This window comes from Carassius auratus, chromosome 10, assembly GCF_003368295.1.
Source record: "Carassius auratus strain Wakin chromosome 10, ASM336829v1, whole genome shotgun sequence".
Lineage (NCBI taxonomy): Eukaryota > Metazoa > Chordata > Actinopteri > Cypriniformes > Cyprinidae > Carassius > Carassius auratus.
The window spans coordinates 100,222-172,310 of record NC_039252.1 but is presented as its reverse complement, the minus strand read 5'-3'; the positions used below and the strand labels follow the sequence as shown (position 1 = coordinate 172,310).

The 72,089-nt window shown below is 43.1% G+C and overlaps 1 protein-coding gene across 1 annotated transcript; it reads left to right on the top strand.

Annotated features, from left to right (window-relative positions):
• The first annotated feature begins 24,898 nt into the window (after positions 1-24,898).
• minar2 (membrane integral NOTCH2 associated receptor 2) lies at positions 24,899-52,802 on the top strand. Its single transcript, XM_026273002.1, has 3 exons — positions 24,899-25,045; positions 26,195-26,425; positions 52,614-52,802. The coding sequence occupies exons 1-3, from the start codon at positions 24,899-24,901 to the stop codon at positions 52,800-52,802; spliced, it is 567 nt and encodes a 188-aa protein (XP_026128787.1).
• The last annotated feature ends 19,287 nt before the right edge of the window (positions 52,803-72,089 follow it).

Below are 72,089 nucleotides of genomic sequence, written 5' to 3'. Positions count from 1 at the left end.
TGGTGCTATTCTTTCTCAACGCTCCTCCTCTGATGAGAAGTTTCACCCCTGCGCTTACTTCTCCCACCCCCTATTGCCCGCTGAACGTAATTACAATGTGGGAATCGTGAACTGCTCACCATTCGTTTAGCTTTAGTACAATGTGACAGTGATTGGAGGGGGCTGCCGTTCTGTTCATTGTCTGGACCGACCACAGGAACTTACAGTACATCTGTTCCGGTAAAGTACTAAATGACATCAATCCTGTTGGTCTTTGTTTTTTGCTCATTTCAATTTCTCCGTTTCTTACCAGCCCGGTTTTAAGAATGTGAAACCCGATGCTCTTTCTCGTCTTTTCGATTCCTCTGAGGTCACCTCGACCCAGGAGTTTATTATTCCTCAGAGTCACATAGTTGGCACTGCTATCTGGGGAAATCGAGAGACTGGTTAAGTGCTCTATTTCTCACTCCATCTCTCCATGTAACATTCCTAAGAATCACGTCTTTGTTCCCATTTCTGCATATTTAGCAGTCCTTCAGGGTAATTCAGGGTCATCTGACCAAATTGACTGCCCATCCCGGCGTTAAGGGTACCCTCGCTAGTATTCGCCAACACTTTTGTTGTCCCACACGTGAACGAGATATGCATCACTTTATTGCCTCTTGAGCCGTGTGTGCCCAGACTGTCGAGAAACTCTCCTCCAACGGGTCTTCTCAGACCTCTCCCCATCCCGTTACGTCGTGGTCACACATTGCCCTTGACTTTATTACTGGGCTTCCTCCATCGGCAGGCAATAATGTGATACCGTCGTAGACTGATTTTCTAAGGCGGCTTATTTTATCCCACTCGCTAAATTCCCCTCTGCCAAGGAGACGGCTCAGATTATGGTCAGTCATGTTTTCAAGCTTCAGGGTCTCCCCTCTGATGTTGTTTCTGATAGGGGTCCTCAATTCACATCCCAGGGCAGGAGGGAATTTTGCTGTTTATTCTCAGCTTCCGTAAGTCTTTCAGCAGCCTGGCTTTTCGCAACCCCATGTCCTGGACTGAACAGCTCCCCTGGGCTGAATTTGCCCATAATTCCCTGCCCATGTCCACCACCGGTCTGTCACTGTTTCATTGCTGCCTGGGGTATCAACCTTCCTTGTTTTCTTCTCATAACACTGAGTCTAACATTCTGTCGGTTCAAGCTTTTATGCTGCGGAAGCTGGATTCCCTCCCGGGATGTCCTGGACTGCTCGCTCGTTGACAGACTGGTTAATCGACCGACTGCTAGCTGCCTCACATCACAGAGGTCAGTTAATTCTCAGCAAATAGAGACTCTTTCACTTAGATATCACACTATAGAGACTGTGTCTGTTCCCCGAACTAGAAAATACAAAAAACATCCAAACCAAGTTAAGATTAACAATTTAATTGAGGTTCAACAAATAAAAAACAGATGCAATACGGATAAACAAGTGATAAAGCTTGGCTTATTGAATATCAGATCCCTTTCTACAAAAACACTTTTTGTAAATAATATGATCACTGATTATAATCTAGATGTGCTCTGTTTGACAGAAACCTGGCTAAAACCTGATGATTACATTATTTTAAATGAGTCCACCCCCCCCCCCCCACAATATGACTGCTATAAACATGTGTTGCTTCAATTTATAAAAACGTTTTTAGGATTTCTCCGAAGGCAGGCTTCAAGTATAACTCGTTTGAAGTAATGGTGCTTCATATAACATTATCCAGAGAAACAAATGATAATGATAAATCCCCTGTTATGTTTGCACTGGCTACTGTATACAGGCCATCAGGGCACCATACTGACTTTATTAAAGAGTTTGGTGATTTTACATCAGAGTTAGTTCTGGCTGCAGATAACATTCTATTAGTTGGTAATTTTAATATCCATGTTGATAATGAAAAAAATGCATTGGGGTCAGCATTTATAGACATTCTGAACTCTATTGGGGTTAGACAACAAGTTTCAGGACCTACTCATTGTTGAAATCATACTCTAGAATTAATACTGTCACATGGAATTGATGTTGATAGTGTTGAAATTATGCAGCCAAGTGATGATATCTCAGACCATTATTTAGTTTTGTGCAAACTTCATATAGCCAAAATTGTAAATTCTACTTCTTGTTACAAGTATGGAAGAACCATCACTTCCACCAAAAAAACTGCTTTATAATTTATCTTCCTGATGTATCCGAATTCCTTAGCATATCCAAAACCTCATAACAACTTGATGATGTAACAGAAACTATGGACTCTCTCTTTTTTTAGCATTTTAAATACATTGCCCCTTTACGCTTAAGGAAGGTTAAAGAAATCAGTATGACACCATGGTATAATGAGCATACTCACACCCTAAAAAAAGCAGCCCGAAAAATGGAGCACAGCTGGAGGAAAACAAAACTAGAGGCATTTCTAATCCCTTGACGGGAAAGTAACCTATCCTACAGAAAAGCATTAAATACTACTAGATCCAATTACTTTTCTTCTCTTTTAGAAGAAAACAAACATAACCCCAGGTATTTATTCAATACAGTGGATAAATTAACGAAAAATAAAGCCTCAACAAGTGTTGAAATTTCCCAACACCACAGCAGTAATGACTTTATGAACTACTTTACTTCTAAAATCGATACTATTAGAGTAAAAATTGTAACCATTCAGTCATCAGCTAAAGTATTACACTATAGACCCCCTGGGGAACAAGTCCACTCATTCTCTACCATAGGAGAGGAAGAATTGTATAAATGATTAAACCTATACCATCTAAGCTCCTAAAAGAGGGAGCTTCCAGAATTCATAGATCCTCTTCTGACTATTATTATTTCCTTATTGTCATTGGGATATCTCCCCAAAACCTTCAAATTGGCTGTTATTAAACCTCTCATCAAAAGACCACAACTTGACCCCAAAGAACTAGTTAATTATCGACCAATCTTGAATCTCCCTTGTCTGTCCAAGATACTAGAAAAGGTGGTATCCTCACAATTATATTCCTTCTTAGAGAAAAATGGTATATGTGAGGATTTCCAGTCAGGATTTAGACCGTATCATAGTACTGAGACTGCTCTCCTTAGAGTTACAAATGATCTGCTCTTATCATCTGATCGTGGGTGTATCTCTCTATTAGTTTTATTGGATCTTAGTGCTGCGTTTGACACAATTGATCACAACATTCTTTTGCATAGACTTGAACACTTTGTTGGCATTAATGGAAGTGCATTAGCATGGTTTAAATTGTACTTATATGACCACCATCAATTCATAGCAGTGAATGAAGAGGTATCATATCGATCACAAGTGCAGTATGGATTACCTCAAGGCTCAGTACTAGGGCAAAACATAGAAACAAACAGAGACATCATTAGTATAGCTGCTGTTCCAACAAAGTAAAATTAATCAGTTTAACCCAAGCTAAAAAATAAGAATGCTAATTTAATCAGATGAAACTGCAGTCACAATTTAAGAGATACATTAATCGAATGATTGGCGAAAGAGATGTGTTTTTAATCTAGATTTAAACAGAGAGAGTGTGTCTGAACCCCGAACATTATCAGGATGGCTATTCCAGAGTTTGGGAGCCAAATGTGAAAAAGCTCTATTTCCTTTAGTGGACTTTGCTATCCTAGGAACTACCAAAAGTGTTTTTCCAGCATTTTGTGACCTTTGGGAGCGTGATGGATTGATATGTTGTATAAGGCTAGTTAGATACGCAGGAGCTAATCCATTCAGGGCCTTATAGGTAAGTAATCATAATTTGTAACTGATACAGAACTTAAATAGGTAGCCAATGCAGAGACTGTAAAATTAGGGCAATATGATCAAATTTTCTTGACCTGGTAAGGACTCTAGCTGCTGCATTTTGGACTACCTGTAGCTTGTTTATTGAAGATGCAGGACAACCACCTAGAAGTGCATTACAATAGTCCAGTCTAGAGGCCATCAATGCATCAACTTTATTGAATAACTCGTGGTCGTACAGGCAGGGATCAGTACCAGCAAACACAATAGTAGAGATAACCAGAATCGTCGTCAAACACAGGCAAAAGATCGGGGTAGTAGGCAATATTCAGAGTCCAATAAACAATCCAAGGTCAAGAGGCAGGCAGCAATGGTTCAAGAGGCGGTAAACAAACAGAACTGGTAAACAGGAAATCAAACACGGGAATTAACGCTTGGAAATGTCAGCCGGAGCAAAACAAGACTTCGCGTATGACTGATGGAGTTGTGCAGCTTATATACCCGTATCAATGAGCTGCACCTGTGTGTTGATCAGAGTCCGAGGCACGGGGATGATGGGTAGTGTAGTGCGAATCAGTATAAGTGAGTGTGAGAGTCAATATTCAGGAGATGGAGCCCTCTGCTGGCCAGTAGCGGGAATCACGGGGTTCGTCTCCGTGACAGAACCCCCCCCCCGCGAGCGACTCCTGGCGCGAGATGGTAGCCGACGTCGGGGTCTACCGCGTAGTCGAGGGGCCGGTCTCTCCGGATGTAACCGATGGAACTCAGTGATGAGGTTGGGGTCTAGTATGTTGTCAGCATTGACCCAGGATTGTTCCTCCGGACCGTACCCCTCCCAGTCGACCAGATACTGCAGAATGCGTCCACGACGCCTGGAGTTAAGAAGATCTCGCACCTGGTAAGTTTCCTCAGTCTCAATCTGGACGGGCTGGGGACTCTGCTCACGGGACCTCCCCTCTCCCTCCTCTCCAGGGGCCACAGCGGGCTTGAGCAGAGATACATGAAAGGTGGGAGAGATGCGATAGGTGTCAGGTAATGCAAGACGGAATGAAACAGGAGTGATCTGATGTGTAATCTTGAATGGACCCACGTACCTTGGACTCAACTTCTTGCAGGGTAGTCGGAGACGGAGATCTCGGGTAGAGAGCCACACCCATTGTCCGGGTTGGTATACAGGCCCAGGTCGCCGACGGTGGTCAGCATGTTCCTTTTGATGGCGGATGACTCGTTGAAGGTGTACGTGAGCTTGATTCCAAGTCTCCTCACTGCGTTGCAACCAGTCCGTGACGGTGGGTACGTCGGTGGGTTCCCCGGACCAGGGAAACATGGGAGGTTGATAGCCTAGGATGCACTTAAAGGGAGTTATACCAGTAGCTGGCTTGACCAGGGAGTTCTGTGCGTACTCAGCCCAAAGGAGGTACCGTGCCCAATCTTCTTGGTTGGAACTACAGTATGATCTCAGGAACCGGGTGAGTTCCTGATTGAGTCTTTCGACCTGACCGTTGGATTGAGGGTGGTAACCGGAGGTCAGGCTTACGTTTATATCGAGGGCTTGGAAGAAGGCTTTCCAGAGACGAGATGTGAATTGAGGGCCTCTATCGGAGACGATATCCTCCGGTAGTCCGTAGAGACGGAAGACCCAGTTACAGAGTAGTTCGGCAGTCTGTAGAGCAGTAGGCAGTTTGGGTAGAGGAATAAGGCGACAGGCTTTGGAGAATCGATCAATCACAGTCAGAACAACAGTGTTACCCTGAGAGACAGGTAGATCAGTGATAAAGTCTATTGCCAGGTGGGACCAAGGTTGTTGTGGGATAGGGAGTGGTTGGAGTAATCCGGCTGGCAATTGGCGGGGAGTCTTGTGCGCATTACAGGTTTGGCATTGTTGGATGAAGGCTATGGTGTCCTTGGGTAATGATTCCCACCAGAACCGGTTCTGAAGCAGATGAATGGTGGCCGTGATACCTGGATGACCGGATGCGGGCAAACAGTGCGTGTGGTTGAGTATTTGATCGCGTAGGGTGGGTGGTACGTAAACCTTATCAGGAGGACAAGTTGTTGGAGGTGCATGTTGAGAGTTGTGTTGTTGGATAAGTGTCATGATGTCCCATTGTACTGGTGCAATGATTACCTTGAAAGGGAGTATAGATTCAGGTTCGGAGGGGATCTGTTCATCTTCGTGAATACGGGATAGTGCATCTGCCTTTGTGTTCTTGGAGCCTGGACGGTAGGTAACTGAGAAGTCAAATCGGGAGAAGAACAGTGACCATCTGGCCTGCCGTGGATTGAGGCGCTTGGCTGAGCGCAAATACTCAAGGTTCTTATGATCGGTTAGTACGGTGAAAGGAAAGTTGGCCCCCTACAGCCAGTGTCTCCACTCTTTGAAGGCCGCCTTCATAGCGAGGAGTTCACGGTCTCCTACGTCGTAGTTATGTTCAGCAGCATTGAGTTTGCGGGAGTAAAAGGCACATGGGTGGAGTTTAGCGGTAGAACTCTGGCGTTGCGAGAGAATAGCCCCGATACCAGTGTTGGAGGCGTCCACTTCGACGAGAAACTGAAGAGATGGGTCAGGATGGTGGAGTATGGGTGCGGTCACAAACCGTCTCTTTAGTTCCTCGAATGCTTGAAGAGCAGCTTCAGCCCAGTGTAGCCGATGGGTTCCTTTCTTGACCATTGACGTGAGGGGACTGACCACAGAGCTGAAGTTCCTGATGAAACGGCAGTAGAAGTTAGCAAACCCCAGAAAGCGTTGGAGCTCCTTTAGTGTTTTCGGTACTGACCACTTGAGAATGGCATTGACTTTGCTCTCATCCATGGCGACCCCCTCTGGGCTGATGACGTACCCCAGGAAGGTGGTGGAGGTGGTATGGAATTCACACTTCTCCGCCTTAGCATAGAGTTGGTGTTCAATGAGTCGTTGCAGCACGGCTAAAGAAAACTGGTATAACTAGACCAGTTGGGGTTGCCAGTGGGGGACTAGTTCACCACAGATGTCCGGTAAGAGACATAAAGATGCAGGTTAAGTCTTTGATGCATTTATTTTCTTCTCAACAATTCACAAATGTTGCAGATATTACATTGGTGTTGTTTCCATCTGGGTGTGGTCTTTAACAAAAAGATATAACAAATTAGTATAAACAAATCAATGAAGTAGGTAAATTCATACAAAGAAGGTAGCAATATACACTTAAATGAACAACCTACATAAGAATGTGTGATGACAACCAGTAATTGCATTTAAAGTACCTTAAACAATGAATATCAACTAAAATGCAGAAGGGTCACAGCTATCAAAGCTGAAGTACATAAATAAACGTACTTGGTTCATCTAACATACGCACACAACACCAACACTTGAGAAAGCCTCGAGTACATTTGCTTTCACCTACTCGGTGCAGGCTATTTCTACCAAACACTAATCATTGCCACCTGCTGGAAGTGGGCGGAGCATAGTGTCTTTAGGTTGCTGCGATGACATCACATTCAAAACACTGGCTGATCACCAGAAAACTTCATAAATAAAAGCTTGTTTACAGCGGGCCTTTTTAACAGCCGCCCCCAGATTTCTAAAGAATGTGGAAATCTGTACATTATAAAAAGGCAAGTCAATTTCAATCTGGTATTGCAGGTAGCTGTACAACCTTTGCCACAGGTCGCACATAAGACTTGTCCTTAATACTTGAGAGATCTGACCAATGGGCCATAGGGCCCTGGGAAATTGAGGGTCCACAATCATAACAGTAGTTCCCACCTTGATATCGGGTGACTCTCGCTGCCACTTGCTGCGAGTCTGAAGACCAGGCAAATAGAACTTGATAAACCGCTTCCAAAAGTGATCTGCTATAATTTGGCTATGGCGCCAACGACGTCGACTCAACAGTTCACTTTGGGGGTACATCACTTGAGGAAGGGACGAATCAGGCCGCCCCATAAGAAGCGAATTAGGAGTAATAGGATCTGGATCAGAGGCATTGGATGATGTATAACCCAGGGGTTTAGAATTTAGAATCCCTTCAATCTCGATGATTACAGTTTGAAGGGTTTCCTCTGGTATTGGTTGAGTTCCCAGAGTGACCTGTAGAGCCTGTTTCAGGGAACGAATTTCCCTTTCCCAACACCCACCGAAATGTGGGGCATGAGGCGGGTTGAATCGAAAGATAATCTGCTGACTGGCAAGTTGTTCCTGAAGCTCCGGACCTAGTTCAGCATATGTCTGATGCAACTCCCTTTCCCCTCCTTTAAAATTAGTACCTTGATCACATAAAACCTCAAAAGGTTTCCCACGTCTGGCTATAAATCTTCTGAGGGCCATCAGGAAGGAGTCGGTGTCAATTCTTGGGAGAAGATCAATATACACAGCACGTGTAGTCATGCACTTGAATAGAATACCCCAGCGCTTCTCACTTTTACGTCCAATCTTTACGGAATATGGCCCGAAACAGTCAATGCCAGTCGAATAGAAGGCAGGTTTAAATAGACGTAGTCTGGCAGGAGGTAGGTCTGCCATCCTGGGTATCTGTGGGGTTTTGCGAAACTTCTGACACACTGGACAATCTTTGCGCTGATAATGTCGAATTGCTTCCCTACCCCAAAGAATCCAGTATTTCCTACGCATCTCCGCCAGTATTCTCTCAGGACCTGGGTGGAATAGCTTCGTGTCATATTCCTTAATGAGAAGGGTAGTGACTGGATGCCGGGGATCAAGGATAATAGGATGCATCGACTCGGGCTCAATCTCTTCACAGCGGCGAAGACGACCTCCTATCCTTAGGAGTTTGCTTGCAGCGTCAAGTTCGGGGGCGAGGCAAAGCAGTCGACTGTTGGTCTGTAGTGGTTTCCCTGCCATAAGCTGTGCCATCTCAGAAGGAAAGCTTTCCCCTTGAGCTTGCTGAAGGATAGCCATTTCAGCCTGTTGAAAGTCCTCAGCTGATACATTGATCCCATGTTCCCCAAGAGATTCTACTGTTGCAGTCAATAAATCTTGGAAGGTCAGAAATTGGCTTGGATCAGGGATCGACAAACGAAGTACAGTATTAGTCAGACCACAGAATGTAGAGTTTCTAAATTCATCCCCAGCTATGGAATAGGATGGCAGTGGAACCGGCCACTGATCAGATGGGAGTTGAAGGTATGTTGGTCCCGTATTGCAACGGCTTTGTGGTCCAAGTTCTGCCAGCCTTTTACCTCGAGTGATGTCATCAGCAGGGTTACTTTCTGAATGCACATAGCGCCATACCCAGCAGCTGGTAAGGTCCTGAATCTCTGTTATTCGTGTACCAACGAAAACCTTGAATCGGCAGGATTCAGATTTAATCCAGGTCAAAACTGTGGTGGAATCAGACCAAAGAAAAACTTGATGAATGGGCAAAGTCAATTCATTCTGCAGGATCTTTGCTAACTGGGCCCCTGTCAGGGCTGCACATAGCTCTAAACGAGGTATTGACAGACGTTTCTTAGGAGCCACTCTTGATCTGGCCACTATGAAGGTGATCTCCACTTCTCCCCTTTGATCTACTGTTCGAAGATAGGCAACAGACCCATAGGCACTCTCGGATGCGTCACAAAAGATATGGATCTCATGCTGACTTGAAACATCATCCTTTGGTGCACTGCAATAGCATCTGGGTAAGACTATCTTTTGTAGATCACTGAGCTCTCCTGCCCATCCGTTCCAATCATTGACTAAGTTCTCAGGTAGTTTAGGATCATCCCAGTCCCTCTTCTTTTCCCATAATCGCTGTACTATTACCTTTGCACGTGTGGAATATGGGATAATGTAGCCGAGAGGATCATATTGGCTAGCAAGCACTTTATAGATGTTGCGCATGGTAACCTCTTGGCACTCTACAGCACGGAGCTTATAGGACAAGGTATCGGTTTCACAGTTCCACTGAAGTCCAAGCACTGATTCATGGTTGATGGCATTACCCTTTGCAATCCATTTCTCAGCACTGTCAGATCTGGATGCCACTGGTAGATGACTAATGGTTGAGGGTGTATTGCTGGCTCATTGCCTGAGTTCGAATCCTCCCCCTGCTAAAACACTTTGCAGCTGGTCTACCATGAGCCTTGCTTCATCTACAGAAGGCAGACTTTGCAGATAGTTGTCAACATAAAACGCCTTTAGTACAGCATCACGTACCTTGTCACCAGGCTGACTATTCTCCAGGATGTGCTTCTGCAAGGCAAAGACAGCACAACATGGGCTACTAGTGGTGCCAAAGGGTAGAACTTGCCATTCATAGATTCTAGGCTCCACTTCTCTTTGCAGATCTCTCCATAAGAAACGGAGAAGGGGCCGATCCTCTGGAAGGAGTCTAACCTGGTGGAACATTCCTTTAATATCACTACAGATCGTGATTGAGTGCTCCCGGAATCTTAGTAGCACAGCCAGTAATGAAGAAGTCAGTGTTGGCCCTGGAAGTAACAATTCATTGAGATTGTTCCCTTGAAACTGGAATGAACAGTTGAAAACCACTCGATGTTTCCCATTATGTTCAACCATGTGATGTGGGATATACCAACTTATTTGAGCGTCTTCTGCTCCTGACTGCAATTCAGCAATGTAGCCTGCCTGCTCCAGTCTTTTAATCTCAGCCTGGTAGATAGCTGCTTGCTCAGGGGACTTACTGAGACGCCGCTCCAGACTTCTTAACTGAGGCATTACTGCTTCTTTAGGTGCACAGAGAGGGGGCATATTTTGGACCCTTAGCAGTGGGGTAGCATATCGCTTAATCCCATCAACATCAACTCTAGAAGTTCTTTGCTCCAGTAGTTTCATTGACTGCTGGTCTTGTACTGATCGAGTACTCATTCTCAAATCTCTCCACGGAAGGACATCCAGTTGCCAGAGTCTTTCAACTTGTTCATGCAACATAGCAGAGGGTGACCAACTTGTTGTGAACAGACACTGTTGCTCTCGAAGAAGATGCTGTAATGCTTGAACTGGGCCTTGCATTGTCCATCCAAGGAGAGTTCTAATTGCAGCAGGACCCCCTGGTGGACCTAAACGAACTGGCTCAACTGGGGTAATTAAATGAGGGCAGTCAGATCCTATGAGCAAAACTGGATGAGCAGCTTTAATTTCTTGGAGGGGAAGTCCTTTAAGATGAGGGTACCTTTTCCGTAAAGCCTTGACAGGATAACAGTGCACTCCAAGCCCCAACTCCGCTGCAGTGAATGCTCCATTGATCCGATACATCTTGTTTGGCTGGCAGGCTGGTGAAAGGTTAAAGGAAACAGCCGCCCCGTGCAGGACCTTTAATTCTTGTCTGACAGTACGCAGGGGCAAGTCCTCTGGCTTACCTTCCAGTTTCAGCCGGGTTGCTGCAGTATTTAACAAGATGGTTCTTTCGGAGCCATCATCCAGAATAGCATAAGCGGTCATCGATCGATCTCCATTTCTTAGAATCACTTTACAGATCTTCAACAGTACCTTACGACTTCCTGGGGGCTTGTCAATGAATAACACCTCATTTGCAGCCTCCCCCAAGACAGGGCTAGTAGATGGATCTTCTGCTTCCACTACTTTCTCCTTGTTCCATATATTAACATCATGAAGAACAAGCAAGTGACGACCATTGCATGTTTTGCAGCGCATTTTAAGGTTACACTCTGATGATCTATGGCCCCGTCCACAGCGCCAGCATCGGTTGTGCCCCTTAATCCAATTCTGCCTCTGAGACTTGGAAAGTTGAGAGAAATTTACACAGTTATTCAAAGTGTGTTTGTTGTTATCACAATAAGGGCAGTAAGCTTTCCCCTTGGTGATCTTAGCAGTGACAGCTGAGGAATGTGATGGTGATGAAGGGTATTTCTCTGTGCTAAGCAGAACCTCTGTGCCCTTGTTGAATGATGTCAACCTCCTTGACCTATCCCTGGGCAAACTGGTTGAGTATCCTCTGCCCGAATGGCTTACATACCTTGTGGAATCTTCTTACACTTGGATTTCATATTCTAACGAGTCTGCTAAGTTAAGGAGGGTTGGAATCTTCACATCTAATGGATAAATAAATCTTCTGAAACTGCTACGCAGATCATGTGGCAACTTACTCAGAAGTCTGGACACATGCGAGCCACATCTTAATTCCACCATGCCAGGCTTACCTAGTTGTTTCAGCATTCCCACCAAGGATCTCACCCTCAGAGCATACATTCGAAAAGTTTTAATATCTCCAGTGCTGATGCTGGGCCCATCCATCAATTCCACTATGCGCTGTAATGCTAAGTGATGTGGCTGGCCATACTGTTTATTGAGAGCATCCATAGTGTTGGTATAAGGATGACGTGAACTACTGTAAGATTCAGCAATTAACTGAGCCTCTTCAACCTTGAGATGTTCTAGCAGGATATGAAATTTAAAGCGTTCTGTAGCATCAGCTGGTAGAATGTTTTCTAAAGCAATCTTAAGCCGTGCAAACTCTCTGGGGTTTGGGTAAATCAGGTCAGGAATTGTAGGAGTAGGGCCACGATATACTCTTTCCTGGTCAGTAGTTGGACTCAGAGAGTGGTGGTGCCGTCTCTTGCTCCTAGAAGACAAGCTGTGCCATCGGTAAGAAGAATGTGGAGATCCAGAGCGAACATAACTTCTTACATTCTCGGCTTGAGTTCCTCCACTCTTTCTCTGACAAATTTGTCTAACAATTGCTGGACTGGTATTAACATTCTTCTTCCTGGATGAGCTCAGGGACAGATTTCTCATGCCCTCAACAGAAGAGGACAAACTTTCTTGACTGCTTGAACCCTCATAGCTCTCCACACTTTCTGCTGAGCTAATATTTTGCGATGCATTGTAAGAGGCTTGGGCATAGTTTGAATTTGCTACAGGTTCAGCTACTCTTGGCTTTCTAGGGGCTGGAACTGGTTTAGGGTGGTCTCGGGCTTCGGACTGACAAGGTACAGGAAAGGTAGACAATGCCTGAGGAGGCTGTGACTGATTCTGCCAACTTAACAATTGTTTCACCTCCGCTTGTAGCTGAGACATCTGAGATGTAAACTTGGCGTTGGCCTGCTTAAGATCATCTCTTTCCTCCTGCAGCCGCTGAACTGTAGTAATCAGGCCACTTTGTTGTCTCCTTAAATCAGCATTTTCTTCTCTCAAGGTTTCAACCTGCGGATCCCATCGATCTGTTACATACCACTGTTGAGGACTGTGATAGTCAAGGTGATGTGCTGCTACATGTGGGGTGTCCATCCTGACATCCTCCTCAGGTGACACAGCACAGGGGGTTTCATGGGAATAGCTAGGTGGTGATAAGGATCTTTGTAGACTGTAGCCAGTCAAGTCATAATCCTGCAAGTGTGCAGGCAGAGATGATTGTCTCCTGGGCCGCTCAACAGGAACATCATCTGATGGCTGCATCTCCATAACTGTGGAAAACTCTAGCTCCGGCTCGAAGGACCATAAAGAAAACTGGTATAACTAGACCAGTTGGGGTTGCCAGTGGGGGACTAGTTCACCACAGATGTCCGGTAAGAGACATAAAGATGCAGGTTAAGTCTTTGATGCATTTATTTTCTTCTCAACAATTCACAAATGTTGCAGATATTACATTGGTGTTGTTTCCATCTGGGTGTGGTCTTTAACAAAAAGATATAACAAATTAGTATAAACAAATCAATGAAGTAGGTAAATTCATACAAAGAAGGTAGCAATATACACTTAAATGAACAACCTACATAAGAATGTGTGATGACAACCAGTAATTGCATTTAAAGTACCTTAAACAATGAATATCAACTAAAATGCAGAAGGGTCACAGCTATCAAAGCTGAAGTACATAAATAAACGTACTTGGTTCATCTAACATACGCACACAACACCAACACTTGAGAAAGCCTCGAGTACATTTGCTTTCACCTACTCGGTGCAGACTATTTCTACCAAACACTAATCATTGCCACCTGCTGGAAGTGGGCGGAGCATAGTGTCTTTAGGTTGCTGCGATGACATCACATTCAAAACACTGGCTGATCACCAGAAAACTTCATAAATAAAAGCTTGTTTACAGCGGGCCTTTTTAACAACGGCAAATGTATATCATAACAGTTCTATTTAGCATGTCTCTGAAGATGTCATTGACAAAGGATTGGAAAACCGAAGGACTATTGGCCAGTCTGAACGGCATCACCCGGTATTCGTAGTGCCCATTGGTGGTTGAGAAAGCTGTCTTCCACTCGTCCCCCTCCCTAATACGGATGAGGTTGTATGCGCAGCGCAAATCCAATTTGGTGTAGTATTGTGCAGTTCGTAGCTGTTCTAATGCAGAGGGCACCAGTGGCAGTGGATAGCGAAACTTTACTGTTATCTCGTCGAGTCCACGATAATCAATGCAAGGGCGCAAACCTCCATCCTTCTTACGGACAAAGTATGAACCCCTTCTCCAACTCCTCCTCGATGTACTTGGCCATAGCTTCTGACTCGGGTAATGATAATGGAAATACTCGACCCCGGGGTGGTGATGAGCCTGGAATTAGATCAATGGCACAGTCATGACTGCGGTGTGGTGGTAATGTGTTTGCTTGTACCTTGCTGAAGGCGGTGGCGAGATCGTGATACTCCTTGGGCAGATTGGGAATGCTGGTGAACTCCGAGTCTAACGTGACAACTTGCACAGTCATGGGAGAGATGGTCGAGAGGCATGATTTCTGACACTGGGTGCTCCATCTAAGAATTTGTCCCTCTCTCCACGACACCTGAGGATCATGCAGTCTGAGCCAGGGCAAGCCCAAAATAACAGGGGTGTTAGATACAGGGAGCACGTAGAATTGAATGGTTTCTTGGTGTAACAGACCGGTTAACATTTGTAGATCTTGAGTGCGGTGAGTAATCAATCCAGACCCCAAAGGTCGTCCATCTATTGTGGCTACAGACAGAGAATCAGTGCATGAAATTAGAGAAATGTTATTCCTTCTGGCAAATTCCTCAGAGATAAAGTTCCCAGCTGCTCCTGAGTCAAGTAGAGCAGTGGTAGCCACTCGAACGTTGTTGGTCTTGATTACCAGAGGGACTGAAACACAGTTAAAAGGTGCACTCACCGATTTCAGAGTATAAGAAGAGCGGCGTGATGGGCAAGTAATTCGTTGATGTCCCGGAGAGCCACAGTAAAGACAGAGTCGGTTAGACCTGCGGCGGTGACGTTCCTCATCCGTCAGATGATAGGAGTTGACCTGCATGGGTTCTGTAGTTTCTGCGGATCGTGTTGCCACAGCGGGGCAGAGGCGTTGAGCACTGACACGGCGAGAGTGTTGCAGGTTATCAATGGTTATGGTTAGCGAAATGAGATCACTCAGAGTTCTCCCCTCATCACGGCAAGCGAGTTCGGTTTGCAGTTCGTGATTAAGCCCCTTGCTAAACAATACCTTCAGCGTGTCACTCAACCATGACGTCTGAGCAGCCAGTGTACGAAAGTTCAAGGCATACTCCGCTGCTGTTAATCCTCCCTGCGACAACTCAAGCAGACGCTCACCCACTCCTTTCCCCTCTCGGGGGTGATCAAACACCTCACGGAATCGCACCAGAAAGTCAGTGAAAGTGGTGAACGACGTTCCATCCTCGCGCCATACAGCCGTTATCCATTCCAAAGCTCTTCCCGTTAATAATGAGCAAACGAAGGCGATCTTACCAGCATCAGTGGTGTAAAGGGTGGGTTGTTGTTCAACGAACAGCGAGCACTGTAGTAGGAAGCCCTTACACTTGGTAGAGTGCCCGTCAAATTTCTCCGGGTAAGGCAGTCGTGGATTAACGTGTGCTGGCGTTCCTGCCGCGTGGGAAATGGCGACCGTTGCAGGTGGGGGTGACGTCACGGCAGTGCTGTGGAGGTTTCGAACAGCCTTTACCAGTTCCTCAGTGATTGAAGTCAAACGATTCAATTGATGCTGGTTAGCAGCGACTTGACTTGCCTGGGCTGTCATAGTAGCACACAGATGATCGTAAGCCGCTGGATTCGGTTGTGGCGAAGTCTTCTGTAACATATCATCACCAGACGGGGAATCCATTTTGCATGCTTTATTGAATAACTCGTGGTCGTACAGGCAGGGATCAGTACCAGCAAACACAATAGTAGAGATAACCAGAATCGTCGTCGAACACAGGCAAAAGATCGGGGTAGTAGGCAATATTCAGAGTCCAATAAACAATCCAAGGTCAAGAGGCAGGCAGCAATGGTTCAAGTGGCGGTAAACAAACAGAACTGGTAAACAGGAAATCAAACACGGGAATTAACGCTTGGAAATGTCAGCCGGAGCAAAACAAGACTTCGATTATGACTGATGGAGTTGTGCAGCTTATATACCCGTACCTATGAGCTGCACCTGTGTGTTGATCAGAGTCCGAGGCACGGGGTTGATGGGTAGTGTAGTGCGAATCAGTATAAGTGAGTGTGAGAGTCAATATTCAGGAGATGGAGCCCTCTGCTGGCCAGTAGCGGGAATCACGGGGTTCGTCTCCGTGACAAATTAATATCTCTGTCTTATCCAAATTTAATGAGAGAAAATTATTGGTCATCCAATCTTTTACATTTTTAACACACTCTTTTAGCTTAGATAATTTAGAAGTTTCATCTAGTCTTGTTGAGATATCTAGCTGAGTATCATCAGCATAACAGTGGAAACTAATCCCATTACCAAGGGGCAACATGTATATTGAAAACAGAAGGGGACCTAGGACGGATCATTGTGGTACTCCATATTTTACTGGTGATAAATGAGATGACTCCCCACTTAAATAAACAAAATGGTAGCGATCGGACAGATAGGATCTAAACCATCTTAGAGCCTGCCCATGAATACCTGTATAGGTTTGTAATCGATCTATGAGTATGTCATGATCTATGGTGTCGAACGCAGCACTAAGATCAAGTAAAGCTAGCAATGAGATGCAGCCTTGATCTGACGCAAGAAGCAGGTCATTTGTAATTTTAACAAGTGCAGTTTGTGTGCTATGGTGGGGCCTGAAACCTGACTGAAATTCTTCATACAGATAATGTATTTGCAGGAAGGAGCTCAATTGAGCAGACACAACTTTTTCTAAAATTTTAGACATAAATGGAAGATTTGAAATAGGCCTATAATTTGCCAGTTCTCTAGGATTTAGTTTTGGTTTCTTAATAAAAGGCTTAATAACCGCTAGCTTAAATGGTTTTGGGACGTGACCTAAAGATTAGGTAACAGGTAACAAGTCTTTCAATAATTTAGTGGGTACAGGATCTAATAAACATGTTGTTGGTTTAGATACAGTGATAAGTTTATTTGAAAAGTGAAAGTGAAGTGACATTCAGCCAAGTATGGTGACCCATACTCAGAATTTGTGCTCTGCATTTAACCCATCCGAAATGCACACACACAGAGCAGTGACCACACACACACACACACTGTGAGCACACACCTGGAGCAGTGGGCAGCCATTTATGCTGCGGCGCCCGGGGAGCAGTTGGGGGTTCGATGCCTTGCTCAAGGACATCTAAGTCGTGGTATTGAAGGTGGAGAGAGAGCTGTTCATGCACTCCCCCCACCCACAGTTCCGTCCAGCCCAAGACTAGAACTCACAACCCTTCGATTGGGAGTCCGACGCTCTAACCTTTAGGCAACGACTTCCCCAATAGCTCTTCCTCTGCACTGCAGTTTATCTTAGGGTGCGATGGATGAAACTGAAGTGTTATACGCTGTCGAGTCTACATTCGCTATTGTATTTCTGATGTTATCTATTTTATCAGTGAAGAAAAAGTTAGTTTTTCTCCATTTGTGTTCAAGACTATGAGTTTCTATCTTGAGAGAGCGAGTATTACTGTTATACCATGGCACAGTTCGTTTTTCTCTAACCTTTTTCAATTTGGTGGGGGCAACAGCTTCTAATGTATTAGAGAAAATAGTGCCCATGTTGCCAGTCATTTCATCTAGTTCATGTGTATTTTTGGGTACAAATAGCAGTTGAGATAGATCAGGCAGGTTATTTGCAAATCTGTCTTTGGTGGCTGGAACAATAGTTCTGCCCAGACGGTAACACATATAGTTAATATCAGTGATACGCAGCATGCACGATACAAGGAAATGGGTCTGTAATATCATTACTTTGTGGTATGATATCTATATCAGTAAGATTGATTTCATGTGATATAATTAAATCTAGTGTATGATTAAATTGATGGGCCCGGTGACATTTTGCTTGACTCCAAAAGAGTTTATTAGGTCAGTAAACGCAAGTCCTAATGCATCATTTGTATTATCAACGTGAATATTAAAATCTCCCATGATTAGCACTTTATCAACTGTAACCAGAAGGTCTGAGAGGAAATCTGCAAATTCTTTTAAGAGTTCTGTATAAGGCCCCGGTGGTCTATACACAGTAGCCAGAGCAAGAGATACATTAGACTTATTTAGCATGTCTGACTGTGTAACATTAAGCAGAAGTATTTCAAATAAGTTAAACCAGTATCCTGTTTTCTGGGTAACATTGTGAACATCGCTATATATTGTTGCAAATCCTCTGCCACGACCAGTCTGACGGGGCTCTTGCTTATAACAGTAGTTTGGTGGAGTAGACTCATTTAGACCAATATAATCATTTGGTTTTAGCCAGGTTTCAGTCAAGCAGAGTACATCAAAACTATGATCTGTGATCATTTCATTTACAATAACTGCTTTGGTTGTGAGTGATCTAATATTTATGAGCCCAAACTTTAAAAATATTTTTTGTTCATTTACTTTACATTTTTCTGGTTTAATCACGATAAGATTTTTTCTAGATCCTACATTTAATTTATATTTTGACCTCACTATTCGGGCAAAAGACGCAGTCTTAATAGATTGGACAACGCAAGTACTTGCAAGTAGCGCGTGGAACAAAAGTCATCATAATAGTTATTTGATAATTGGCTTACTAGTCACATGGAGCGAAGTGTCCTGGAGATGTTTTAGAGAGCAGCTGTCACGGTGTCTGGTCTCTGTTTCTCTGGGTCTCCACTAGTGGTCTCACTTCCCCATAGGCAACTTACCGCAGGCACTACAATTCCCACAAAGCCTTTTCCCTTCATCACAGTAATTGCACTCCTGTTAATTGCGCTCAGGTGTCTTCACTACATAGTCATTACCCTGCCTATATTAACCGGTCTGTTTCTATTTGTTGAAAGTCCCTTCTTTCTGTCACCCAGTTTCCTCGCCTTCCGAGTTTAAAGTTCCTATTCCTGTTCCTATCCCTGTTTGTTTGTTTGTTTGGATTGTTTTTTGGTTTTGACCCCCTGCTTGTTGGATTCTGAATTTGGATTACCCATTAAACTCACACTGCGTTTGGATCTCTCGTCCCCTGTGTTTCCCTGGTTTCCAGAGCTTAACAGAAGGACTCCATCATGTCGAGATCCAGCGGTGTGGGACTTCATACCTGTTCCCCAGCCAGTATGGTGGAACGAAGGGCAAAATTCATCAAATTAACCACCCTCCGCCAAGAGGGGAATGAGGTGGGTGGTATGGCACAAATTTTCTGGACCCTAGCAGATGGTTTGGGATAAAATGATGCGGCCCTAAAGAATATGTTCAACACCGGGCTGGATGAACCGCTTCCTAGACTTGAAATGGAGCAAGTTGGACGCCTATAATTTCTGGGAGTTTGTTTTTTATTTACAACATCGGTCGCCTTGGAATACCCCAGCCACACCTGTCTCTCCCGGTGGGATGGCCGATTCTAGACCGGGGTCTACAGACAGGAGGACCGCCAGCCCAGCGCCACTGCACAAGATGGCCGCCAGCCCAGCGTCATTGCCCAAAATGGCCGCTGGCCCAGCGCCACAGCCCAAGATGACCGCCGGTCCAGAGTCATGGCACAAGATGACTGCTTATCCAGCGCCTCTGCACAGGGCTAGTCAAGTGTTCTGGACCCTGGTGGATGGTATGGGATATAATGATGTGGCCCTAAAGGACATTTTCAACACCGGTCTGGATGACCCGGTGCCAAGAAAGGAAATGGATCAGTTGGATGCTTTTGATTTCTGGGAATTAGTGTCACTACCTATGACATCGGCCTCCGTGGGATACCCCAGCCACACCTGTGTCTCCCGGTGGGATGGCCGATTCTAGACCGGGGTCTACAAACAAACCCAGTGCCACAACACAAGGTGGTTGCCAGCCCAGCGCCACTGGACAAGATAGCCACCAGCCCAGCGCCACAGCACAAGTTGGCCCGCCGGCCCAGCGCCAATGCCCAAGATGGCCGCCGGTCCAGAGTCATGGCACAAGATATCCGCTTGTCCAGCGCCTCTGCACAAGATGACAGCCATAGTTGACCCTCCAGATTCGAGTCAGGTTCCCGTTGACCCTCCAGAGTCGAATCAGATTCTCGTTGACCCTCCAGAGTTGAGTCAGGTTCCCGTTGACCTTCCAGAGTCGAGTCAGGTTCCCATTGACCCTCCAGAGTCAGGTCAAGTCACCGTTGACACTCCAGAGTCAGGTCAAGTCACCGTTGACTCTCCAGAGTCAGGTCAAGTCACTGTTGACTCTCCAGAGTCAGGTCAAGTCACCACTGATACTCCAGAGTCAGGTCAAGTCACCAGTGATCTTCAAGGACAAAGTCAAGTCACCGGTGTTCTTCATGGCCAAAGTCAAGTCACCAGTGTTCTTCATGGGCAAAGTCAAGTCACCAGTGTTCTTCATGGGCAAAGGCAAGTTACTGACTATCTTCATGGGCAAAGGCAAGTCACCATTGATCTTCATGAGCAGAGTCAGGTCACCAATGATCTTCATGAGCAGAGTCAGGTCACCAATGATCTTCATGAGCAGAGTCAAGTCACCATTGATCTTCCTGAATCCAGTCTAAACACCACGGAACTACCAGAGTCTCTCCACATCTCTGCGGAACTACCAGAGCCTCTCCACGTCTCTGCTGAACTTCCTGAGCCTCTCCACGCCTCTGCTGAACTACCATAGCATCCCCACGTCTCTGCTGAACTACCAGAGCATCCCCACATCTCTGCTTAACTTCCAGAGGCTCGTCACGTCTCAGCCAAACTCTCTGAGCACTCAACTGATCCTCTTGTGGTCACGGAGGCCACCCTTAACTTGTTTATGTTCTCTGTTTCAGACGTGCCTAACCAGACTTGCTCTCCTGTGTCATCGATCCCACTGTGGTGATCTTCTGCGCTGCCCGGGTGGGCTTCTCTTTCGACCGCATGGATGTGGTGGTTTTCTGTGCCACCCTGGTGGGTTTCTGTCTCGACCGCATGGATGTGGTGGTCTTCTGCGCCGCCCTGGTGGGCTTCTGTCTCGACCTCATGGATGTGGTGGTCTTCTGCGCCGCCTTGGTGGGCTTCTGTCCCGAGGCGCCGAGGCGGCGGTGTCTGCTCACGATGCCCCCGAGGCGGTGGTGTCTGCTCAGGATTCCCACGAGGCGGCGGTGTCCGCTCAGGATTCCCACCAGGTTGCGGTGCCCGCTCAGGATTACCATGAGGTGCCGGTGGCCGCTCTGAGTGCCCATCTTCTGTGAGTGTTTGTGTTTGTTTGGTACCATGTGCTTTGTCCTGTCTCTTTTCTTGCCCCCCAAATGCATTTTGTTTCTTTTGCTGCAGAAATTCAATACAAAAATTGAATGACCATCTCAGAGTAGCTTTATAAAATGTACAGTTTACAGGTATGTAAAAACCTATGTAAAATACATTAGTAAGATTATAACTGGGAATTCAATCCAGTCTCTTTCAATTAATATCCCACATACTTTAATGTGCATATATGTATTTTTGAAATTGATATATGGCATACATAAGCATATGGCATACTTTTCAATACAGTAACTGTCATCACAAAATGTTGCCATGGTTTACATCAGAACATCCCTCCAGAGTACACTGTTATATTGACAACATGACTAAGCAATTTGACTGTCTTATCCATAAACTATGACACAAGGACTTGTCATTCTGATGGAATTGTTCATTGACACAGATATTTATTTTTGAGAGATGAACTAAGTATTTTGAGCAAGAGACTGGCTTTTGCAGGTAATCCATGGTGTTTTGCTATTTGTACAAGTTGGTTTGAGAAATGCACTTACTGTTTTGCAAATGTCAACGATGATTCGAGAAATGTACCAAAGTGACTGAGAAAAACTGTATTTATAATTTATGTCATTATGTGAAAATATTACATTTACAGAACAGAAAAAGCCACAGTAGAATAAAAAGTAAATAAATAAATGTGATCTAATCTGCCCAAACTTCTACATTTGTAAGTTAGTTGTAAATTAGTCTTAGAACATGATGTTATCTGTTCTGACATACAGTGTGAAAGCATTTGTAAATTAGACAGTAAAATTACATTGTTTTGGTCTTGGTTGAGCTTGTGTGTAAAAGAAGTTCAAGCATTTTAAATTGGTGTTAACTGTATGCATTTTGTACAAAAAAAAGCAACAAGAAATGTGTTAATAGTATAGCCTACAAAGACGGATGTTGTGCTAACTGTGTTAAGAGTTTAGGAAACTTGTTAAAGGTGTTGATAAACTGTAATAGCGATTGTATAAAACTGTCTGTCCTGTTTAGTGTTTATTCTCGTTGGTTTGTTCCGGTTCCGTGTTTAACTGTGGATTACTTCGTCATCACCTGGACCTTTCATCATCCTTCACCAGTGCACCCAACTCACCATCTCACCTGTCAGCTGAAGCCTGTCTCATTTCATTCTGTCAGTAAACCGTTACTTGCATTTTGCTTCCTGTCTTCAATCCCTGACACTACCAAAGTGTCATCTGGCCCAGTTCTGAGCCAAACAACACTCGGCCCACATGCAGCTAAGAATTATTGCCCTCATGTTGCCCACATCTGGAGTACAGGCATAAGCCACACATGAGCCATAACTGGCCCAAATCTCAGCCAAATAGTAACTTATAAACAGCCCTGAGGCCAGAACATGTTTTATGTTTTACTCACACTAGCCAGTTTGAACCGTGCCCGAGTGCGTTTGACCATATACTATATATATATATATATATATATATATATATATATATATATATATATATATATATATATATATAAACATTTGGATATATGCTGACATGTATAACATAAACTGCAAAATCTTCAGTGAACACTGCACACAATGTAAAAAGAAACACTAATGTATGTTAAAGTTCACAAGATGAATGATCAAATTAAATGATCAAATAACTGATGATTGAGCATTTGATAAAATCAACTGCAAGTCAAACACATTAAATCTCTGAAGATCTCAGCAGAGGATTAATAAACAACTTCACAAACAGCATCACCAGCTTCACTCATTACTAACCAGACTGACTTTATCTCTGTCAGACATCAACCCTCACATGTCCCGCTGTGTGAAGTGCAGACCAAACGAATTGTCAACACATCCCACTGTTGTATGGCCAGACGAGATGCAAACTATGGTTTCAGAAATAATCCAGAAATATTTTATTTTCCTCCTCCAAGAAAAAAAAGTAAACATCACCAAGCAATTGTCCTCATATCCAGTCTGCTCTCCCACTAAGAGATGGTATCTCTGAAACAAGAATGCTGCACTTTCTGAAAGAATTCTCAAAATACAAAGACATCTGAGAAAGGTTCTACAAAATTAAAGCATAGACAACACATGTAATGCTATTTAACACACACGCACAGACAATAATATTAATAAATTCAAAGCACATTTTCAGCTTTAAACATTTGTGATGTGTATTCATTTTCTCCTTTTACAGTTTTTTACAGATGATAGGACACATTTCTCAATACTTAGGTCACTTTTGCAAATCTCTTCACACAGTTCTCCTAACCAATTTTCAGCTTGGCAAAGTAGTTCATTTCTCATTCAAAATGCACTACAACAAACAAAACACTTTATCCAGGTCTCAAATCAACTCATTCTTCCAGAACACTAGCAAAGGTTGACAGCCGACAAACACACTTTGTCACCCACAAAACAATGACCTAAAAAACACTAACATGTAGCATTATACAGTGATTTCTTGTGTAAAACAAGGACACATCTCTGTTTATAATTCACTGCAATATATGTTACTGGAAGGAATCAGACATGATGCAGAATTCATCAATATTTTATGTCGTTTATTTATTTATTTATTTATTGCACTGAGTAATTCCAAAATAGAAGAATTTGTATCCACACCTTCCATTGTTACAGATACAATTGTAATGATAATCTACTCGGTCTTCTCCATTTGGCCACAGGTTCTCATCCACATCACATATCATGTCATCTAGAGCAATACACCTAGGAGAGAATCTTCTGGCATGCCTGATCCATCCCTGGCATCTTCTGCTGATATCTCCAGGCATCCAGCATTCATTACGTCCAGGAGGGACATTTGATCATGTGGATGGTCCTATTTATGACTGTTTTTATAGCATTTAATTTTAAGATTGAAAATGTATTTATTTAAAATATTACTGTAGAAATGTAGCAAATTGCTGTCTTATTCAGTTTTGTATTATGTTGTTGTTTTGAACATAAGTTTAACAGTTTTGAAAACAGTATGTAAGCGTGTGTAAATTATCCTGTACGTACAAAGAGTTTTGGCAGTTGTTGTGTCTGAGTGAGAAAAGAATTCATGAAATTTGAGAGATGTAGTCATTGAATGCATTTTGTGCCAAAGCAATGATAATCAATCCTCAGTTTAGCTCACATAGACTTCTGTTGTGCTCACTGTGTGAAGAGTTTTGCAAAAGTGACCTAAGTATTGAAAACTGTGTCCTAGCGTCTGTAAAAAACTGTAATGTACCTCAAATCCAGAAGTTACACAAGGAAGGCATGTTTACTGTACTTGTTTAAATGTTTATTATTTTGATAATTTTAATTGGAATCTCAATGATTAAGTGAACACAAATCAATTTCAATCTGACACTATAATAATGAAGTACAAGGAAAGTAACTCTTGAAGATGGTAATTCTAAGGTTTTTTGATTCTACAAAGACACTGACGGTAGATTGTAGTTGAAATCATAGTACGTTTTATTTAATTCCACACAACAAACCAGAAAATGTGTTTATCCATGCTGATGTTATTGCATAACATTCTGTCAGTCAGTAGATGTGGGACTATCCCTTTACTAGCAGGACAGTGGCATCATATGGGCTCAGATAAAGTTACATCATGAATAATTCACTCTCAACCTAAGATCAGACTCAGCAAGGCTCATTTCAAACTTACACAAGTCACAAAATGGACATAGCTGTCCTGCCAAACAACAATCATCCAGAGAAATTCCTTCAGCTGGATGTGGGAATGTTGCCGGCTACACATGGGATGTTCCAGATTGGTGCCGTATTGTCTGGACAAAGACAGTGGCAGAACAAGATGTACTTGCAGGTAAACTCTGTTATTACAGACTCGAGCTGCTGCAGAAACCCTCAGAATGAAGGTGGATGAGAGAGTGTTCCTAGACAGACATCTTCCCTGTTGTAAACCTTCATGCAGCTTCTTTTCGTGGAAAACTTTTCCTTGATCAAAAGAGAAAATGGTTTACAGCTTTGTACTGGAGCAGAATTTATAGTCTTTGGGATTCATTGTTTATTTAACAATTTTTAATTTTTAAATATTTTTTTTCCCCCACAACTTTTTAAATTTGTCAAGGAGTACCTTGATTATTACTAAGAAAGTTGACATTCTTTTGACTTTAGGTGCTGTTTTAAATATTGTCTTCATTCGGCTGATATCAGGGCTGTGTAATTAACTGGTTACACTTTAGAATACTGTTTCTTACTTACTGCATAACTAATAAGGAATTATTGAAGAACTAACAGGTAATTTTTCATTAACACATTAACTCACTAATGTTAATTACTAAGGAAGATGTGTTAACTAATCAGTATGTAACACAATGTTATGATTGTGCTGTGTAACAGTTAGTTAATCAATAACTAATGTATTCTGTCACACCTGAACTACTATTAATTATCTACTAGTTAAGGTTCCAGAAATGTAACTATGAAATAACTACTAATGAACAATTATACGCAAATAGTCGCTATAATAATATGTAAAGTACAGATACCCCAATAAAATATTGCATAATATTAAAATAATAAAAAAAATAGGTCTATTCATTTTCAAAATGACTTGAGTAAAAGGACAAGTAAAAAGTACTAATACAGTAACAGCTTTGGAATTTTTAGGAACTGGATCACGGTTCCAAAGAAGGGAATCAGATTGAATTGTGGGGTGCCTAAAGATTTCAAATTCTTTTGAGTTTAAAGTTGTACACATTATTAATGCACATTATGGATTTGAATGCACTCAATAATATGGTTTACAAAGGGCCACTTCCTGCAGAGTTTAGCTCTAACCTGATCTGACCTGATCCTGAAGTTTCTAGCAACCCAGAATACCTTCATTAGCTGTCCCAAGTGTGATTAATTAGTGTTAAAGCTAGGGGCTATGATAAATTTGTTTCACACTTGATAGAGAATTAACCTTTTACTGAAATACTCTCTTCATGAATCTGTCTTTGTTGTGTAGGGAAGGGAGAAAGAAATGGAAGGAAAGCTATCAGCAGACAGTGATGTGTTTGAAGACAGAGAGCTGGAGAAACACATCACTCCTCAAACCCTGAAACCAAAGATCAAGCAGAACCCTCTCTTCTCTCACATCAACATCACTGACATAGAGGAGAACAAGTCCAAGCCATCCTGGACCATTCAGGACTATGACAGACACACTGCACATGGTCAGCTGGCTGACTACATGAAGGTATTGCATTAGCCCAAAGCGGGCAAGGACAAACACACAATGGATATTGCAATTTGAATATCATCAGATTGTTACAATTTTGTAACAATCGGCTTCATTGGTCAAATTACATGGGTTTAGAATTGGGTCAGATTAAACTGTGTAAGGGTAAAATGAGTGTTCTAAAAAGATGAGACAACGACAAAAGAAGAACTAAAATTGTATTTACACCATTCACAAGGAACTTAAAACAACACAATAAAACTAGAATAACTGAGGCTATTAAAAGCATGGAGTCCATCTGAATTACATAAAACAGTCCTTAAGAAATCCAGCGTGCTGTGAATTCCAATGTAAAAGTTTCCACCGGTGTATATACAATCCAAATATATTGATAATCCAATAAAAGTGAGATGCTGGAATGGTCCTTAAAAACCGCTACAAGAAGTGATGGGCACAAACACATGACAATGTATTGTGAAATAAAATATAAAGATAAAATATATATATATATATATATATATATATATATAAAATAGATATATAAAATATATCTATAAAAAAATCTGTTGAAAACATGTATAAAAATTATTTTTTTTTCAAATCCATGTAATATTGGAATTTTACTACACTTATTGTGAATGCAAAAAAAAAAAAAAAATTACAACTGCTTAGAAAAAATATGTCACAAACACTGATTCTTTATTTAAAGACAGTAACTGTGTTATTGATACAATGATGACCATCAAATCTGGAGGCTGGAGGCGACAGCCCATGACGTCACTACCAGTGTAACTATAGTATAAATAGGCCCTGGGAGAACATATCATCCTCTTCTTTGTCTACATTGACTTTCTTGTTTGAAGCATACAGCGTGTTTCTCGCCAAAGGCTTTGATCTGATACCTGCAGTTCACACGGCTCGCGTGTTGTGGGTGTGTGTAGTGAAGAGCAAGCTGATTCAGCTCTTGAGTTGGAGTTGGATGCGCTCTGCTGCACTCATTATGATGCATTTGCGGGACTACTGAGGGGGATGAGAGTATTTTACCATTACCCGAGTTTGTAGACAGCATTTGCATGAGTGCATTCACCCTTTTATGAAATAGCAATTCATTCGTGGCAGCATTTTCCCTCACGCTTTATTTCTGTGGTAATCTAGCAGTTGGACGGTGCGTGTTTGAATGCTGCACTTTACATTGTGGTGAGAACATGGAAAGGATCTGATGGGAAATTTCTTCCTAACAGTAATTTATTTTTGTTTATATAGGAAATGTATAGTGTGGGTCTGTCTGCAGTTGTTTGACAAATGGATTATATCGCATGTGTCTCAAATAAACGCATATAAAAAATAAAATAAATTGTAATCCTGTATCCACAGATTCCAGCATACTAGTTAAGCCAGTGTCAAGGGGGGGTGTGCGAATGGTTATGAAAAGATGCCACCTGTTGAAGAGAAGCTGTCCTCCTATCTCTCCATGGGGGAGGCATCTTCTCTCAAATTGTAACCCTTTTAGGATACATTTCACCTTTCAAACTTTTCAATACCTCTTTCAAGAAGGTGGTTAAGAGGTTCATGGAGGCAGAGGCTTACTCAGCGGCCTTCAAATCCTTTGTTCCATGAAGGTCCAGGTCTGAGCCCATACAAACCAAGGGGTTCTGGCCCGTCTCGATCTGAGCATCATAAACGGGCACAGAAGGCTAGTGCCATGGTTCATGCTCCTCCCCCACATACAGGTAGGGGGGGAAAGGAATTGCGGATCAAAGGGTGTTAGGCAAGATAAGAGATGTGATCAAGAAAAGGTGTCAGCCCTCTCATCCGGATTAGAGAGATACATGAGGATCTACTAATTTCTCTTCAGAGGGTTTAACATCTGCCTTATCTTCCCCTTCCTAATTCCCCTGTAACCACCATCTCTCTACCTGATTGAGGTTAGGTAGGAACTTCCTGCATTAGTTTCCTATTTTTGGCCTATGATGTTAGGCTGATGTTCCATGGCTTCATAGAACACATACTCGATACTGCTGGTAAGTGACCCGGAGGGTGATTTATTAACAGACACACAGCTGATCACATGCTAAGGTGACAGGTGCAGGCTTCCACTGTGTGCTCTTGGGGTACGGAGCTGTGGTGAATATCGTCCTCTTGGGGTGCCGCCTGAGTCTGTGATTGAGCAAACAATCTGGTAGGTTAGTGTGTTCTGGAGCTGCGGAGGAACTCGCCTTTCAAGGCTCTTCTGCTGGCTTTTGTAGCTAGCAGAAATGAGCTCCAGTTGCGCCACTCATCATGCACAGGTGTTGTTTCCGGGGCGATGCTGGTTTGGAACCGGGATACTTGTTGTGACGATCGTGTACCCAGAGAGACACAGGGAGAGCGAGTGATCCAATTGCCGATGTCTTTATTCAGGGATAATCCAAATCGTGGTCAAAAACAAGCAAAGGTCAAAACCAAAAAGACAGTCCAAAATAAACAAACAAGGAAAGGGACAGGAAAGGGAACTCGGAAAAAATGAGAGGACTCGGAGGACGAGCAGACTAGGAAGAATCTCGGGGAATGAGAATGCTGGATACATGAAGGGTAAGGACTCCATCCAAACAACAGGAAAAGACTGGTATTTGTAGGGAGGCTAATGACAATAAAGTGACTGCACCTGGTGCAATTAACAGGAGTGCAATTACTGTGATGACAGGACAAGACTAGAGGAATTCTAGTGCCTACGGTGAAGTGCCTAAGGGGAAGTGAGCCCACTAGTGGACACCCAGGGAAACAGAGACTAGACAGCGTGACATTACCCCCTCCTCCACAGAGCAGCTGCCAGATGCTCAACCTGAACCCAAGGGAAGACCAAAAACACAAAGAGACCAGGAGGGAGGTGGAGCGGCAGAGGACCAGGGGGAGGGACCACCACATCCGTGCGGTTATAGCAGGCGTCTCCCAGGGCGGAGCACAAGATCACCACATCCATGCGGCTGAACCAGATGCCCCCCAGGGTGGAGCAGAAAACCACCACATCCGTACGGTCAGAACAGACGCCCCCCAGGGCGGAGCAGAAGACCACCACATCCGTGTGGTCGAATGGACAGGAGGACAAGTCTGGTTGGGCAAGTCTGAAAAAAAAAAACCATGAACAAGTTACGGGTAGCCTCCGTGGCCACAACAGGATCAATCGGGTGCTCAGAGAGTTCGACTGAGACGTGACGAGACTCTGGAAGTTCTGCAGAGCCGAGGGGAGACTCTAGTAGTTCAGCAGAGACATGGAGAGGTTCCGATAGAAATGATGAGACGCTGGTACTCCCATGGTGTTTCTACTGGGTTCCAGAAGATCAATGCTGACTTGACTCTGCTCATGAAGATTATTGGTGACTTGCATTTGTTCATGAAAATCATTGGTGACTTGTATTTGTTCATGAAAATCAATGGTGACTTGCCTTTGTTCATGGAGATCAATGGTGACTTGACTTTGTTCATGGAGATCACTGGTCACTTGCCTCTGTTCATGGCGATCAATGGTGACTTGCCTTTGTTCATTAAGATCACTGGTGACTTGCCTTTGTTCATGAAGATCACTGGTGACTTGAATTCTCCCATGAAGAACCCCGGTGACTTGACTCGGTCCTTGAAGATCACCGGTGACTTGACTCTGTCCCTGAAGATCACCGGTGATTTGACTCTGTCCTTGAAGATCACCAGTGACTTGACTCTGTCTTTGAAAATCTCCAGTGACTTGACTCTGTCCGTGAAGATCACCAGTGACTAGTGTTGTCTCTGGAAGGTCAAAGGTGACTAGCCCTGACTCTGGAGGGTCCACGAGCACCTGATTCGACTCTGAAGGGTCCACGAGCATCTGACTCGACTTTGGAGGGTCAACCGGAACCTGACTCAACTCTGGAAAGTCAACGGGCGCCTAACTCGACTCTGGAAGGTCAACAGGAACTAGCCCTGACTCTGGAAGGTCAACGGTGACTAACCCTGACTCTGGAAGGTCAACGGTGACTAACCCTGACTCTGGAATGTCGACGGTGACTAGCCCTAACTCTGGAGGGTCCACGGGCACCTGGAGGATTAACCGGAACCTGACTCAACTCTGGAAAGTCAACGGACACCTGACTCGGCTCTGGAAAGTCAACAGGAATCTGACTTGATTCTGGACGATCAACTGGAACGTGACTCGACTCAGGATGGTCAACTGGAACCTGACTCGACTCTGGACAGTCAACTGGAACCTGACTCAATTTCGGAGGGTCAACTGGAACCTGACTCGACTCTGGAGGGTCAACCAGAACCTGACTCAACTCTGGAGGGTCAACGGGAACCTGACTCAACTCAGGAAAGCCCACTGTAGCTGCCATCCTCTGCAGTGGCTCTGGGCTGGCGGCCACCTTGTGCAATGGCGCTGGGTTGGTGGCCATCTTGTACTGTGGTGCTGGCTCAGCAGACGTGTCTCTGGATCAGCAGACATGACGTGAACACTCCTGGGAATCTCTAGGATTTTTGACAGCATGGAGAAATAATCCAAAAATGTCTCAACGGCCATCTTGGGCGTTGGCGCTGAGCTGGCGGCCATCTTGCATCGTGGTGCTGGGCTGATGACCACTTTGTGCTGTGGCGCTGTGCTGGCGTCCATCTTGCCTCGTGGCGCCGGGCTGACGGCCATCTTGTGCAGTGTCGTTGGACCTGTGGCCATCATGGGCAGTGGTGCTGGGCCGGCGGCCATTCTGCGCAGTGGCTCTGGGCTGGTGGCTATCTTGTGCTGTGGTGCTGGGCTGGCATCCATCTTGCCTCATGTCGCTGGGCTGGTGGCCATCTTGTGCTGTGGTGTTGGGCTGGCTTCCATCTTGCCTCGTGGCGCTGGGTTGGCGGCCATCCTGTGCAATGGCGCTGGGTCGGCGGCTATTCTGCGCAGTGGCACTGAGCTGGCGGCCATCTTGTGCAGCGGCGCTGGCTCAGCAGACTTGCGCCTCCTTTACCCTCTCGGTCCACAATGGTGAGAAGGCGGCTCCCATTCGTTCATAGTGGAGAATGATGCCGGACCTCCTCACGACCACTCATTCCTGAGCGACCTCCCCTGGTCCCACAAAACACGACCAGGCGGGTACCCTCGAAACCATTTCTCTCCCACCCTGTGACTGGGGAGGAAATATGAACAGACATACCGCTGGATCTCAGTGATGGAGTCCTTTTGTGATGATCGTGTACCCAGAGAGACACAGGGAGAGCAAGAGATCCAATTGCAGATGTCTTTATTCAGGGATAATCCAAATCGTGGTCAAAAACAAGCAAAGGTCAAAACCAAAAAGAAAGTCCAAAATAAACAAACAAGGAAAGGGACAGGAAAGGGAACTCGGAAAAACGAGAGCACTCGGAGGACGAGCAGACTAGGAAGAATCTCTGGGAACGAGAATGCTGGATACATGAAGGGTAAGGACTCCATCCAAACAACAGGAAAAGACTGGTATTTATAGGGAGGCTAATGACAATTAAGTGACTGCACCTGGTGCAATTAACAGGAGTGCAATTACTGTGATGACAGGACAAGACCAGAGGAATTCTAGTGCCTACGGTGAAGTGCCTAAGGGGAAGTGAGCCCACTAGTGGACACCCAGGGAAACAGAGACTAGACAGCATGACACTTGTCTTCTGGCAGGTAGGGCAGCTTCGGCAGAACTGTTTCACTTCAGCCTCCAGGCCTGGCCAGTGACAATGGTCCCGAATGCACTGGTGAGTGGTAACCATGATTTTTGATCGGGTCGAGGCTTCACCATGGTGGGATGGGCTATGACCGCCGGTCTGCTGACTGGTCGTGGTGCACCTTCGAGCGGACGCAGCTCCATCACGCTGGTCTTTCCACTGCTTTGCGAGCATTCGCCACTCCCGCCAGCTCAACTGCTTTGACCAGGGTAACAAGGTCCTGAGGGTTCTTCATACTGACCGTGCGTCTCAGCGGGCAGGGCAGTGCTCATAACCAATCCACTGTGACCTTTTCTGCCACTTGATCCGTGGTGGGCGACCCGACAAGGAGCCACAGGTGGGCCAGTCGGGCGAGTTGGGCAGCCTGCGTCCTCAATGACTTCCATTGATCGTAGGCCCATTGGTTGAATTGTTGAGCAGCACACAAGGGGAACAGCCCCATCCGGATGAGAATCTCTGCCTTCAGCTCTGTACGTTGTTTTTCCAAATTCAGTCCTTGATTCAAATTTCTCATAAGCTTAATTGATTTGGTCTAAAGAGAGAATAATTCATTATTATTTTAATTTGAAAACTACCATATAAAATAGCTACCAAAATACATTTTGGTAAATACAGTTTGGTTAAAACTATTGAATAAAAGTAGTGACTGAATGTTGACAAAAATGCAATGACTTTTCCTTGACTAAAACTAGACTAAAACTATGCCTGCCAAAATTAACACTGTTCAGAAACAAGGATTTGCGAAAGAGGAATCAGTTCTGTTTAAGCACATTGTCTGAAACGCTGCTCTAAGCGAGTGCTTTGAATGAGTGCGCACAAGCTCAGAATGTGCACGAATGGTTTAAAACGTTTAAATCAGCAAGATTTAGAAACAAGTCCGAACGATCAACTATGATCCGTTTCACCCCTTTAAGCGAGTGAACAACGCAAATCAAGTTAGGAATTTTACATTACTATTCAAGATAGCACACCGGGCAGGACGGTGATATAATTTGGAGCCAGACTGGAAAACACAATAGCCCCGGGACGTCGGGCTAGCGATTTTGCAAAACCTGCACCTCAGATCTATCCAGTTTGTGAACCATTGGTTTCCACACTTGTTTTGTTAAATAAAATAAATTATTATTTCAAAAGATTGACTCAAAGTAATTATTTGCACGTATTCAACTGTCTGTCATTAATCAATCAATCACCTTTATTTATATAGTGCTTTAAACAAAATACATTGCGTCAAAGCACTGAACAACATTCATTTGGAAAACAGTGTCTCAATAATGCAAAATGATAGTTAAGGCAGTTCATCATTGAATTCAGTGATGTCATCTCTGTTCAGTTAAATAGTGTCTGTGCATTTATTTGCAATCAAGTCAATGATATCGCTATAGATGAAGTGACCCCAACTAAGCAAGCCAGAGGCGACAGCGGCAAGGAACCGAAACTCCATCGGTGACATAATGGAGAAAAAAACCTTGGGAGAAACCAGGCTCAGTTGCGGGGCCAGTTCTCCTCTGTCCAGACGAAACCAGTAGTTAATTTCCAGGCTGCAGCAAAGTCAGATTGTGCAGAAGAATCATCTGTTTCCTGTGGTCTTGTCCTGGTTGTCCTCTGAGACAAGGTCTTTACAGGGGATCTGTATCTGGGGCTCTAGTTGTCCTGGTCTCTTTCTGGGCAGTAGAGGTCTTTTCTAGGTGCTGATCCACCATCTGGTCTGGATACGTACTGGATCCGGGCGACTGCAGTGACCCTCTGATCTGATCTGAGTGTGTCTGCCTCCCGAACAATGTTAGGTAGGTTATTTCAGAGTTTAGGTGCCAAATAGGAAAAGGATCTGCCGCCCGCAGTTGATTTTGATATTCTAGGTATTATCAAATTGCCTGAGTTTTGAGAACGTAGCGGACGTAGAGGAGTATAATGTAAAAGGAGCTCATTAAAATACTGAGGTGCTAAACCATTCAGGGCTTTATAAGTAATAAGTAATATTTTAAAATCTATACGATGTTTGATAGGGAGCCAGTGCAGTGTGGACAGGACCGGGCTAATATTGTCATACTTCCTGGTTCTAGTAAGAACTCTTGCTGCTGCATTTTGGACCAGCTGTAGTTTGTTTACTAAGCGTGCAGAACAACCACCTAATAAAGCATTACAATAGTCTAACCTTGAAGTCATAAATGCATGGATTAACATTTCTGCATTTGACATTGAGAACATAGGCCGTAATTTAGATATATTTTTGAGATGGAAAAATGCAGTTTTACAAATGCTAGAAACGTGGCTTTCTAAGGAAAAATTGCGATCAAGTAGCACACCTAGGTTCCTAACTGATGACGAAGAATTGACAGAGCAACCATCAAGTCTTAGACAGTGTTCTAGGTTATTACAAGCAGAGTTTTTAGGCCCTATAATTAACACCTCTGTTTTTTCTGAATTTAGCAGTAAGAAATTACTCATCTTCCAATTTTTTATATCGACTCTGCATTCCATTAGTTTTTCAAATTGGTGTGTTTCACCGGGCTGCGAGGAAATATGGAGCTGAGTATCATCAGCATAACAGTGAAAGCTAACACCATGTTTCCTGATGATATCTCCCAAGGGTAACATATAAAGCGTGAAGAGTAGCGGCCCTAGTACTGAGCCTTGAGGTACTCCATACTGCACTTGTGATCGATATGATACATCTTCATTCACTGCTACGAACTGATGGCGGTCATATAAGTACGATTTAAACCATGCTAATGCACTTTACACTTTAGTCTGCTACAAGAAACAACAACATTAAAATCATGAACTCAAATGTCATGTAAAAAAAAAAAAAAAAAAAAAAAAAAACAATGACTGTAACAGTGCATAAATCAGACCTTTCTGTAATGCTAACGCTAATGAACTTAAACTTATTTTTTGTACACAGTGCCGCGAACTGTCAATCACTCCTGTACAGGTGTATCACTGTCCTCCTTGCAGCTGCAGCATCTTGCACTCTCTTCATCAGGCTTTAAAACAAAAAGGGGATAAAAACGTTGTATTGTCTTTGTGCATATAGATTAATTAGATAAATGAATATCTAAATTCGTGCCTAGCCGCCTACAGTATTTTTTTAGAACTTAGAAAAAAGATGCTGCAGCCAATGAGAAGCCGGCGGGGGCTGGTTGCAGGACGACTCAACCTCTGCAGACAGTTTTTAATGTTTATCAGACAATAACTACTAAAGATTTTGCTTAAGAATAATTTTCGGGACAATTAGGGTCACCCTGCCCTGAAAGAGCTACTGCATTGCTTCATTAGCTTGCGTCTGACCTGCAGCGATTTCATTCAGGTTTGGTGGGGTGTCAGCCAGCGAGTCATCTTATTCTGACCGTGTTGTATTAGTACTCAGAGTCTGAAGCCAGGGAAGCATATTAAGTGTTGTTCACTGTATTTGAATTTTTACCGAGCCGACTGTGCACGTTTCACAAATCCTTTCTGGCCACGTTGAGTTGTTACTGACTGCGGCAAAAGCGACGCATGCGCTTTTCACTTGTAAAACTCAAAGGTGTGTGGGTAATGTAGTCTCTGCTCTTGGTGGGACGAATTAGGAAGCTTGAGTTTGTGGATATGCTCAGCTCTGCAGTTTTTAGGGCATGTCTATAGCTGGACATACTGTTTGTCCCTGCAATTCTAAAAACCTCCAAGTTATTTTTTCTCCATTTGCACTCCAGACTACGATTTTCTTTCTTGAGAGAGTGAGTATTATGTTACTGTTAAACCATACATTTTTTCTCTAATACTGTAAATTGTTTCTCTAACTTTTTTCAATTTGATGGGGGAAACAGCTTCTAATGTATTACAGAAGACAGTGCCCATGTTGCCAGTCATTTCGTATAGTTCATGTGTATTTATAGATACACAGAGCAGTTGAGATAAATCAAGCAGGTTATTTGCGAATCTGTCTTTGGTGGTTGTTTCTCGCGGTGCAAGCCCCGCATTCGCCGAGGCGGAGTGGTGGTTGTGCTCTGGGGTTTCGCTTTCTGATCCGCTGGAAGGAATGTAGACAGGCAAGTCCCTATCTTCTTCCTTAACCACCAGATCTGGTGCTCGCTCTTGGGGGTTTGGAAGCCCACGTTCGCGGTACTTTCTCCCCGGTGAGAGGGCACGATGTTCTTTCTCTAAGGAGATTGATGTGGAAGGTGTCGATGAGCTCGCCAGTTGCACAAGCATCAGCTGCACAAGCACCAGTTACAAAAGCACATTATGCCTAATATTATAATGAGCAGCATTAATGAGGAGTGGAGCTTGCACAGTCGGCTCTCAGGGGGCTGATTGTGCTTTTCTCGCTTCCTTTTCTCGATCTTGCGGTTGCAGTCGTGCTGCTACTGAGACATGGCGGCGACCGTGATTGTGGGAATCACACACGATCTGGCGGACGGGTTGGAGAGGGCTCGTCCTATCTCCACCCATGTTCACTGGATCTAGAGCTCGTTCTCGAGGCTTGGAAGCCCGCGCTGCAGAGCTTGCTGCAGCATTCATCTTTCTCTGAGGAGATGGATGTTGTTTGTGTGCCGAGGCAATGCTTGTATTACATTATTTCATTTTGATGTGAGTTTTTCTACACCAGAGATCAGCCTGGTGTAAATGTGAAAACTACTGCCAAATGTGAAAACTACTGCCAAATGTCTCTCAGTGGGTCCTGCACACTGTAGTGAGAGGCCACAGAATCCAGTTCTGTTGGGCCGCAAGCAGGCTCTGGTAATGGAAAAGAAGTAGACTCTCTCTGAGGACGAAGCCCATTGAGGTGGTCCCTCCCTCCTGGGGATGCAGAGTCCGGGTCCTACAGCCGGTACTTCACTGTTCTGAGGAAAGATGAGGTGTTTTGTCCTTTTTTAGACCTGCGCTTTTTTAACTGCTCAGTCAGGGGACTGAAGTTCAGCACGCTTGCACAGGCCAAGTCCAAGGACTGGTGTGTCACGATCTATCAAAAAGATGCACTTATCTCCACCCTTCTTCATCGAAAGTTCCTGAGGTTTGCGTTTGGGGGCAAAAGCCTACCAATACAGATCTTCCTCTGGCCTTGCACTCTCACTCCACACTTTCATGACTCAACCACATTGACAATTGTTTGATATTAGCTCAATCAGAGCAGATGTACTTTGGCCTGGTACTTGGTGTGTTTCCACCGCAGGAACCAGGAACTAAATAAAGTTCCTGTTAAAAAAAAAATGCCCCTCAGAAAGTCCCTGCTGGTGAGGTGGTACTTTTTCAAAGTTTTGGAACTTTCGGGGGCGGGACTTGGGTGCTAAACATCCTGATTGGTTGAGTTCAGACAGCATTGGTTGAGTTCAACCACTATTTATTAGGATCATTTTCAAAATATTACTGTTATTGTGTCATGAAATGTACTTGTAAAAGTATTTCAGACGGGAATGTAGTTTAAAACTCAAATCTGTGATTTATTTATAAAGACAGCACCTATTTAAAAATGTGTTTCGCCGATCTCGGAGACAGTGAGTGATCAGCGAGAGCTCAGTCCTCATGTATCCACCAAGAGCAGCCTCACCTCGGCTAGACCTTCTGATATGTGTTGCTGGCTTTGATGTCTCTTTCATTGGTTAAACAAAAATATAATTTGTTTTGGGTAAATCTAACAGGTAGTCTTTGGTCTGCATTCAATTTATCTATATGTTAAACTGAAAATGAAAAAGGCAAATTTATATATTTTGTTTCATTGTAATGTCTGTATATATACACATATCCTTGAACTAAGTACATTTCTGCAGCTCTTATTATGTTTAAATGAAAACGAAAGGAGGCAGTGGTATTTAATGTCCTATTTCGTTTTATTGTAAATATACAGCGAGGAAATTTGCAATAGCCAAGGTGAGATGACTGAAGTTATCAAGTACGCTGCTGATTGCAGAATTACCGGATTTGCATCGTCGCAGACATCAAACTCCCAAGACGAATGCACAAAGTCTGAACTGCAGAGGATGCATGTCCAAAATCAGCTACTTTGTATTGAGAAATGCGCGCAGACCTACGTCACCAGACTATTTGCCTAATCCTCCCGGTACTTTACACCGTGGTGGAAACACAGAAAGCAACAGGTGTGGGGGAAAAAAAGTTCCTGGGGAAAAAAGTTCCTGGTACAAATGTTCCGGGTACTTTCTGTGGAAATGTGGCATAAGCTTTTTTCAGTTCCTTATAAACATCCAAATGGCTACAGTCTAATATCACTGTAATCAGCACAAACTGGGCCATAATAATATGTGAGCAGCGTACATGTTTGTGTTTTTGAGAAAAAAATGTTAATGCTTGGTTAGTGAAAACTAAAAATGTTAATTACTTGAATAAGGCCATAAAACACATACAGAACATTGATTCCCGGACTTTTGAGAACTGGAGCTTGTAGCCTAGAATTTTATTTTCTAAATGGTCTGAAAATCATCTTGTTTACTCACTCACAGAAAAAAATATATTGATTTGAATTTTCTATGACACTTTTTGTCAAAAGTCATATGCGAGTAGGTGTCAACTATCATGAATATCATTGTGATTTACACATAAGACAAAAGGCCTGCATAATGAACTGCATAATAAGCCGTTCAGTCAGGTTTGTGACTGAGAGGGAAGAGTTAAAAGACAGAATGTGAGGACAAAATCCATGTATATATTTTCATGTATGTAGTTTATTTAGAATATATTTAATTATCCCACAAAATAATTTAATATTCACTTGTGAGTGCAGTTAAACAGTTTATAAGAAACAATTAAAGCTGACTTTTAAAGCTGAATTTTTTGCATCATTGCTCCAGTCAGACATTGATCTTCTAAAAACAAAAAAACAAAACAAACAAACAACAACAACAACAACATAAAAACGTAATTTTTATTTTTATCATTATTATTATTAGTAGTAGTAGTAGTAGTATTAATGTGGAAAAGAGCTGAGAAGTTTTTTTTTTTTTTTTGATAAATTGAAAAATCAGAATTGTCTGTTACATTTGTTACAGTTACATTTATTTTTTACATTTATATTATTTACATCAAGCTTTTGTATGGTATAGTGTATGTTGTTATTAAAACTTCATAATGTTTCACTTGATTATTTAGTCAGGAATTATAGTTTGGAAAAAGTCTAACCAGTCAAATGTTTACACATTATGTGAAACCTAAGAAAAGTATATCAATAAATAAAAACAGACTTACTCATGTTTATGATCTCTGCTGAATAAAGCGCTTCATTCTTTTTTTTTTTAAAGGAAAACTCAAATCCTGAGGTGATCCTCATAACATCTTATTGGGGTGAATTATGTATTATTTCTCTCATCCGAAGCAAATAGTAAAATAAAAAACTTGAAGAACAGTCTCGCTGCTTCGTTCTCTGTTGTATAGGTGTATTCAAGCCGCACGCTTCAATGAAACAGTATAATCTCAAAAGCACGTTCATCGTGTGGGCGTGGTCGCATTAGATATAATGAAGGGAGACGTGAATGACTGGACATCGCGTTGTTTTCATATGGATTACTTTATCACAGAATATTTGTTTTTGGTAGCACTTGTTTAGTTGAAAAGTAGACATGTCAATGTCTTATGTCTCTTCGTTGAGTATTCACTGAGTTGCAGTTCATTTTAATGACATGTTTGTAAATGAAAATCACCGCAGACAAACGCTGCAGACAGCACACCTTGTTTGTTATCTTTATTTTATAAATGCACAAAGTTTGTATACAAAAAAGTAGACCCTTTACAGATCCGATTGATGTATTGCTCTTATCTGTAAGATCAAAACTGAAAGGGTAATTTAAGTTCTTTTAGGGGTTATCAGGAAAAAATATCTCATAATGCGTATATGCGTGAATTGACTCCAGAGGGTTAAGCTATTTTATACAATAATTTGAACGTACAGGGGGCAGTTTGTATATTATCCAAATTTAAGTGTCTAAGCCGAATTAAGGGGGAAGCATCACCCCAGGTTAGGCAATCGAGGATATGCAACAAGCGTGTTGCTTAAAATGCTTATAACAAATATTTGAAGAGGGAAGCATACCTAGCAGCGGCACGAGGGGGAAGCATACAACCTGAAGAAATACTTAACGGAACAGAAGTAGTAGCATTCAGTAAAAAAGGTACGATGCACCAATACACAACAACAAATTTGAGGAGAGGAGAAAGTCTTTAAAAAGTCTCTAAAATGTCTTTAAGTCGAGTTTGAACATAACTTTCGTATTCTTAAGAAGACCATCTTTCTGTCACGCTGTCTCGTCTCTGTTTCCCTGAGTCTCCACTAGTGGTCTCACTTCCCCATAGGCACCTCACCGTAGGCACTACAATTACCACAAAGCCTTGTCCCTTCATCACAGTAATTGCACTCCTGTTAATTGCACTCAGGTGTCTTCACTTGTTAGTTATTATCCTCCCTATATTAACCAGTCCTTTCCTGTTTGTCTTCATGGAGTCCTTTACTTTCCGTCACCAAGTTTCCCCGCACTCCTAGTCTTCGAGTTCCTGTTCCTGTTTGTTTGTTTGTTTGTTTGTTTATTTCGTTTTTTGACTGATGTTTGATTACGACCCCGGCTTGTTTTGACTCTGATTTTGGATAACCCTATTAAACTCACACTGCACTTGGATCTTCCATCTCCTGTGTTCCCGTATGTGACAGAAGGACTCCATCATGTAGAGATCCGGCGGTGTGGGACTTCATACCCGTTCCCCAACCAGTATGATTGAACAAAGGGCAAGATATATGAAATTGACCACTCTCCGCCAAAAGGGGATTGAGGTGGGTGCTATAGCACAAATTTTCTGGACCCTAGCAGATGGTTTTGGATAAAATGATGCGGCCCTAAAGAATATGTTCAACACCGGGCTGGATGAACCGCTTCCTAGACTTGAAATGGAGCAAGTTGGACGCCTATAATTTCTGGGAGTTTGTTTTTTATTTACAACATCGGTCGCCTTGGAATACCCCAGCCACACCTGTCTCTCCCGGTGGGATGGCCGATTCTAGACCGGGGTCTACAGACAGGAGGACCGCCAGCCCAGCGCCACTGCACAAGATAGCCGCCAGCCCAGCGTCATTGCCCAAAATGGCCGCTGGCCCAGCGCCACAGCCCAAGATGACCGCCGGTCCAGAGTCATGGCACAAGATGACTGCTTATCCAGCGCCTCTGCACAGGGCTAGTCACCGTTGACCTTCCAGAGTCAGGGCTAGTCACTGTTGACCTTCCAGAGTCAGGGCTAGTCACCATTGACCTTCCAGAGTCATGGCTAGTCACCGTTGACCTTCCAGAGTCAGAGCTAGTCACCGTTGACACTCCAGAGTCAAGTCAAGTCACTGTTGACACTCCAGAGTCAGGGCAAGTTACCGTTAACACTCCGGAGTCAAGTCAAGTCATCGGTGATCTTCATGGACAAAGGCAAGTCACCAATGATCTTCATGGGCAGAGTCCAGTCACCAGTGTTCTTCATGGGCAAAGTCTAAACACCATGGAATTACCAGAGTCCCTAGACATCTCTGTGGAACTACCAGAGCCTCTCCACGTCTCCCCTGAACTACCAGAGCCTCCCCACACCTCTGCTGAACTACCAGAGCCTCTCCACGTCTCAGCCGAACTCTCTGAGCGCTCGACTGATCCTGTCGTGGCCACGGAGGCCACCCTTAACTTGTTCATGTTCTCTGTTTCAGACTTGCCTAACCATGTCATCGATCCCACTGTGGTGGTCTTCTGCGCCGCCCTGGTGGGCTTCCGTGTCAACTGCACGGATGCCCTGGGGACTGAACGTCATGTCCTTCCTGGACTTATGTTTTGTTGTTGTTTTGTTGTTGATTTTTGTTTTTGCTCCTCTTCTCTCTGTTTCCATCTATGGACCTGGCCCTCCGTCCCTCCCCCTGATCCTCCGCCAGTCCACCTCCCTCCTGGGTTCCTTGTCTTTGTCTTTCTCTCTGTTTCCATCTATGGACCTGGCCCTCTGTCCCTCCGCCTGATCTTCCACCGGTCCACCTCCCTCCTGGGTTCCTTGTCTTTGTTTCCCCATTTTATCTGGCCCTCCATCCTTCCCACTGGTCCTCTGCCGCTCCACCTCCCTCCTGGTTTCTGTGTTCCTTGGTCTCTTCTTGGTTTCGGGTGGAGCATCTAGTAGCTGCTCCGTGGAGGAGGGGGTAATGTCACGCTGTCTTTTTTTCTGTTTTGGATTGATGTTTGGTTACGACCCCAGCTTGTTTTGACTCTGATTTTGGATATCCCTATTAAACTCACACTGCACTTGGATCTTCCGTCTCCTGTGTTCCTGTAGGTGACACTTTCAATCACTTTAAATGTGGGAATCATTGTGACAGAGGCAGCTGATGTAGCTGCTCCGATGAGAAAGGAGCACAGGTCAGAATTTAGATAATTTTTTTAGATGGAAAAACACAGTTTTACAAATACTAAAAATGTGTCTTTGTAAGGAGAGATTGCCATTAAATAGCACACCTAGGTTCCTAACTTATGATGAAAAATTGACAGAGCAGCTATCGAGTCTTAGACATTGTTATAGGTTATTACATGCAGAGTTTTTAGGTCCTATAATTAAGACATCTGTTTTTTGCAATTAAAGGACAGGTCAATATTCAAGTCAAGTCAAGTCACCTTTATTTATATAGCGCTTTAAACAAAATACATTGCGTCAAAGCAACTGAACAACATTCATTAGGAAAACAGTGTGTCAATAATGCAAAATGATAGTTAAAGGCAGTTCATCATTGAATTCAGTGATGTCATCTCTGTTCAGTTAAATAGTGTCTGTGCATCTATTTGCAATCAAGTCAACGATATCGCTTTAGATGAAGTGACCCCAACTAAGCAAGCCAGAGGCGACAGCGGCAAGGAACCGAAACTCCATCGGTGACAGAATGGAGAAAAAAACCTTGGGAGAAACCAGGCTCAGTCGGGGGGCCAGTTCTCCTCTGACCAGACGAAACCAGTAGTTCAATTCCAGGCTGCAGCAAAGTCAGATTGTGCAGAAGAATCATCTGTTTCCTGTGGTCTTGTCCTGGTGGTCCTCTGAGACATGGTCTTTACAGGGGATCTGTATCTGGGGCTCTAGTTGTCCTGGTCTCCGCTGTCTTTCAGGGCAGTAGAGGTCCTTTCTAGGTGCTGATCCACCATCTGGTCTGGATACGTAATGGAATCCGGGTGACTGCAGTGACCCTCTGATCTGGATACAGACTGGATCTGGTGGCTACGGTGACCTCAGAATAAGAGAGAAACAGACAAATATTAGCGTAGATGCCATTCTTCTAATGATGTAGCAAGTACATAGGGTGTTATGGGAAGTGTTTCCGGTTCCGGTTTACCTAATTAATGCTTTGACGGATTTGGATATTAAAAGCATATTAGTATGTTATGTGTAAGCAAGGTTAAAGAGATGGGTCTTTAATCTAGATTTAAACTGCAAGAGTGTGTCTGCCTCCCGAACAATGTTAGGTAGGTTATTCCAGAGTTTAGGCACCAAATAGGAAAATGATCTGCTGCCCGCAGTTGATTTTGATATTCTAGGTATTATCAAATTGCCTGAGTTTTGTGAACGTAGCGGACGTAGAGGATTAAAATGTAAAAGGAGCTTATTCAAATACTGAGGTGTTAAACCATTCAGGGCTTTATAAGTAATAAGCAATATTTTAAAATCTATATGATGTTTGATAGGGAGCCAGTGCAGTGTTGACAGGACCGGGCTAATATGGTCATAGTTCCTGGTTCTAGTAAGAACTTGTAATGGAAACAGGTCAATTTAGCTCAAAGGGAATCATTTAAGATTTTAAAGGGAATTTGAACAGAATCACTGTTTCACGGCTGGTCACTGAGATGCCCTGAGATTCAGTGAACGAGCCGTTTAACATCAAATCTGCGCTGGATATTAATATCCAAACTATAGTGAAACACTATCAATTAGCACAGTAACAAGATCGGCAGTTTAAGACATTAACTTGTAAGCACAAAACACAAGAAACTTCTCTTTTCAATATGAATAAGGCTTTATTAGATAAATCTAAGACATATAAACTAATCTAACACATAAATGCACGCACTCACACATTCATAGAAGTTGCAGGAATCCCAAGTTTACAGCAATACGTTAAATTGCATAGACATGAACAACCATCAATCACGTAATTAGCCCTCGCATTGAGTTCCTCAGTGAGGTTAAAATTATATTAGATACACCAGTAAAGGTCACAGTCTGGAGGTAAAGTTACTTGCGTCTCCTGTGAAAAAGGAATCCTTTAATGGTGAATAGTTTAACCATTTCATTTCTGTGTGTGTGGTTGTGTGTTTGCCTATTCTCTGTTTTAAATGTGCTCTACTGTCCATACATCCATACATCCAGCCATACATCCAGCTTGGCCTAGACCTTAAAACCATAACACTTTTTAAGCCCTGATAATGCTTGAACCCCAGTAATCGCTGCTTGCAGCTATATTTATTATTAATATTATTATTATTCCCTAAAACTGAACAGGCAGACCAAACCGTAAGGCCTAGAGAGCTGAACCTTGGTCAAAAGGTAGTAGTCTGGCTCACTACTCAGGTACAAAGACCCAGCCCAATCGGCCTATGGGGGGCACTAGAGTGATCAAAAATGCGTTTTTGCTAATAAATCCTAAACCGTTTGTCGGAGAATCAAAAATGTTACATTTCTGGAATCCTTGGGTAAAGCAAAATAAAAAAGTCACTCTAAATTTGGGGCTAGGGGGCCTTTTTTCATAAATTTGACACATGTTGGTCGTTTTTAAAAGGGGCGTGGCCAAATTTACCCATAAGCCTATAAAACCTAAACGAAAACTCAACTTTCAAAATTTGGCATAATACAGATTTATTATTTTGCACTCCTGACATAAATTACTAAATTACTGTTACTGCAGCAATGTTTTAACAACATTGTTTATTAAGTGCTCAAATATCGAAACTAGAGTCTTTAATCTTTCTACTGATTGCACAGTTTGTCAAGAGATTTATTTAACAAATTATTTAACAAAGCTGTGAAAGTGAAACAGCAATAATCTGGGGCCGTCAACGATCCTTGACCGAAAAGGTGTTAAGTGATAACCAAATAGAGAAAACCGTATGCGCTTTCTGCCATCTCTATCTGCGTGAACATGTTGCGCTCGGGCTGAAATGCAAAGCTCTAAAAGCAGGTTCAGTTTAGCTTTGCTGTGTCCGAAACTGATACTTTATATTCACATTAAGCTACATATAATACATATAAGACTGAATCCATAAAGGGCTAATAATGACATTAAGACGTTAATATTATCGTGCATTGGTTTATATTTAATTATTAATTATTGTTACGGCAAAAAAATATTTACTTGAATATGAACAGTAGTAGAGCACATTTATTTTAGGTTACAGTATGGGATCTGCATTAAAAATAAATCTTCACAAGTCTACAACTGAGACAGATGCCATTATATATAACCTGTAAATTGATTAAAGTGATCTAATGCCATGTCACTCCAAATCATTAATCATTAGTTGTTCTTGATCAAGAATAAATAGATGCATGACTCTCATAAACTTGTTTAAATAAATCTTTTTTTGTATTAAATAATAAACAGATACAAAGCAGGTTAAGTTAGATATTATTGTACAAATAATTATAAAATGTTATAGACTGTGAATAAGATTGCTGTTTCACATTTTGCATGTGCATTACGAAGTTAATTATTTTTAAAATGCAATTAAAGAAAATAAAACCAAACAAGATTTGTAATTAAGAAAAAATATCTGAACAAATAAGAATAAAGGTTGTGCGTCGCAGTCAGCATCATGTGAGCCAAGCAAATCTTGCATTTTGATATTTTAAGGAATAGTATTCACTCCTGCATTTCAATATTTTACTTAAATTGTATAAAAGCAAGTCAAGGTGGCTCTCTTTAAAATCACTGAAGTTGTCAAATAATGAAGATCTTTTTTTATCGTGTGCACTTTGTTGATTATAATGAGAGAACTTGAGTTTAAATGTGAGGATGTTTTATTAATCCAACCATTCTTTCCAGTTTCAGTGATGTAGCTAAATCATGGCCACATTTAATAAAATGTTTATTAAATGTTTATTTGTTTATTAACAAATAAAGTAACACCACTGGTGACTTTTACTCTGACATCAATACACACTATCGCAAAACACTTCCGGGTTGCTCCTTCTGGTTCAGGCACACGTCAGCAGTCCTGTTTCTCCTGGCATTATATACTCTCTCCACGCCAATTACTGAAACAAGAGACAGGTTTTGATCTTTTCCGTCCAAACCACTCACTCATTGTTCATCTCCTGATTCTCTATAACTTTTAATATTTTTGAGCATTATAAAATCTGGTTGATCAAAAGTAAAGCCCAAAGGGTCTTCTTTCATCAAACTTCTTTCAGAAACTGTTACAATTTTAAGTTAGGTAGAGCACCTTTAGCTGTGAGTCCCATAATGGGGGGTGCTGGCTAACAGGTCAAATTCAATGACAACCAAGCGGATAGCAGCAGACGGTGACATTTGATCAATTTAGCCTTCTCAAATGATCACTACTTGTCACGGTTCATGAATTCACTCTCTCTCTCTCGTCTATCGTGTTGTTATGTGTGTGTCTATGGGCGTGGTCACTGATCAGCGATGATCAGCAGCGCCAGCTGGTTTCAATTGTTTGTGGCCTATATAAGTTCAGTAACTGGTGTTTCATGTTGTCAGATCGTTGTTTCTCCCTGGTGTGCTCCCGTACCTGTTTCCTGTGTCCTAGTTCCTGCCTGAGTCTTCCTGTGTCGTCATTGTCTTGGATCTTCACGCTACTCTGGATTATTCGTTCACCTTCACGAGGATTGCGCACTCACCGGGATTCGAGGGATCATCACCGAAGCAGCCCCATCATCGTTGCCCACCAAGGTCCCTGTGTCACCGTGCCATCTGCCTTGTGTCCGCCCCTGTGTTGCCCTGTATTTACTGTGACTTCCTGACTTTTGAGCTTGGTTAATAAACACGCCTTGCGATTACATCCTGTCTCTTCGTTACGTAACAGAACGATCTGACCACATTATGGATGTAGCAGGCGCTTCCACATGGAACGAGTTTGCAGCCCGAAGTATCGCAAGGATGGACACTCAGGAGGAGAACATGTCTATCACAGGGAGGGCGGTCCAAGCGCTTGTGACGCAGGTGTCCGGAAGGGCGGCTCTCTGGGGAACGGCTGTGTGGGAGAACCAAGACCCATGCTGCGCCTCCTTCCAGGCACTCTCCGAGGAGATGAGGAAGGTTTTCGATCGGGTGGCGGTGGGTAGGGAGGTGGCCAGACTACTCGCTGATCTCCGCCAAGGTCACGGTTCGGTGTCGGAATATTCCATCCAGTTCCGCACCCTGGCTGCAGAGTGCCGATGGAACGAGGAGGCGCAGTGGGACAGATTCCTGCATGGGTTGGCTGACTGTATCCAGAGGGAGATATACATGCTGGACCTTCCCACTAGTCTCGATGGACTTATCGAATTAGCACTTCGAGTGGATGCTCGCCTTAGCAAGATGGGCCGTTTCCAACAAGACCTTCCAGTTCGCGGTATGGAGACCAGACGTCCTGAAGTCCTGGATACGGTCAGTTCCTCTCACGACCCGGAGCCCATGCAGGTGGGGAGAGCTCGGCTTTCCCGGGAGGAGAGGGAACGGCGAAGGTCCCAAAGACTTTGCTTGTACTGCGGGGGGGGGGGCACTTCGTTCACTCGTGCCCGTTAAAAGACCAAGCCCGATAGTAACAATGAGGCTACTATCGGGTGGGATCTCCACCGGGAAGACCTCATCCTCACCATCATCAGCTACTCTCCTTCCGGTAAGACTAAGGTGGGCAACCAACACTCATGACAACCGGGCTTTACTGGATTCAGGGGCGGAAGGTAATTTTATTGATCACGTTCCTATCACCCCCCTCACACACCAGATTTCTGTCAGTGCTCTCAATGGACAACAACTTCCTAACATTACTCATACCACTGAACCCATCACCCTCATCACGTCTGGTAACCACACTGAGACTATAACATTCCTCCTCATGCATTCACCCCTGGCACCCATTGTTCTAGGACATCCTTGGTTCACACGTCATAATCCCAGAGTTGATTGGGGGCACAGTTCCATCTCCATGTGGAGTAACGATTGTCATAAGTCTTGTCTAGTGTCTGCGTGTTCGTCTGTACCTGTGTCTGTGTTCCAGGAGGAGATGGTGAATTTGTCTAACGTGCCTAGGGAGTACCAGGACCTTAGAGAAGTGTTCAGTAAGTCTCGTGCTGCTTCTCTTCCTCCTCATCGTCCCTATGACTGTGCCATAGATTTAGTTCCAGGTGAGTCTCCGCCTAAGGGCAAGTTATATTAACTTTCTGTTCTATGGAGAAATATTCTGATTCTCTAGCATCCAAATTCATTAGACCTTCCTCATCTCCAGCGGGGGCGGGGTTCTTTTTTGTGGGGAAGAAGGATGGGTCTCTGCGACTGTGCATTGATTATCGAGGGTTGAACAACATCACGGTAAAGAATACTTACCCGTTACTGTTGATGTCTTCTGCTTTCGAACGGTTGCAGGGAGCATCCATCTTCACAAAATTGGATTTACGTAACGCTTATCATTTGGTTCGCATAAGGAAGGGAGATGAATGCAAGACCGCATTTAATACCCACAGAGGGCACTTTGAATACTTGGTCATGCCCTTGGGGCTTTCAAACTCGCCCCCGGTCTTCCAAGCACTCGTCAATGACGTGCTGAGAGATATGGTTGATCAATTCATATATGTTTACCTGGATGACATATTGATCTTTTCCTCTTCTCTCCAGGAACACGTTCAGCACGTCAGACAAGTGCTTCAGAGGTTGCTAGAGAATGGGCTTTTTGTCAAGGCGGAGAAATGCGTTTTTCATGCACAGTCTGTCCCCTTTTTGGGGTACATCGTCTCGTCTGAGGGAGTGCGTATGGATCCTGACAAGGTTAAGGCTGTGATAGATTGGCCAAGTCCAGATTCCCGTAAGGCCCTACAGAGGTTTCTGGGATTCGCCAATTTTTATCGACATTTTATTCGTAACTTCAGCCAACTAGTCGCTCCTCTGACCGCCTTGACCTCCCCCAGAACGACGTTCAGGTGGTCTGATACAGCAGAGGCTGTATTTGCCAAACTTAAGAGTCGCTTCGTTTCGGCTCCCATCCTTGTTGCCTCTGTTCTCCCACAGACGATAAGATTCACCCTTGCGCGTTCTTTTCTCATCGTTTATCTCCTGCCGTACGCAATTAGGACATTGGTAACAGAGAGTTGTTGGCAGTCAAGTTAGCACTGGAGGAATGGGGGCACTGGCTAGATGGGTCAGGGGTACCTTTTATCGTTTGGACCAATCATAAGAACTTAGAATATATTAGAACTGCTAAAAGACTCAATTCTAGGCAGGCTCGGTGGGCACTTTTTTTCGGCCGTTTTGACTTCTCTCTTTCGTACCGCCCGGGTTCCAAAAACATCAAACCCGATTCTTTATCTCGCATTTTTGACCATTCCGAACGCCCGTCCACTCCCGAGTGTATTTTACCCGAGACATTAGTGATCTCCACTCTCAGATGGGAGGTCGAATCGAAGGTCATGAAGGCCTTAGAAGGGGTAACGCCTCCGCCCGATTGCCCACCGAACCGGTTATTTGTGCCTGAGGAGTATCGGTTTGAAGTCATTCAGTGGGGTCATTGCTCCAATATAGTCTGTCATCCAGGAGTTAATCGTACCAATTTTTTGGTTAAGCAACGATTCTGGTGGCCGTTAATGGCTCGTGATATCCGTAGTTTTGTTTTGGCTTGCTCTGTTTGTGCCACTGGTAAGACGTCCAACCGACCCCCTGATGGGTTACTACAACCGCTGTCAGTCCCTTCGAGACCCTGGTCCCACATCGCTCTAGATTTTGTTACCGCCCTCCCGCCCTCCCAGGGCAAGACTGTCGTTTTGATGGTCGTGGACCGGTTCTCGAAGGCGGCTCATTTTATTGCCTTGCCCAAATTACCGTCAGCCAAGGAGACACCGGTTACTGTCATAGATCACATCTTTCGTTTACATGGCCTCCCGATGGACGTGGTCTCCGACAGGGGTCCCCAATTTGTGTCCAAATTTTGGCAAGAGTTCTGTAGATTATTAGGGGTGACGGTTAGTCTCTCTTCGGGGTTTCATCCCCTCCGCTCACGCCTTCGTCCAGAGGTGTCACCACACTTGGACTAGAGCCCGTGAGACTCTTCTCCAAGTGGGGGCGCGCGCCAAGGCCAAGGCCGATCGCCACCGGTCTAAGCCTCCCGTATACGTCATTGGTCAAAAAGTGTGGCTTTCTACTAAGAACATTCCTCTCCGCTCTGTCTCTAATAAGCTTGCTCCCAAATTTATTGGCCCGTTTCCTGTCACCAAGATCATTAGTCCGGGGGCAGTCCGCCTCAAACTTCCTCCCACGTACAGGAGAATTCACCCTGCCTTCCATGTCTCTAAGATCAAGCCCGTGTTATGGGCACCTATTAATCCGCCTGTCCCGGTTCCTCCCCCGCCGCGTCTCGTAGATGGGGAACCCACTTATTTGGTTAACCGTATTCTGGACTCGAGAAGGAGGGGATGCGGATTTCAGTACCTGGTGGACTGGGAGGGTTACGGTCCTGAGGAGAGAAGTTTGGTTCCTGCTAGAGACATTCTGGATCACTCTCTGATCGATGATTACAATCGTCAGGTAAGACCGTCAGGGAACGCCAGGAGGCGTTCGTAGGGGAGGGGGCACTGTCACGGTTCATGAATTCACTCTCTCTCTCTCTCTCGTCTATCGTGTTATGTGTGTGTCTATGGGCGTGGTCACTGATCATCGATGATCAGCAGCGCCAGCTGGTTTCAATTGTTTGTGGCCTATATAAGTTCAGTAACTGGTGTTTCATGTTGTCAGATCGTTGTTTCTCCCTGGTGTGCTCCCGTACCTGTTTCCGGTGTCCTAGTTCCTGCCTGAGTCTTCCTGTGTCGTCGTCGTCTTGGATCTTCACGCTTCTCTGGATTATTCGTTCACCTTCACGAGGATTGCGCACTCTCCGGGATTCGAGGGATCATCACCGAAGCAGCACTATCATCGTTGCCCACCAAGGTCCCTGTGTCACCGTGCCATCTGCCTTGTGTCCGCCCCTGTGTTGCCCTGTATTTACTGTGACTTCCTGACTTTTGAGCTTGGTTAATAAACACGCCTTGCGATTACATCCTGTCTCAGTGTTACGTAACACTACTTGCTTAAAATAAAATATATAAATATCAAACATTTAAAGCATATCACAATGTTAAAGTAGCAGAACGTTTTACTACAATGCAGACGTATGTTTCTCTTCTGCAATATCTTGGACAACTAGTAAAATGACAGGATCTAGGTCCTCACTCCTGATTCCAGTACTTATTTATATTTGGGTTTAGTTTTCCAATCTTCAATAAACACAAAGAATAGTGGGAAATAAAGAACACATATAAACTCTTGTCTCACTTTACTGGAATACACTGATGAGAAATTATATATATAAGTATATATACAGTTTCATTTAACAAATGTTTTTGTCTCTGTGCCCTCTGCTATGATAGTAAAATCAACCAAACATCAAGGTAGCAGTTCCCGCAATATGTTCAAATGATATTCAGTTTAACTGACAGAATGTATTACATTTTACTTCAGATTCTCTTTCTCAAGTCAATCAATATACCTGAGTGAGAGTCACAAAAGTCGCAACTCAATATTCACATATTTACCTCACTATGGAACTGGGCTGGTATTGGAGTGTCCAGATATGGCAGGGCAATCAAATCAACCAACAGCAACCTGTTCAAAAATAACAAGTCTTTTCCTTTTAAACACAAGAAAAGCAATTTAAAGGAATCAGTGAACACATCGTCCACATGAATGTTGCAGTACAGTCTTTCCAGCAAACACGGCAATATAGATTAATTCCAATGAAAGGCTCTGTTTTCAGTTATGGAAGTCCATGCAGATGTCCATCCCAAAAAAAGAAAAGAAAAAGACAAATATGCAAATTTTGAGACAAAAACACAGCAAAGCATAAAAAAGAACTCAAAATGCTTAAAATGCTTATCATGAAAAACTTTTTAGACAAAAAACTAAACAAAAAACAATCAAATCTGATCCAACTAATCAAGGTCTGCAGGATCACTAGACACTTAAAAGCAGGTGTGATTTGGAGCTTAACTCTGCAGAGCTGTGGCCCTCCAGGAATTGAGTTAAGGCCACATTCAGCCCAATATCGTGTTCTATGTGGGTTCTAAGACTTTTTGGAGATGCTCTGACCCATTCATTCAGCTATCCCTCACAACCTTCTGCTTGCCCAATTTGTTTCATTACAACACATGAAATTCAAAAACTTACTTTTCCTTTGCTGCCTAATATGGCCCACTGCAATGGCAGGTGTTAATGTCCCCTTTCAGTCGTTTTTAGTGTTTTTGCTGATCAGTGAATGAAATTGTGGCTTTTCATTTAAGAGATGTCTGTCCAAGCTGATTTTGTGTCTTTCAGGAGGACCCAAAAGAGCTGAGCTTCTGGCTGGAAGATCTCTACACCCCTGGTTATGATTCACTGCTCAAGAAGAAAGCAGCTGAAATAAAGAGAAACAAAATTTGTAAAATGCTTGCAGCCATCATTCTGTTAGTTTGCGTGGTTGTGATTATTATTACAGTGCCAATATTGGTAACACAGTCAAGAGACTGATGGAGCGATGACAATCACTAAAACTGCCTCTATTCCTACAACAATCTGACAGTTCAGGTGAACAACAGCAAGCACTTCACATCATGTTCATGTCCTATGATATCGACGGGTGTCAGTATGATGAATTAAGAGAAATGTTGTGTTTACATGTAAGTATCAATTCTACTTACCTGCTGGTTTCTTGCTCTGCTGTTTTGATTAACATTGTAAATGAGCATACCTGCACATTAAATTCCCTGTGTTAAATAAACCCCCCTCTGTGTTAAAAGTAACACTGAAGCAGTGTTAGAGTTAAATAGATTTCAATTGCTAATTAACTAATAAATGTTTGTTTACTGAAGACACTTTCATGATAACAAGCAGAATCACTGGCTATGTTTACATGCACACTTATTGTTTAATCAGACTGAATTCATAACGATTGATGAATCTGATTGTAGTGTTTACATGTATGCTTAATAAAGTTATCCGGTTGATGTGCGGATTTATATGTCACAAGCTTCAAATCGGAATAGATTTTTTTAGACATGCACACACTACCCAAATAGTGAAAGTGAAAAGTGAAAGTGTCATATAGATAACATTGAGTTTCTCACTGTTTGAACATAATAACCACTCTCCTACATGGTTTCTTTATTTCTTTTTAATAGCAGAATTATTGTATAGATGTTTATGCATAAATAAACATATAAACTACTGTGCTGCTCATATTTATCACGCAAAATTAAAAAAGCCCCTCCCCGTGCCCAAAACGGGTTGCCTCTGGATAAGTACCCTAAACAAGGCAGTTTATGTGCATTGACAGAAAGTATCAGAAAAATGTATACAAGACATAGTCAACCAGACGATGAACACTATTAACAGCAATTATAATGTGATTGCATATTAAAGGCATAGTTCACCCAAATAGCAAAATTACCCTCATGTTGTTCCAAACCCGTAAGACCTCCGTTTATCTTCTGAACACAGTTTAAGATATTTTAGATTTAGTCAGAGAGCTCTCAGTCCCTCCATTGAAACTGTGTGAACGGTATACTGTCCATGTCCAGAAAGGTAAGAAAAACATCTTCAAAGTAGTCCATGTGACATCAGAGGGTCAGTTAGAATATTTTGAAACATCGAAAATACATTTTGGTCCAAAAATAGCAAAAACTATGACTTTATTCTGCATTGTCTTCTATTCCGTGTCTGTTGTGAGTAAGTTCAAAACAAAGCAGTTTGTCATATCCATTTTGCGAATGAATCATTCGATGTAACCAGATCTTTTTGAACCAGATCACCAAATCAAACTGAATTGTTTTAACGGTTTGCGTCTATATGCATTAATCCACAAATTGCTTAAGCTGTTTACTTTTTTAATGTGGCTGACACTTATGGAGCTAGATTTGTGTCTTTATTACATGCGAGAATATAAATGATCTGAGAAAAAAAAAAGTTTGAGAGAAAAGGTTTTCATACCAATAGCAAAAAATAACAATATTTGAGACTAAAAAAAGTTTTGAGAGAAAGCATTTTCTCATAGAACATAACAAATTATAAATTTGATTTTTTTTTTTTTTCTGACTAAAAAAAAAAATATCTCTCAAAATACTATGGAAAAAAAAACTCTCAAATATATATTTTTTGCTATCAGTGTGAAAACATTTTCTATACAAAATTCTCTTGAAATGCTTTTCTTTGCTCTCGATGCAATTTCTTTGTCAGGATTTTGCTTTCACTGTGAGAATTGTGTCATGTGTGGGGCCACGTTCCTATTGGCCAGTCGGATGAGCATCGTCTTGTCTTGGGAGTCGAACGGAATCATTACAACATTGTTCGGTTCACCTGCATAGATGCCGCCTCTGCCTTATGGCTAGTTTAGTTGAGCACGGACACTCCAATGTTTGGGTAAGATGATGACACACAGCTAGCTGTGAAAGTTCAGTATCACTGAAGATTAAACATAAAAAAAGCACTCATATTCAAGAATGAATGTGTATTATATTATTTGCTTGCTAATCGCTAGTAAAGCTAACCAGCCATGATGCTAGGTAAACTTGCAAACTCACCTGGTTTATGCTATTTTTAAATCAAATGCCAAATGAATGTTTTGATTTAGATAGTTTCTCGCCTTATTTAGGGAGTAGTGAGCTAGTTTCTTCCTTTGCACTTTGCTAGCCTCAAAGCACCTGAAGAGTAACTGCTTGTTCATACAACCTCCTGTACAACTTTCAATTAACGTTAGTATGCATGGAAGGTGGCAACCCTATAGCTAGCTTACGTTAGACCGTGATTGATATACCGTTTGAAAGTGTCCCATCTAGTTTTGTTTAAAGGGGGGGTGAAATGCTATTTCATGCATACTGAGTTTTTTACACTGTTAAAGAGTTGGATTCCCATGCTAAACATGGACAAAGTTTCAAAAATTAAGTTGTACGTTTGAAAGAGTATTTCTGTTCCAAAAATACTCCTTCCGGTTTGTCACAAGTTTCGGAAAGTTTTTTTCGAGTATGGCTCTGTGTGACGTTAGATGGAGCGGAATTTCCTTATATGGGTCCTAAGGGCACTTCTCCCGGAAGAGCGCGCGCTCCCGTATAGCAGAGCACTGAGAGCACAACAGACATTCACTGATCAGAGCGAGAGCGTTGCGAAATGTCACAAAAGAGGTGTGTTTTTGGTTGCCAGGGCAAGACAACCCTGCACAGATTACCAAAAAAAAAACAGCATTAAGGGACCTGTGGAGGGAGTTTATTTTTACAGAGCATCAACGGAGTTGTGCAGGTGTTTGTGTTTGTTCCCTACATTTTGAAGATGCTTGTTTTACAAACAAGGCCCAGTTTGACGCCGGATTTGCACATCGTTTATTTCTTAAGGATAATGCAGTCCCAACGAAAAAGGGTCATGATCGTGTTTTTGAACCGCATGCGGTGAGTAAAACTGCTTCAAATATCTCTGTGTTGTTAACTTAGCTATCAGTGCGTAAGCACATCAAGTAAACAACATGCGATGTTGTCATCAAACTGCACGAGTAAAACTGCTTCAAATATCTCTGTGTTGTTAACTTAGCTATTGGCGCGTAAGCACATCAAGTAAACAACATGCGATGTTGCAGAGATGGGACCAAGTCACACATGTGCAAGTCTCAAGTAAGTCTCAAGTCTTAACCTTCAAGTCTCAAGTAAGTCCCAAGTATTTTTTTCTTGGGCAAGTCAAGTCAAGTCAAGTCACAAGCTATGTCAAGTCAAGTCCAAGTCAAGTCACCTTAATATTGTTATTTTACCTGCAGAATCTGATCTTAATAAAGTTAAAAGACAAGATATAAGTAACTGTCAGTAAATTAAAATAATTTGGATTTGCATTGTAAATACTCATGTTCAGTAAAATACATCATGGAATCAAACAAAATTGTAACTTCCTAAAATTTATTTATTTTTCACTTCTGCCAACAGTGTTTGAAATGTTTTACATTTTCAACATTGAGTCCATAAAACAAATAACAGCTAAACATCCAACAGACTCCTCTCTGAACACCTCTCTCTCTCTCTCTCTCAAACACAGTTTACATACAACATTAAACTGTTACTTTTCTCCTCTCTCTTTCTCTCTCTCAGAGTATAGAATATAAATATGACGTATTTTCAGTTGTTTCATACTTTTTTTGTTATGTACAGTACAGACCAAAAGTTTGGACACACCTTCTCATTCAAAGAGTTTTCTTTATTTTCATGACTATGCAAATTGTAGATTCACACTGAAGGCATCAAAACTATGAATTAACACATGTGGAATTATATATGGAATTATATACATAACAAAAAAGTGTGAAACAACCAAAAATATGTCATATTCTAGGTTCTTCAAAGTAGCCACCTTTTGCTTTGATTACTGCTTTGCACACTCTTGACATTCTCTTGATGAGCTTCAAGAGGTAGTCACCTGAAATGGTCTTCCAACAGTCTTGAAGGAGTTCTCCGAGAGATGCTTAGCACTTGTTGGCCCTTTTGCCTTCTGTATGCGGTCCAGCTCACCCCTAAACCATCTCGATTGGGTTCAGGTCCGGTGACTGTGGAGGCCAGGTCATCTGGCGCAGCACCCCATCACTCTCCTTCTTGGTCAAATAGCCCTTGATGCCTTCAGTGTGACTCTACAATTTTCATATTCATGAAAATAAAGAAAACTCTTTGAATGAGAAGGTGTGTCCAAACTTTTGGTCTGTACTGTACATAACAAAAAAGTATGAAACAACTTAAAATACGTCATATTTATTTTCTGTACTGTATATATATATATATATATATATATATGCACTTCTCATGATTGGGTAATCGCGGCAGCTACATTAGTTTTTCTGATTAATTGTTTTGCTCTATGAGAAAGACAAGGTAACAAAATATTCTGGGCTTATGCCCCCTTAGCCCAGCCCTAGCGCCGCCCCTGGAATGCGTTTTTTTGATTGCCTGCTAGCGGATCATTAGGGGCCGTTCACATCACGTCTTATGCGCGCTCATAATGGAAGCAACGCGCGCGCGTTGCACCGCATCGAGTTAAAAACATCTAAACTTTTCAGAATGCCGCAAGCGCACCGCAGGTCATGTGACAATAACTAACCAATCAGCTTCATCCTTTCCCGTATCAACGTTGAAAGCTCAGCTAAGATGAAGGAACAGCTGTTCATAGCTGTATATGGATTGCCATTTTGAAACGAATTAAGTAGCAGAGCTACTGCGAGCGATTTTTAGTGCTGCAAATCCATTTATCCTTTGCTGAAATTTCCGCGTCTTCAATGAGAGAGAGCGTGTCATGGATGCTTAGCAACGACAGACGCCCCAGGAGCACTTCTGTCCGAGCGCTTTGGAAACAAGGAGAAAGCGGCGCGACTAGCGTTTTCCACGCGTTTTTTAAAGTTTTCTATTGAAGACAAAAGCGATGACCCTCGGTACCTCTCAGGCTGACATGTTGATGTGATGTGATATCTGATTTAAGTGGGCGTGGTGTGTGTAAGGTAGAGAGGGCATGACTGATGATAGTGTCCTGATCCAGTCACGACGCTATTCTCAGCCTGCGCTCCAGCTGAGTAATCAACTTTATTTAAAAAAATAATTGATATATTTTATATTCAAACTGAAAACATGATGTGATTAACACTCAAGTCATTCAAGTCATCGTGTCTCAAGTCAAGTCAAGTCCCGAGTCTTTAACTTCCAAGTCCGAGTCAAGTCTCAAGTCCTAAAAATAGCGACTCGAGTCGACTCGAGTCCAAGTCACCAAGTCACAAGTCCCCATGTCTGCGATGTTGTCATCAAACTGCACTTTCCACATGTACAGCTTAAAAAAAAAAAGACTACAAAGTGGAACTTAGTCATTTTCCAAAACCGCTAAGCAAATATATACAGTTTCAGTACATACCACATAGAGACGTCGTTACTGATGCTGCTCTTGTTAAATTTCAGCCTCTGGATCTGATTCTGGATCATAAATATACGCTGAATCTGACTGTTAGCCATGGTTTGTTTTGAATGTTTTTTTTTTCTTCACGGTCATGTCACAGCTTCCAAACGCTCTCAACGCAAAAGCCTACTGGCACTCATGATTCTTTAGCTCCGCCCACACGTCACGTCTCCAGCCGGTCGTGTTTTTCCGGGAAAAATCGGTACAGACTATCTTTCTCTTATGAATATAATAAAACTAAAGACTTTTTGGAGTTATGAAGGATGCAGTACTACTCTATAGGTACTCAAGATTAACAGGATATTGAGTGAAAACGAACATTTCACCACCCCTTTAAAATATTCTTTGAATGGTTGTTGCAGTACACGGCATGTGTATCTTGCAAACTCAGCTACACGGGGCTTATTTTAAATATTTTTTACCATCTTGCCGAGGTCTAGTGCTGACAAGGTAAATTCAAAGTGCTTTACCTAAAACAATGTAAAATAATAATGAAGAAAAATAATAACAAGTATAAAACAAGCATTTAGAATGAATTTAAAACAGTTAAAAAATGATTTTACATTAAAAAAATAAATACAAATAAAATAAAAAACAGTGAAAATATAGTGCAATCAGTTCGGACATTGCACAGTGCTCATTCAATAAATGCACAGCTAAACAGATGAATTTTAAGTCTAGATTTAAATGTGACTAGTGTTTTAGCACATCTGATCTCTTCTGGAAGCTGATTCCAGCTGCGGGCAGCATAGTAACTAAAGGCGGACTCCCCTTGTTTTGTGTGAACCCTTGGCATTTCTAACTCATTCTATCCTAAAGATCTGAGTGCTCTGTTATGATATCTTATATTCAGGGAGCATATCTGAAATATATTTCGGTCCTAGGTCATTTAGTGATTTATATACGAGTAAAAGTACTTTAAAATCAATCCTAAATGTAACTGGAAGCCAGTGTAAGGACCTGAGGACTGGTGTGATATGCTCAGATTTTCTTGTTCTAGTCAGAATCCTGGCAGCAGCGTTCTGGATGAGCTGCAGCTGTCTAATTGTCTTTTTGGGAAGGCCAGTGAGGAGCCCATTAAAATAGTCCACCCCTGCTGGTGATAAAGGCATGAAGCATTTTGCTGGTTATGCCGACAGTAGTAAGCTCCCACCATAATGAGGGCCCAGTTCAAGTTCTTAACATGTCTAATGAGGATGTGTGGTTGCACCCCAGGACTCGCATCGGTGTCCTGTCACAAGTAGAGCTGGTGGATAATGATCCAGGACACGAGGTTACATTCCATCGCATTTCTGCTAATGCCGAAGAGATTTCTCTGGGGGCCAAGTCACCCTCAAATCAAGAGCTGTGCTCTAAAGTAGTGTCTCAGCTGGACATTGGAGGTACGGTAGAACAGCAAGCCAAGTTGAAAGCATTACTCACTGAATATGCTCATGTGTTCACCATGGGGGATGAGGATCTCGGGTTTACAAACAGAGTACAACATTAAATTAATTTGGTGGACGATTTGCCTGTTAACCTTCCGTATCGTAGAATTCCACCGAACCAATACATAGAGGCCAAGGAGCATATAGCGAAACTCTTGAGAAAAGGTGTTATCCAAGAGAGTTCAAGCGCCTATGCATCCCCAGTGGTGCTAGTGAAAAAGGCTGATGGTAGTATTAGGTTGTGCGTTGACTACCGCAAGCTAAATCTGAAAACTAAGCGTGATGCCTTTCCACTGCCACGAGTGGATGAGAGTTTTGATGTGCTACGAGGCGCCCAGTTCTTTTCAAGTATCGACCTGGCCAGTGGATATCACCAGGTGGCTCTAGCAGAAAAGGATCGGCACAAGATGGCCTTTAACACACCCTTTGGGCTGTATGAACATCTAAGAATGCCGATGGGGGTGTGTAACGGGCCTGCAACTTTTCAAAGATTAATGCAAACAACAATGAATGATCTAATCTTCCAGATTATGCTTGTGTATTTGGATGACATTTTGGTGTTTTCCAGAACATTTCCTGAGCATTTGGAGAGGTTGCGGACTGTGTTAACAAGGCTAGAGGAGACTGGACATAAAGTCAAAATCGGAAAATGTCATTTCCTACAGCCTACCGTGACATTTTTAGGGCACCAGGTATCCGCCGAGGATATAGCAACCGACCCTAACAAGATCTCTGCTGTGAAGCAGTGGCCAGTACCCACTACTTTGAAAGCTCTTAGGTCGTTCCTCGGGTTCAGTGGGTATTATAGAAGATTTGTCCCTGGCTTCTCAAAAATCGCAGGGCCGCTGCATGATTTAGTCAATCAATGTCTGAACGAGGGACCCCCAGCTAAAGTTAACCAAAAGGTGATCAGTGGGTGGAGTCCTGAGTGTCAGGCATCCTTTGATCTTTTGAAGGAGAAACTAACTAGTGCGCCTGTGCTCGGATTTGCTGATTTGACTGCCCCATTTATACTTTAGACTGACGCGAGTAATCAGGGCTTTTCTTTCCATCTGCAGCATCAAGATGGAAAGAAAAGGGGGATCTCTTACGCGAGCCAAAGATTGCGAAATGCTGAAAGGAATGACAAGAATTACAGCAGCATGAAATTAGAGCTGCTGAGTCTCAAGTGGCCAGTAACTGAAAAATTTCAGAGCTATTTGCTATGTTCCAAATTTACAGTCATCACCCATAATAACCTATTATGTTACCTAAACAACGCCAAGCTACGAGCCCTCGAACAAAGGTGGGCGGCGCAACTAGCGGCATTTGATTTTGATGTCCAATACCGACCGGGTCATTGTAATCATGCCGCAGACGCTTTGTCTAGGCAGCCCTTGGCAGGGGAGCCCGCAGTAGACCTGGAAGATGATATATGACAACTGTGTGACTATTTGTAGCCTGGTCCGACGTGGGACTGCTCATGATGCAGAATTGGTCCAAGCAGGGATAGAGAGGTGCGAAGTCCGGCAGATGCGTGCTGTGTAAGCAGGTGGGCTGGCTTCCAGGGAAGCACAGGGGAGTACTCCAATTTGGCCCGGCTATCCTAAAGAGCAATTGGCCACATTTCAGAGTCAGGATCCAGTGTGGAAGGAGTTCAGAATCTTTTGGGATCAGAAACGTAAACCTGCCAGGTTGGAGGTGAAGGTCCTGTCTAAATCCGTGCAATCCTTGATGAAGCAGTGGACCAGATTAAGGGAAAAGGAGGGATTGTTGTATCGGGTAGTGGAGGATATGCGCCATGGGGAGTGCTTCCAATTGTTAGTACCAGCCTGTTTAAGAACTCAGGTGCTGGAGAGTGTACATGCTGGGATGGGGCACCAGGGGATTGAAAGAACCCTTCAGCTGCTGAAGCGAAGATGTTACTGGGTTGGAATGCATGGAGATGTTGAGCAGTGGATTAAGAATTGCCAGCGATGCATTCTTACGAAAATGCCTGAGCCTAAAATGCATCCACCCATGAGGTCATTCCTTGCCAGCCGGACTCTAGAAGTGGTGGCAGTGGATTTCACTTTGCTGGAACCAGCTACTGATGGAAAGGAGAACGTCTTAGTTGTCACTGATGTGTTCACCAAGTTCACACAAGCATTTGCGACGCGGGACCAGAAGGCTGACACCACAGCTAAAGTTCTCTTGAGGGAGTGGTTCATGAAATTTGGGGTTCCGGAACGGCTACCTTCCGACCAGGTGCATAATTTTGAAAGCAAGGTGATTGCAGAATTCTGCAAGCTATATGGGATAAAGAAGAGCCATGCCACCCCCCATCATCCTACAGGAAATGCCTAGTGCAAGCGTTTCAATCGCACTCTTCATGAGCTGCTTTGAACACTCCACCCTGACACCAAAAGACGATGGCCTGAACATCTGGCAGAACTGGTCTATGCATACAACGTTACCCCGCATTCAACAACAGGGTATTCTCCTTTCTATCTGATGTTCGGTGTGGACCCTCAGTTGCCAGTGGATGCATTGGTGGGACGAAAATCGGGAGCTGAGACGACTCATGACTGGTTAGCAGTCCATCAGAGACGGCTGAAGGAAGCTCATGAACGTGCCAAGGCCTATGCTGAGAAAAAAGCAGCAGAGCGGATTGAGCTTTCCCATGATAAAATGTATTGCCCCCCTATTGAGATTGGTCAGACTGTATACTTGAGAAATCGACCCCTTGGAAGGAATAAAATACAGGATGCCTGGCATCCGACCCAATATCGGGTGAAAGAGATTCAAGGGACAACGCATACTGTTGAACCATTGGAAGGAGGCCCCATCAGGAGAGTGAATCGGGTGGATCTCAGACCATGTGTGCACATCCCTGATTCAGTGGCCCCCAAAAGGTGTTCTGAGCCTAATCGGGAAGTGGATGAGGTTTCAACAGGGGATGTGGACGATGAGAGTTTGGGGGAAGGTGTAGTGCTCTTGGAATGTACTGGTCCAAATGTTGATGACAGTCTCACATGCACTGAAGCTGACAATGAGATGGGAGTTTCAGAGGAATCACCTGTTGATCCGACAGTTCCGGCCAGTATAGAATTTGGGGAAGGGTCTCAAGAGCAAAGTGGGGTTTCTAGTTTGCACCCACCTCAAAGGAGTACCAGATCTAATGTGGGTCAACATTCAAATCCACACCATGAGCCTAGATCAGCCCTTAGTCATAGTGCTGTTTCTCAGATGATAGCCAATTTGGGAACTGTGTTCTTTAGAGAAGCAGTCAAAGAGCTAAGAAATTCTTACACTGTCACAGAGGACGTTGACAGGTTGGCAGGGGATAATGTAACCAGGTGGTGTTAGAATAGGGGATACGCAAGTAGTGCACTTCCCCTTTAAGAGAGCGACTGCTATTGTTGTCGCACTCAGAGTGCGATATTGAGACAGACAGTTTATGCAGTGCATGAGAGAAGGCAATAGTGTGTCATCCAAAGGTAAATCCATAATTTATGTACATATGATGATATTCATTTAATCTGATGTTAGTTTGTTTCAATCTCGTGTATGTACAATGTGTATTTTATGGTTAGGGATTTGGATGAACGGAGATTGTGTGATATTGCACGTGACAAGTGTTCCAGATTCTCTGTAAAACAGAATTTGGTAAGTGTTAATTGTGATGTCTAAGTGCATAACGTATCTGAAGTGCATGTACAATGCCCTTTGTACATTTATATTTGATTTCCATGAAGCATTGTTTAATTAATATGATGGAAATGCTGACAGTAGGTCTGTGTTTGTTTAGGGTGCCACTGCCGTGTTTGTGTGGTCTTAACAAGCATTGATTCACCCTAAAGGTGTTCCCTAACATTTCAGTATTTATACATTTGGAAGAATTGACACATTATTTGAGTTTTGCTTATTTACTTTTATTTTTGTTTATACATTTGTAACCTCCATTTGGAGTGAAAGTGCAGTTTAAGTGACCCCGTGTGGTGAATCTTATTTTTGTTTTTGTAAATCGAGTGATATTGAAACATCACCTGTTATTTGTTGAACTATTGATTTAACATTTTTTCAAGATCACAACCAGACAAGAAAATCAATACAACAGATTGAATTAAAATACAAAAATAAATTAGCAAATCTGAAAACATTCATTCTGTATCAATTGATTTATTTTGTTAACTGACAACATATATGCTGTAGTGAATTTCAAGTTTTGTCAAGTCAAGTCACCTTTATTTATATAGGGCTTTACACAAAATACATTGCGGCTTTAAACAAAATACAAAGCAACTGAACAACATTCATTAACACACACATAACAGTGTGTCAATAATGCAAAATGATAGTTAAAGGCAGTTCATCATTGAATTCAGTGATGTAATCTCTGTTCTGTTAAATAGTGTCTGTGCATTTATTTGCAATCAAGTAAACGATATCGCTGAAGATGAAGTGACCCCAGCTAAGCAAGCCAGAGGCGACAGCGGCAAGGAACCGAAACTCCATTGGTGACAGAATGGAGAAAAAAACCTTGGGAGAAACCAGGCTCAGTTGGGGGGCCAGTTCTCCTCTGACCAGACGAAACCAGTAGTTCAATTCCAGGCTGCAGCAAAGTCAGATTGTGCAGAAGAATCATCACCATCAAGTCTTAGACAGTGTTCTGGGTTATTACAAGCAGAGTTTTTAGGTCCTATAATTAACACCTCTGTTTTTTTTTTCAGAATTTAGCAGTAAGAAATTACTCGTCATCCAGTTTTTTATATCGACTATGCATTCCATCAGTTTTTCAAAATTGGTGTTTCACGAAGAAATATAGAGCTGAGTATCATCAGCATAACAGTGAAAGCTAACACCATGTTTCCTGATGATATCTCCCAAGGGTAACATATAAAGCGTGAAGAGTAGCGACCCTAGTACTAAGCCTTGAGGTACTTCATACTGCACTTGTGATTGATATGATACATCTTCATTCACTGCTACGAACTGATCCGCTCAGCTTTTCTGCATTGTCTTCAATATTCAAAAGACAAGTACTGACCACATGACACTTGCTTGCATTGATAGACATCTTTAAATAGAGCAGCTACACCTCTACCTCTCCTAACAGTCCTGCAGACACTCATGTAAGTGAAGTTAGGAGGCCCAGCTTCATTGAGGATTGTTGCACTGTAGCTGTCTTCTAGCCATGTTTAGTTTTGAAACATAAAATCCAGATTGTTTGTGGTTATAAAGTCATTGATTAGAAATTATTTTTTTTAGTGAGCAAATGTTTAAAAGTGCTAGCTTGATGGCAGTGCTTTGTGTCTTTACATTAATCTTAGTTTGATGCATAATAGGCCACAGATTAGATGAGTTTGCCCTTCGGCTTGAAAAGGCCTTAGGGCTCTAGATACGGCTTTGTATGCGTCAAGCTCAGGGATTCCTGTACATTGTTCGGTTCCGGCAACAGAGCCCCTGCAGCAGGGCAACTGGGTGACAGTGAGGCAGCATAGTCATGGGTAAAAACATCGCTCTTCTCTTCCGATCAAAACATTAAACAGGTTCTCCCCACTCAGTGATGCACCCACTGAGAAACCTGATGAAAGTGCTCTAGTTATTGGTGATTCTATTGTATGGAACGTGAATATAGAGACACCAGCCACCGTAGTCAAATGTTTACCGGGAGCCAGAGCACCTGACATCTTGGCAAATTTAAAAGTGCTGGCTAATTGTAAAAGTAAATACAGTAAGATTGTTATTCATGCCGACGCTAATGATGTTCGACTTCACCAGTCGGAGATCACTAAAAATAACATTAAAGAGGTGTGTGAACTTACAAGCACGATGTCAGACACTGTAAAATGCTTTGGTCCCCTCCCTGCTTACCGTGGTGACGAGATGTTTGACACTTCTCTCTAGAAATATGGCAAATAGTCTTAGGGTTTATACTTGACTTACTGGGGCCCAGGTCAGGAAGCAGACAGACTGGCTAAACCAACCGTCTGCTAGCTGCCTTATGTCACAGAGGTCAGCTAATTCTCAGCACATAGAGACTCTTTCACCTAGATATCACACTATAGAGACTGTGTCTGTTCCCCGAACTAGAAAATACAAAAAACGTCCAAACCAAGTTAAGATTAACAATTTAATTAAGGTTCAACAAATAAAAAAACAGATGCAATATGGATAAACAAATGATAAAGCTTCTCTTATTGTATATCAGATCCCTTTCTACGAAAACACTTTTTGTAAATAATATGATCACTGATCATAACCTAGATGTGCTCTGTTTGACAGAAACCTGGCTACATTATTTTAAATGAGTCCATTCCCCAAGATTACTGTTATAAACATAACATAACAGTCTAAAAGGCAAAGGGGGAGGTGTTGCTTCAATTTATGACAAGGTTTTCAGGAGGGCAGGCTTCAAGTATAACTCGTTTGAAGTAATGGTGCTTCATATAACACTATCCAGAGAAGTCAAGTCAAGTTTATTTAAAGGCTTTAAACAAAATACATTTTGTCAAAGCAACTGAACAACATTGATTAGGAAAACAGTGTGTCAATAATGCAAAATGATAGTTAACGGCAGTTCATCATTGAATTCAGTGATGTCATCTCTGTTCAGTTAAATAGTGTCTGTGAATTTATTTGCAATCACGTCAACGATATCGCTGTAGATGAAGTGACCCCAACTAAGCAAGCCAGAGGCAACAGCGGCAAGGAACCAAAACTCCAACGGTGACAGAATGGAGAAAAAAACCTTGGGAGAAACCATGCTCAGTTGGGGGGCCAGTTCTCCTCTGACCAGACGAAACCAGTATTTCAATTCCAGGCTGCAGCAAAAAAACAAAAAAACAAATGTTAATGATAAATTCCCTGTTATGTTTGTACTGGCTACTGTATACAGGCCACCAGGGCACCATGCAGCATTTATTAAAGAGTTTGGTGATTTTACATCCGAGTTAGATCTGGCTGAAGATAAAGTTTTAATAGTTGGTGATTTTAATATCCATGATGATAATGAAAAAGATGCATTATATAGACATTCTGAACTCTATTGGGGTTAGACAACATGTTTCAGGTCAATACAAAACTGAGACACAAATAACGCTGGGAGGAATGCACAGTCCAAGATGGTGGTGAGGAATGATGAATCCGGAAGGCGGAGGTGAGTTGGCAGCAGGAGAGGGTGACACAGGAACTGCGGGGAAGCGAGCCGAAGGTAAGACACACCAATGGTGAAACACACCAAACTAATGGAATGCATAGTCGATATAAAAAATTGGATGACGAGTAATTTCTTACTGCTAAATTCAGAAAAAACAGAGGTGTTAATTATAGGGCCTAAAAACTCTGCTTGTAATAACCTAGAACACTGTCTAAGACTTGATGGTTGCTCTGTCAATTCTTCATCATCAGTTAGGAACCTAGGTGTGCTACTTGATCGCAATCTTTCCTTAGAAAGCCACGTTTCTAGCATTTGTAAAACTGCATTTTTCCATCTCAAAAATATATCTAAATTACAGCCTATGCTCTCAATGTCAAATGCAGAAATGTTAATCCATGCATTAATGACTTCAAGGTTAGATTATTGTAATGCTTTATTGGGTGGTTGTTCTGCACGCTTAGTAAACAAACTACAGCTAGTCCAAAATGCAGCAGCAAGAGTTCTTACTAGAACCAGGAAGTATGACCATATTAGCCCTGTCTCAGAGGACCACCAGGACAAGACCACAGGAAACAGATGATTCTTCTGCACAATCTGACTTTGCTGCAGCCTGGAATTGAACTACAGGTTTCGTCTGGTCAGAGGAGAACTGGCCCCCCAACTGAGCCTGGTTTCTCCCAAGGTTTTTTTCTCCATTCTCCACTCCAGTCACCTCATCTACAGCGATATCATTGACTCGATTGCAAATAAATGCACAGACACTATTTAAACTGAACAGAGATGACATAACTGAATTCAATGATGAACTGCCTTTAACTATCATTTTGCATTATTGAGACACTGTTTTCCAAATGAATGTTGTTCAGTGCTTTGACGCAATGTATTTTGTTTAAAGGGGGGGTGAAATGCTATTTCATGCATACTGAGTTTTTTACACTGTTAAAGAGTTGGATTCCCATGCTAAACATGGACAAAGTTTCAAAAATTAAGTTGTACGTTTGAAGGAGTATTTCTGTTCCAAAAACACTCCTTACGGTTTGTCACAAGTTTCGGAAAGTTTTTTTCGAGTATGGCTCTGTGTGACGTTAGATGGAGCAGAATTTCCTTATATGGGTGCTAAGGGCGCGTCTGCCGGAAGAGCGCGCGCTCCCGTATAGCAGAGCAGAGAGAGGCTGTGCACAGACAATCACTGATCACAGCGAGAGCGTCGCGAAATGTCACAAAAGGAGTGTGTTTTTGGTTGCCAGGGCAAGACAACCCTGCACAGATTACCAAAAGAGAAACAGCATTAAGGGACCAGTGGATGGAGTTTATTTTTACAGAGCATCAACGGAGTTGTGCAAGTGTTTGTGTTTGTTCCCTGCATTTCGAAGATGCTTGTTTTACAAACAAGGCCTAGGTTGACGCTGGATTTGCACATCGTTTATTTCTTAAGGATAATGCAATCCCAACGAAAAAGGGTCACGATCGTGTGTTAGAACCGCAGGCGGTGAGTAAAACTGCTTCAAATATCTCTGTGTTGTTATCTTAGCTATCGGCGCGTAAGCACATCAAGTAAACAACATGCGATGTTGTCATTAAACTGCACGAGTAAAACTGCTTCAAATATCTCTGTGTTGTTAACTTAGCTATCAGCGCGTAAGCACATCAAGTAAACAACATGCGATGTTGTTATCAAACTGCACTTTCCACATGTGCAGCTTAAAAAAAAAAAAAAAAAAAAAAAAAGACGACAAAGTGGAACTTAGTCATTTTCCAAAACCGCTAAGCTAATATATACAGTTTCTGTACCTACCACATAGAGAAGCCTTTGCTGATGCTGCTCTTGTTAAATTTCAGCCTCTGGATCTGTGTCACAGCTTCCACATGCTCTCAACACAAAATCCTACTGGCGCTCGTGATTCTTTAGCTCCGCCCACACGTCACGCCTCTAGGCGCTCGTGTTTTTCCGGGAAAAATCGGTATAGACTATCTTTCTCTTATGAATATAATAAAACTAAAGACTTTTTGGAGTTATGAAGGATGCAGTACTACTCTATAGGTACTCAAGATTAACAGGATATTGAGTGAAAACGAGCATTTCACCCCCCCCCCCTTTAAAGCACTATATAAATAAAGGTAAGTGGTGTTGCTTGATGCTGGTTGCGTAGAGTGGATGGGGTTCCGGGGAAGACACAAGAAAGCAAGGCACGGGTTACAAACATGAAACAACGCTCTCACGAACACAAGATGCTAGACAAGCCATATATATAGGGATGAGTAATGAGTGACAGCTGTTGCAGATGACAATTAACGGAGACGCCCACAAACGTATCAGTGCTGACGCGAGACACACAGACTTCACCCACAAAGTGCAAAACCCAGAGATCACGGTTTACCAACCGTGACAGTACCCCCCCCCCCTCTAAGAACGCCTCCTGGAGTTCCCAGAAGGGCCTACCTGCTGATTGTAATCATCAATAAGGGAGTGATCCAGTATGTCCCTAGCAGGTACCCAACTCCTCTCCTCCAGACCGTATCCTTCCCAGTCCACCAAGTACTGGAATCCTCGTCTCCTCCGTCTCGAGTCCAGAATACAATTAACCGAATAGGTCGTTTCCCCATCTATGAGACGCGGCGTTGGGGGAACCGTGGTAGGCGGATTAATACGTGAATAAAACACGGGTTTAATTTTGGACACACGGAAGGCGGATGTATCCTCCTGTATGCTGGAGGTAGTTTGAGGTGGACTGTCACCGGACTAAGGATCTTGGTGATAGTAAATGGGCCAATGAATTTGGGAGCTAATTTGTTAGAAACGGATAGGTGTTCTTTATTGTGATGTTGTTCAGCTCTCGGTAGTCAATACAAGGTCTCAGAGAACCATCCTTCTTACCCACAAAAAAGAATCCCGCCCCCGCTGGATAAGAGGAAGGGCAGATGAACCTCGATGCCAAGGATTCAGAAATGTATTTCTCCATGGTCTCCCTCTCCAGAATAGAAAGAGAGTAAAGTTTGCCTTTAGGCGGAGACTTACCTGGCACTAAATCTATCGCACAGTCATAGGGACGATGCGGAGGAAGAGAAGCAGCACAGGACTTACTGAACACCTCCTTCAGGTCCAAGTACTCTGCGGGCACGTTTGATAACACCATTGTCTCTTTCTGAAAGACAGAAACAGGCACAACAGGACAAGCAGAAACCAGACAAGACTCATGACAACTTTCACTCCACAAGGTGACAGTGTTGGAACCCCAATCCACTCGTGGATTATGTTTGATTAACCAGGGGTGACCTAAAACAATGGGAGCTACAGGGGAGTCCATGAGGTAAAAAGATATGGTTTCACTGTGGTTGCCTGAGGTGAGCAGAGTGATGGGTTCAGTGTAGTGGGTGACGTGTGGCAGTTCCTGGCCATTGAGTGCGGTGACATGGATGGGATGAGACACAGGAAGGACTGGGAGGTTCAGGCTACGTGCAATGAGAGAGTCAATGAAATTACCTTCGGCCCCAGAGTCCAGAAGGGCGTGACAGTCTTGAGTGTGATTCTCCCACCGCAGTTTCACCGGAAGGAGAGTCGATGATGTGGTTGAGGACTTCCTGGCGGAGATCCCACCCGATAGTAGCCTCAAACTTACTACCAGGCTGGCTCTTTTTACCGGGCAGGAATGGATGGAATGCTCCGAGCCACCACAATATAAGCATAGTCCTTGGGACCTCCGCCGCTCTCTCTCCCTCCGGGAAAGCCGAGCTCTACCCACCTGCATGGGTTTGTGATCATCGACGGGACCAACCATGTTCTCTCGACTCGAGCGACCCCTTTACGGAGAGGCATTATGGCGTGTAATATTGACTTGTCTACCCAGGCGGTTAATCCGAGAGTCCACCCGGATTGCCAGGTCGACTAGGCCATTGAGCGCTGGGGGCTCGAGGAGGTAGAACTCCTTCTGAACACGGTCAGCCAGCCCATGCAGAAATCGATCCCACTGTGTTGCCTCATTCCTCTGGCATGTGGCCGCCAGGGTGTGGAACTGAATGGAATAGTCCGCCACTGATGATCTTCCTTGTTTCAGGTCCGAGAGCTGGTGAGCGGCCTCCCTGGCGGCCACGGCTCGATCAAAGACCCGTTTCTTATCATCGGAGAGGGAGTGGAACGAGGCGCAACACGGATGTTGATTCTCCCACACCGCCGTCCCCCATAAGGCGGCACTGCCAGAGAGTAGGGTAAGAGCAAACGCAACCTTGGACTCCTCTGTCGCGAAGGTGCGGAGCAGCAATGCAAAATGCATGGAACATTTGTTAAGGAAAGTCTTGCAAAAGTTTGGCTCACCGGAGTAACTCTCTGGCGCCGGAAGTCGCAGCTCAGGCCGGAAGTGGTCCTGGGAGGTCTCCCGGGGGATGGGCGGTGCAGGCGGTGCGGTAGGCACAGAGGGAGAGGTGAGTTGATGGATCTGCTGGGTGAGCTCGGACACCTGTGTCACCAGCGCTTGGATTGCGAGTCCGATGTCCACGATGCTCTCCTGCTGCTGATCCATGCGGTTGATGCTGTGGTGAATGAATTCCGACAGTGAAGTGGAGCCTGTGCTTCCATGGTGGTGAGAGCATTCTGTAACATTCTGTAAGGAGTGGCAGGAAGCAAGTGCGAGGTTAATGATATTTCATGAGAATAATGAGACAATACAAAACTGAGGCACAAATAACGCTGGGAGGAATGCACAGTCCAAGATGGTGGTGAGGAATGATGAATCCAGAATGCAGAGGTGAGTTGGCAGAAGCGAGCCGAAGGTAAGTGGTGTTGCTTGATGGTGGTTGCGTTAAGTGGACGGGGTGAAACGGACATCAACTGCAGAAACACCCAAGAAAGCAAGGCACGGGTTACAAACATGAAACAACGCCCTCACGAACACAAGATGCTAGACAAGCCATATATATAGGGATGAGTAATGAGTGACAGCTGTTGCAGATGACAATTAACGGAGACGCCCACAAACTAATCAGTGCTGACGCACACAGACTTCACCCACAAAGTGCAAAACCCAGAGATCACAGTTTAACAACCGTGACACATAAAGCCAAAATTGTTAATTCTACTTATTGTTACAAGTATGGAAGAATCATTACTTCTAAGACAAAAGACTGCTTTTTAAGTTATCTTCCTGATGTATCCAAATTCCTTAGCATATCCAAAACCTCAGAACAACTTGATGATGTAACAGAAACTATCAACTCTCTCTTTTCTAGCACTTTAAATACAGTTGCTCCTTAACGCTTAAGGAAGGTTTAGGAAAACAGTTTGACACCATGGTATGATGAGCATACTCGCACTCTAAAGAG

Coding starts and splice junctions, on each gene's coding strand:
- minar2 (XM_026273002.1), top strand. CDS start 24,899: ATGGACATAGCTGTCCTGCCAAACAACAATCATCCAGAGAAATTCCTT. Junction 25,046..26,194: donor AGAACAAGATGTACTTGCAG/GTAAACTCTGTT, acceptor TTTGTTGTGTAG/GGAAGGGAGAAAGAAATGGA. Junction 26,426..52,613: donor AGCTGGCTGACTACATGAAG/GTATTGCATTAG, acceptor GTCTTTCAGGAG/GACCCAAAAGAGCTGAGCTT.